A 70,615-nucleotide genomic window follows, 5' to 3' on the forward strand; every position below is an offset into this window, starting at 1 on the left:
TGCCCGGTTCACCTCCCCCCCCCAACTCGGATCGGGAAGAATGGAGGAGGACAGCTTCAGTGTCACTCATGTGGCAGAAGAGGGCATTATAATGCACGCTGTCGTCAGGGTTCTTCCGGGTCTGGAGGCGGCAGGCAGGGCACTCTCGCATCACCCCAGGTAGCGCAAACCCACACTCGGTCAGAGCCCTCTGCTGCACACTGCACCATACACGTCACCTTCCCTGACTACCCCGTAGTTTCCCAGTGTAAGGCTCTGGTCGATTCAGGCCCAGCTGTGAACTTTATGGACAGGTCGTTAGCTCTAAGTCTAGCTATTCCATTGGTTCCCCTATCCACTCCACTGCCCATCATAGCACTTGACAGTCGACCATTAGGGTCAGGGTTCCTTAGGGAAGTTACAGCACCAGTCACGATGGTTACCCAAAGGATCCATAGAGAGCACGTCACATTCTTTATTATTTTGTCCCCCGATTTCCCTGTTGTGTTGGGTCTACCCTGGTTAGCACTACACAACCCCACCTTTTCATGGTCGCAGAAGGTTCTCACGGGGTGGTCGCGAGAGTGTCAGTGTAGGTGCATAGCTGGAAAGTACAGACACTTCCTCCACCGTGAGCATCCCCCCCGAATACCTCGATTTGGAGCACGCGTTTTCCAAAACGCAGGCGACCAAATTACCACCTCATCGGGGCGGGGGGGGATTGCGCGATAAACCTTCGAGTAGACGCTGTGCCTCCAAGGAGTCATGTATATCCCCTGTCGCAGGCTGAAACGGAGGCGATGGAGATATACGTCTCCGAGTCCCTGCGCCAGGGATTCATACGACCCTCCACTTCGCCCGCCTCCTCAAGTTTCTTTTTTGTGAAGAAGAAAGACGGAGGTCTGTGCCCGTGCATTGATTACCGAGCATTGAACAAGGGGTCAATACGTTATAGTTATCCTCTGCCCCTCATCCCATCTGTGATCGAGTCAATGCATGGTGCATCGATGACATTCTGGTGTATTCGGCTACGCGCGCCGAGCATGTGTCCCTGGATCGCAAAGTGCTGGGCCGACTGTTGGAAAATGACCTTTATGCCAAGGCAGAGAAGTGTCTGTTTTTCCAGCAGTCCGTCTCCTACCTCGGACACTGCATTACCACCTCAGGTGTGGAGATGGAGGGAGATCGCATTTCAACCGTGCATAATTGGCCGACTCCAACCACGGTAAAGGAGGTGCAGCACTTTATTGGCTTTGCCAACTACTATCGGAGGTTTATCCGGGGCTTTGGCAAGGTCGCAGCTCCCATCACATCTCTGTTGAAGGGTGGGTCGTCCCGGCTCCGCTGGTCTGCTGAGGCTGACCGGGCCTTCAGTAACCTGAGGGTTCTGTTCACCTCAGCCCCGGTACTGGCCCATCCCGATCCATCACTACCGTTCGTAGTGGAGGTGGATGCGTCCGAGGAAGGGATAGGCGCTATCCTGTCTCAACGCTCGGGCATGCCACCCAAGCTCCGCCCCGTGCCTTCTTCTCCAAGAAGCTCAGCCCGGTAGAGCAGAACTACGATGTTGGTGATCGGGAGCTGTTGGCTGTGGTCAGAGCCCTGACCATGTGGAGGCACTGGCTCGAGGGGGCAAAACGCCCTTTCCTCGTCTGCACGGACCCCCGTAACCTGGAGTACATCCGGGCAGCGAGGAGGCTGAACCCTCGCCAGGCCAGGTGGGCCCTATTCTTCACCCGGTTTGAGTTTACTCTGTCATACATTCCGGGTACGAAGAACGTGAAGGCAGACGCGCTGTCATGACTGTGCGACACAGAGGAGAGGCCCATAGACAACACCCCCATACTCCCGGCCTCCTGCATTGTGGCGCCGGTAGTATGGGCGATGGATGTGGACATATAGCGGGCGGTACACACAGAGCCATCTCCACCTCAGTGTCCAGCTGGGCTGCAGTACGTGCCGTCTCTTGTCCGTGACCATCTGATCTATTGGGCCCACACGTCTCCCTCCTCTGGTCACCCAGGTATCGGTCGTACAGTGTGCTGCCTGACCGGAAAGTACTGGTGGCCTACCTTGGCTAAGGACGTGAGGGTGTATGTCTCCTCCTGCTCGGTGTGCACCCAGACTAAGGCACATAAGCACCTCCCAGCGGGTAAGTTACAGCCCTTACCAGTTCCACAAATGCCATGGTCCCACCTGTGTATTGACTTTCTAACTGATCTTCCCCTCTCTCAGGGTAACACCACAATCCTGGTTGTTGTGGACCACTTTTCAAAAGCCTGCCTCCTCTGCCCGGTCTCCCAACGGCCCTGCAGACGGCGGAGGCCCTGTTTACTCACGTCTTCCGGCACTAAGGGGTGCCAGAGGACATAGTGTCTGACCAGGGTCCCCAGTTCACATCCAGGGTCTGGAAGGCGTTCATGGAACGTCTGGGGCTCTCGGTTAGCCTGACCTCTGGGTTTCACACAGAGTCTAATGAGCAGGTGGGACGGGTGAATCAAGATGTGGGTAGGTTCCTGCGGTCCTACTGCCAGGACCGGCCGGGGGAGTGGTCAGTGTTCTTGCCATGGGCAGAATATGTCCAGAACTCTCTCCGTCACTCCTCCACTAACCTAACTCCCTTTGAATGTGTCTTAGGTTTCAGCCGGTTCTGGCACCGTGGCATCCGAGCCAGACCGAATCTCATGCAGTGGATGACTGGTTTCGGCGTGCGGAGGAGACGTGGAACGCTGCTCACGTTCACCTCCAGCGCGCTGTGCGTTGCCAGAAGGCCAACGCTGACCGCCACCACAGTGAGGCCCCGGCTTTTGTACCGGGTGATCGGGTCTGGCTCTCGACCCAGAATCTGCCCCTCCACCTGCCCTGCCGGAAGCTGAGCCCGCGGTTTGTGGGGACGTTCAAAGTCCTGAGGAGAATCAACAAGGTTACATATAGGTTGCTACTCCCTCCCTATTACTGTATTAACCCCTCGTTTCATGTGTCTCTCCTCAGGCCGGGGGTGGCTGGTCCGCTCCAGGAGTCTGATGTGCTAGGGGTCCCTCCGCCCCCTTTCGACATCGAGGGGGACCCGGCGTACTCCGTCCGTTCCATCCTGGATACGAGTTGTCGGGTGGGGGGCCTTCAGAGTGGGAGGGGTACGGTACGGAGGAGCGGTGTTGGGTCCCGGTGAGGGATATCCTCGATCCCTCCCTGTTGCGGGATTTCCACCGTCGCCATCTGGCTCGCCCTGCTCCACATCTTCCTGGCCGTCCCCGAGGCCGGTGTCCAGCAGCGCGTCAAAGGGGGGGAGGTACTGTCAAGACTTCCTCCGAAGCTGCCTCCTCTCCTTGTTCGGGCAGGCTTCGGCGTTCGTCGTCACCGGTCTTCTAGCCACTGCCACTCCTCATCTCATCATTCCATTTGTTTTGTCTTGTTTATTACACACATGGTTTCAATTCCCCTCCTCAGTATCTGTATAAGTGTTCCCTCTGCCCCCTTGTCTTTGTGTGTGATTGTTTATTGTGGAGGTTAGTTTAGCTCGGTGGAGCTCTTGTATTTTGTATCGCCGGGATATTCACCCGTGTGCCTTGTTGTTTCCAGTGCGCTGTATATTTCCACAGTGGAGTGTTTGACACATTGCTGCGTACCGCTGTGTCAACGGAATAAACCTGTTATTCTGTGATTTACCCTCCTGCGCCTGACTCCTTCAAATCACATCACTAGAGTGACACTATATAAACATTACTGAAAACAAGTATAGATTTCTTGTGAAATATTTACCTGGATATCAAGATGCATTCAATAATTGCAGGAAAGACAACCAACATTTCTGAGAGGTTCATCTTGTCAAAGGAAAGTATGACATGGGAGGAAGGGCAGAGCTACTGCAGACAGCACTACACAGACATGGCCAGTGTGAGGAACCTGGCTGAGAGCCAGAAGATAGGGAACGTGTTAGCGAAGGGAAGCTGGGCGTGGATCGGCCTGTTCAGAGACTGGAGCTGGTCGGACCAGAGTAACTCTTTATTCAGACACTGCCGTTCAGGAACACCCAATAATCACTACGGGAACTATGTGTCAGTGTTCGATAAATCACGCGAATTGGCAGACTACACATGTGAGACGGAACTTCCCTTCTGTTGCTACAGTGGTGAGTTATATGAAATAGTGTGTGTGTGTGTTGGTGTGTTTCTGTGTGTGTCACTGGCATAGCGCTGTTTCTCTGAACATCCCCCCCAAAAAAACTCTAATGCGTCAGCCACTCACAAAGTATAGGCTACCGATCGCTGTCCATGGTTCTGAAATTGCAACGTCCACACGGCTGCCTATCGATAGGCTATTAGATTATGTGGTGCTAGTGCTTGTAGTTGGTGTGGATGGGTGGGCGTATAATGCAAATGTCTAGGAACTAAGATTGCGTGTTCGAATCTCATCACGGACAACTTTAGCATTTTAGCTAATTAGCAACATACTACTTTTTAGCTACTTTGCAAATACTTAGCTAAACCTTCCCCTAACCTAACTCATAACCATAACCTTAACCCTTAGCCTAGCTAACGTTAGAGTTAGCCACCTAGCTAACGTTAGGCACAACAAATTGTAATTCGTAACATATCAAAAGAAATGGATGGTGGACATCCACAAATTAATACATACCATACGAAACGTAACATGTCATACTAATTGGAGTGTCCCAGATTTACATTTACTGTGTTACGTTTACCCATGAATCCAGGTTGGTAGTAGCCTAATTAAAGTGGGAAATTCAAGCATTGCAGATTGTAAAATTAATTTTCAATGAAACAGAATACTAATCAGTAACCAATAGATATTATTTAGAATATACCACTATTCTGTAGGCCTATAGCCTACCTTAGCTGTCCTCTCACTCTCTCGCAGCTTGGATATAAAGTTTGTGCTGCATAAAACCAGTCTATGAATGCCAAATAATACAATCGGTCCTCAACTGGCAGCTTCATTAAATAGTACCCGCAAAACACCAGTCTCAACGTCAACAGTGAAGAGGCGACTCCGGGATGCTGACCTTCTAGGCAGACTTGCAAAGAAAAAGCCATATCTCAGACTGGCCAATAAAAATAAAAGATGAAGATGGGTAGTCTGAGATATGGCTTTTTCTTTGCAGCTCTACCTAGAAGCATCCCGGAGTCGCCTCTTCACTGTTGACATTGAGACTGGTGTTTTGCGGGTACTATTTAATGAAGCTGCCAGATGAGGACCTGTGAGGCGTCTGTTTCTCAATCTAGACACTCTAACGTATTTGTCCTCTTGCTCAGTTGTGCACCGGGGCCTCCCACTCCTCTTTCTATTCTGGTTAGAGCCAGTTCGCACTGCTCTGTGAAGGGAGTAGTACACAGCGTTGTACGAGACCTTCAGTTTCTTGGCAATTTCTCGCATAGAATAGCCTTCATTTCTCAGAACAAGAATAGACTGACGAGTTTCAGAAGAAAGTTCTTTGTTTCTGGCCATTTTGAGCCTGTAATCGAACCCACAACTGCTGATGCTCCAGATACTCAACTAGTCTCAAGAAGGCCAATTGTATTGCTTCTTTAATCAGCACAACAGTTTTCAGCTGTGCTAACATAATTGCAAAAGGGTTTTCTAATGATCAATTAGCCTTTTAAAATGATAAACTTGGATTAGCAAACACAACGTGCCATTGGAACACAGGAATGATGGTTGCTGATAATGGGCCTCTGTACGCCTATGTAGATATTCCATTAAAAACCAGCCGTTTCCAGCTACAATAGCCATTTACAACATTAACAATATCTACACTGTATTTCTGATCAATTTGATGTTATTTTAATGGACAAAAAAATTGCTTTTCTTTAGAAAACAAGGAAATTTCTAAGTGACCCCAAACTTTTGAACGGTAGTGTATATACAGTGGGGAAAAAAAGTATTTAGTCAGCCACCAATTGTGCAAGTTCTCCCATTTAAAAAGATGAAAGAGTCCTGTAATTTTCATCATAGGTACACGTCAACTATGACAGACATATTGAGAAAATTTTTTCCAGAAAATCACATTGTAGGATTTTTAATGAATTTATTTGCAAATTATGGTGGAAAATAAGTATTTGGTCACCTACAAACAAGCAAGATTCCTGGCTCTCACAGACCTGTAACTTCTTCTTTAAGAGGCTCCTCTGTCCTCCACTCGTTACCTGTATTAATGGCACCTGTTTGAACTTGTTATCAGTATAAAATACACCTGTCCACAACCTCAAACAGTCACACTCCAAACTCCACTATGGCCAAGACCAAAGAGCTGTCAAAGGACACCAGAAACAAAATTGTAGACCTGCACCAGGCTGGGAAGATTGAATCTGCAATAGGTAAGCAGCAGAGGTGGGTAGTAACGAGTTACATTTACTCCGTTACATTTACTTGAGTAAGTTTTTGAAAAAATTATACTTCTAGGAGTAGTTTTAAATCACTATACTTTTTACTTTTACTTGAGTAGATTTGTGAAGAAGAAACTGTACTCTTACTCCGCTACATTAGGCTACATTGAGGTCGTTACTTTTCTTTTTACCTCTTTGGTATTCATTGTCTTTATCCCCCCGCATATGCCTTATTTTAATGTTTTATTTTGACAGAGAGAGAGACTTCCGCTAAGGCTCTACCACGTGACTGTGTTTCACCAATCAAACGTAGTTGTGCAGTCTCGTCACTTTACCATACTCAATCTCAGTGGCGGGACGGGTTGGCTTTACAGTCATAGCAACACAGAAATGTCAGAATTAGCCGTCGGCAATGCAGACACAGACGAGGAGGAACACCCGCCCCCCTGGCCTCATATTGAAAGCATGTTTACCTTAGTAAAAGTGCGAAAGAACAGCTACATTATGCGGTGTCTTCTGTGTCTACCAAAACAAACGGACATTTCAGCATTCAAGAACTCAACATCTAACTTGAGGAAACATGTAGCGGTAAGTTTCCTAAATTCGTTTTTTTTTGCTGTGGATAGGCGAATGTTTGTCTTTTAGGTTACATATGTTTTAAACATTTTCTATATATATATATATATCCACATTTGATGTGATAATAAGTCTCTTTTAATGTCTTGATCTCCCTGTAGGCTCACATATTTTTTTTTTGTCCACAGAGGATTCACCCCAACAAACTGGCAAAGTACACAGACTTACTAGAGAACCACAGAAAGCGTAAGTCCTCCTCTTCCAGTGATACTCTTGTGAAAAATGCAAAAATCACAGCCTTTGCTGCCCCAGGGCAGGTAACACAAGCAACGCTTGACAAGCTGATGCTAAATTTTGTATGTGAGGCCAACCAACCATTTTCTGTGGTTGAGACGCCATCCTTCAATACTTTGATAGAAACCTTGCAACCTCATACAGTAATGACAAGGAAAACGTTATGCACAAGAATACAAGAAGCTGCAAAACACAAGAAAAGCATAATCATCAAAAAGCTGAGTGCTGTGAACTATGTTGCTAACGTAGCTACTTAGGTGTCACCTGTCACTGGATAGGCACTCCACATTGGCTTGTAGACCTGTCAAAGGCTCACACACGTTTGATGTCCTTGCTGCTGCATTAGAGGAAATACATTCTGAGTACCACATCAGGGAAAAAGTGACCAGGACGACAACAGACAGTGGCTCAAACTTCCTTTCGATTATATGGTGAGGAGAAAGAGGAGGAAGCCATCAATGTACAAGAGGAGAGTGACTCCACCCTTGATGATGCAACAGAAGATCAGAGTGAGTCAGAGGTGGAGTATCAAGATGTCTGCAATCGTGGATGACAACACAGGCCTTGAGTACCAACTTCCAAGGCACCAAAAGTGTGCATGCCATCTCCTCAATCTTATATCCACAGTTGATGCCACTGCTGCAAACGAAACCTACAAGAGGCTGTCTCGGTCTGCTTTTGCAAAATGTCATGCTCTTTGGAATAAAACCAGCAGGTCAACCATGGCTCATGAAACAGTGGAACGTGAATGCAAGCTACAGTTTCTCCGACCCAATCAGACACGCTGGAGCTCCCTGTTCCTCGCTGTAGAAAGGATTGTGCGCATTCACCGAGAGCAAGGAGAACAAGCAATTCGCAATGTCTGCACAGCATTAAAGATAAAGATGTAAGTTGACAAAATGTATATTTTGTTTTTAAAGAATAATAAAAGTAAATAAGCCTTGCTGATTAATGGGTGAATCCACTTGTCTCAAGTAACTAAGTTTTCTTTGCATGGTGGTGTGACAATTGTGGATGACTTGAATGAAATATATGTATATATTTTTTTTTTGTATTTAACATGTACAATGCATAATAAAGACATTGTACCAGAAATAGCTATAAGTAATTGTTTTATCGTTACATCTTTTATAGGTTCAATCCAGCTGAAAATTGGTTTTTGGTCGAGTATGCTGCTGTGATGAAGCCTGTTGCCATGGCCCTTAATATCCTCCAAGGGGAATCATCTGTGCATATGGGCCTCCTGCTGCCAACACTTTACCAGTTGCGGGACAAGCTGAAGAAGTTGGAGTCAACTTGCAAAATGTGTACACCTCTTGTTCACGCCCTGCAGCAAGGGATCCAGAAACGTTTTGGAGATGTCATGAAAGAGCCTGAGCTGATTGCAGCAGCAATACTCCTACCAAGATTCAGAACATCCTGGACCACAGAGGAGAACATCTTAAATGCTAGTAAATATACTTGTTTATCAATTCAAATGTGAACCAGTAGACATTGACCTATATAACTCTGTATAATGTTACTGTCATTTAGGATTATAGTGTGTCAGTGACAAACCACAGGGTGGCAATATAGTTAGTGTGACTTTTTTTTGCTGACTTTTCTTGTTAGATATTGGAACTGGAAGTAAACATAATGCCCAATCTACAACTACATCACTCTCCTCTAATGCCTTTTAGAGAACATGCATTCAGCTTAATTTGTGTTCTGGGATACTAGGCCTGCAATATTGTTTTATTTGGCCATCTATCATGGACTGGTGCTTTTTCAGTTGATGTGTACTGCTGCTCTTTTCCTCTGCTCAGTGAGATGTGCAGTGTGGCCTAATCACAGATCAGAGTATTCATTTCTAGGCACACGGAAAAAGGGCTGTTGCTTGCCATGCAATACAAAGGTACTGAGTAGGCCTAATCAACACCTATTGATTATTTTACGTTGACCGCTTCCTTCTGGTGTGCAGTTTTCTGTTCAGCATGCCTGGTATGAAATGTTTGTGTGTTTCCTTCTGTTGTTCTGTCACTGTGGAGACACACACACAGTTTATGAGAGTTTATGGGCTGCCTCATTCTAGTTCTGCCTGGTAAAAAAAAAGTATAAAGGTTTGGAAATTTGTGTTACTTGTGCTTATTTATTTTTTATTTTTTATTATTTTATTTTTTAATACTTGAATTTACCTGAATTATTTTAATTTAAGCTATTTTGTAATTCATTAAAGATGATTATTTTGTATTTTTGTCTGTCTGATTGTTGTCTTGTGTTAAAAAATAAATCAGACGTTACTCAACAGTTACTCAGTACTTGAGTAGTTTTTTCACCAAGTACTTTTTTACTCTTACTCAAGTAATTATTTGGATGACTACTTTTTACTTTTACTTGAGTCATATTATTCTGAAGTAACAGTACTTTTACTTGAGTACAATTTTTGGCTACTCTACCCACCTCTGGTAAGCAGCTTGGTTTGAAGAAATCAACTGTGGGAGCAATTATTAGGAAATGGAAGACATACAAGACCACTGATAATCTCCCTCGATCTGGGGCTCCACGCAAGATCTCACCCCGTGGTGTCAAAATGATCACAAGAACGGTGAGCAAAAATCCCAGAACCCCCACGGGGGGACCTAGTGAATGACCTGCAGAGAGCTGGGACCAAAGTAACAAAGCCTACCATCAGTAACACACTACGCCGCCAGGGACTCAAATCCTGCAGTGCTAGACGTGTCCCCCCTGCTTAAGCCAGTACATGTCCAGGCCCGTCTGAAGTTTGCTAGAGTGCATCCAGAAGAGGATTGGGATAATGTCATATGGTCAGATGAAACCAAAATATAACTTTTTGGTAAAAACTCAACTTGTCGTGTTTGGAGGACAAAGAATGCTGAGTTGCATCCAAAGAACACCATACCTACTGTGAAGCATGGGAGTGAAAACATCATACTTTGGGGCTGTTTTTTCTGCAAAAGGACCAGGACGACTGATCCGTGTAAAGGAAAGAATGAATGGGGCCATGTATCGTGAGATTTTGAGTGAAAACCTTCCATCAGCAAGGGCATTGAAGATGAAACGTGGCTGGGTCTTTCAGCATGACAATGATCCCAAACACACCGCCCGGGCAACGAAGGAGTGGCTTCGTAAGAAGCATTTCAAGGTCCTGGAGTCTCCAGATCTCAACCCCATAGAAAATCTTTGGAGGGAGTTGAAAGTCTGTGTTGCCCAGCGACAGCCCCAAAACATCACTGCTCTAGAGGAGATCTGCATGGAGGAATGGGCCAAAATACCAGCAACAGTGTGTGAAAACCTTGTGAAGACTTACAGAAAACATTTGACCTGTGTCATTGCCAACAAAGGGTATATAACAAAGTATTGAGAAACTTTTGTTATTGACCAAATACTTATTTTCCACCATAATTTGCAAATAAATTCATAAAAAATCCTACAATGTGATTTTCTGGATTTTTTTTCCTCATTTTGTCTGTCATAGTTGACGTGTACCTATGATGAAAATTACAGGCCTCTCTCATCTTTTTAAGTGGGAGAACTTGCACAATTGGTGGCTGACTAAATACTTTTTTTCCCCACTGTATATTTGCAAAATAATATATGGGGGATTGGAAGTGATGCAGACAATTACATTGATGGAAGCTACAATCTATCTGCAATTTTAAAGCTGATCTACCCCCCCCAAAAAAAAGATATATATATATAATAATAATAATATAATACTAATAAAAATAACATTATCAAAAAGAAAAAAGTGTTACGGTGTAGCAAAAAAACCAATAATGGACTTTATGTTCACAATGTATAGCCATCGATATTATCTTTATGACTGAAATGGGGAAAATGGATATGTCATCGGATATTCCCTTGAATTCTTCATCGAGTGGTGTGATCATCTTTCAGTTCCAGCCAGGTGAGTCTGTTTTTCTATGTCCCAAATGACACCATATTCCTATATAGTGCACTACTGTTGACCAGGGCCCATGGTGTGCTGAGTGCATGTGTAGTATTGTGTATAGGCAACACTGTCCAGTTTGTTTGCACTATCATTGGAAATTCAACTATTCAAAGCTTGGCTTCCATCTCTCCCTTCCTTCCTTCCTTCCCTCCCTCCTTCCCTCTCTCCTTCCCTCCCTCCTTCCCTCTCTCCTTCCCTCTCTCCTTCCCTCCCTCCTTCCCTCTCTCCTTCCCTCCCTCCTTCCCTCCCTCCTTCCCTCTCTCCTTCCCTCCCTCCTTCCCTCACTCCTTCCATCCCTCCTTCCCTCACTCCTTCCATCCCTCCTTCCCTCTCTCCTTCCCTACCACCTTCCCTCTCTCCTTCCCTCCCTCCTTCCCTCTCTCCTTCCCTCTCTCCCTTTCCTTTTCCCCTCCCTCACCATTTTCCATTTGCCTCTCTCTCTCTATCTCGCTCTCTCTCTCGCTCCCCTCTTTTGCCCTCCCTCTCCTCTTGCCCTCTCTCCCCTCTCCCTCCTCTTTTCCATCCCCCTCTCTCCCTCTCTCTCTCATTCATCTATGTTTACCTCAGTGGATTTGCATAGCTGGGACTTTTCATTAAAACACACATGCTCGCTTGTCTGTGCACACATAGACTGCATCCTAAATGGTAACCTATAACTGATAGCCGTGATCTTTGCATCAAAGTAAGTCATCTGTTTATGCTCTCTTCCTAGTGTAGCCTGGTGTCACTACGAGAACATAGATACGGGAAGATAGACAGAGAGAGAGAGAGAGAGAGAGACAGAGAGAGAGAGCGAGAGAGAGAGAGAGAGAGAGAGACAGAGAGACATGAATGAATGACATGATAATTGCTAGGGGTGCGTCACTAACATGTCACAAACAGACAGAGGGCATCAGAACAAACATGGGTTCAAATCACAGGAGGCTGGTGAGGGGAGAACGGCTCATAACAATGGCTGGAGTGAATGGAATGGTATCAAACTCTCTCTCGTTGATCTATGTTCACCTCAGTGGATTTGCATAGCAGGGGCAGGGACTTTTCATTGAAACACACATGCGCACTTGTCTGTGCACACATAGATGCATCCTAAATGGCACCCTATTCCCATTTTAGTGCACTACTTTTGACCAGGGCCCATAGGGTTCTGTTCGAAAGTAGTGCACTCTGTAGGGATTAAGATGCCATTTGGGACGCTGACATACGCACTTATTTGCTTAAAGGCGCACTCTGTAATTTTCACAGCAATTTTTAAGCCATTTAAATGAATGATAAATACTCATTGAATATCAATTATAAATTATAGTTAAATTAAATTTGAGAGTGGTTACATTTCCCTAGTGTCATCTCTCAGCTTTTTAGCAAACCAAGTGGCAGGGCTGCCATTTTGTTGCTGTTTGAATTACGGAGTGGGGCTTTAAATCATGAATGTGATACCAAACATACAGCTATGGAATAAATTGATGATTAGATTATGATTGAACAATATGTTCAAAGACCACACATACCCTATTCACACTATTGTGCTGACCCAAATCTGATGTATTATTTTCATGTTTTCCTTTACAGTTACAGTTCCAGCAACTATAGTAGTTGAGTAGCCAGAACAGAGCAGTAGAGCTCTATAGTGGTTGTGTAGCCAGGACAGAGCAGTAGAGTTCTATAGTGGTTGTGTAGCCAGGACAGAGCAGTAGAGTTCTATAGTGGTTGTGTAGCCAGGACAGAGCAGTAGAGTTCTATAGTGGTTGTGCAATCAGGACAGAGCAGTAGAGTTCTATAGTGGTTGTGTAGCCAGGACAGAGCAGTAGAGTTCTATAGTGGTTGTGTAGCCAGGACAGAGCAGTAGAGTTTTATAGTGGTTGTGTAGCCAGGACAGAGCAGTAGAGTTCTATAGTGGTTGTGTAGCCAGGACAGAGCAGTAGAGTTCTATAGTGGTTGTGTAGCCAGGACAGAGCAGTAGAGTTCTACAGTGGCTGTGTAGCCAGGACAGAGCAGTAGAGTTCTATAGTGGTTGTGCAATCAGGACAGAGCAGTAGAGTTCTATAGTGGTTGTGTAGCCAGGACAGAGCAGTAGAGTTCTATAGTGGTTGTGCAATCAGGACAGAGCAGTAGAGTTCTATAGTGGTTGTGTAGCCAGGACAGAGCAGTAGAGTTCTATAGTGGTTGTGTAGCCAGGACAGAGCAGTAGAGTTCTATAGTGGTTGTGTAGCCAGGACAGAGCAGTAGAGTTCTATAGTGGTTGTGTAGCCAGGACAGAGCAGTAGAGTTCTATAGTGGTTGTGCAATCAGGACAGAGCAGTAGAGTTCTATAGTGGTTGTGTAGCCAGGACAGAGCAGTAGAGTTCTATAGTGGTTGTGTAGCCAGGACAGAGCAGTAGAGTTCTATAGTGGTTGTGTAGCCAGGACAGAGCAGTAGAGTTCTATAGTGGTTGTGCAATCAGGACAGAGCAGTAGAGTTCTATAGTGGTTGTGTAGCCAGGACAGAGCAGTATAGTTCTATAGTGGCTGTGTAGCCAGGACAGAGCAGTAGAGTTCTATAGTGGTTGTGTAGCCAGTACAGAGCAGTATAGTTCTACAGTGGTGGTGTAGCCAGGACAGAGCAGTAGAGTTCTATAGTGGCTGTGTAGCCAGGACAGAGCAATAGAGCTTGGTTTGACTCAGCTTGGTGCAGTAGTATGAAAAAAATACACCCACACTAAATGTACTGCAAATGGAAAGGTCACAGGCGAACTCTTGCAATTGAGCTGCAGAGAATAAAAGAAAGAGTTACAGTAAGCACACACGCACACATTTGTATCGTCTAAAACATAGCGTCTCTATTCAAATCCGCCAGGACATTGTGTACAATAGCACAGCCCACAACAAACTGTTTTCTATTTGTGTATCTAATTTCTCCTCTGTTATTTTACTGAATGCTTTACTAACTTTCTTTCTCCCAACCCTCTGTCTCTCTGTCTCTCTTTCTCTCTCTCTGTCTCTCTTTCTCTCTCTCTCTCTCTCTGTCTCTCTCTCTCTCTCTGTCTCTCTCTCTCTCTCTCTTTCTCTCCTTCTGTCTCTCTTTCTCTCTCTCTCTGTCTGTCTCTCTCTCTGTCTGTCTCTCTCTCCCTCTCTCTCTTTCTCTCCCTCTGTCTCTCTTTCTCTCTCTCTTTCTCTTTCTCTCTCTGTCTCTCTTTCTCTCTGTCTCTCTTTCTCTCGCTCTCTCTCTCTCCCTCTCTCTCTCTCTCCTCTCCCTCCCTCTCTCTCTCTCTCTCTCTCTCTCTCGCCTCTCTCTCTCTCTCTCTCTCTCTCTCTCCCTCCTTCCCTCTCCAGAAGAATTAGTGTTTGTGTATCAAGATCCTGGGTGACTGTTACTACTGTGTGTCGAGTCTGCCTGACCCCATCCCCACCCATGCTAGGAACTGTGTTCAGATGGGGCTTGACATGTGCACTGCCATCAATTCAGTCTGCCAACCAACCAATCACTGCTCTTCATCACCTCTCACATATAATTCTCTCTCCTTCATCTGTATCTGCCTGTCATTCAATATGTCAATCAACTCCAGGTGTCAACTCCATGTGTCAACACGTGTCAACTCTATGTATCAACTCCATGTGTCAACTCCATGAATCAACTCTATGTATCAACTCCATGTATCACCTCTGAGAATCACTTTTGTGAACTGCTTTAATCATACACGTTATCGTATACAGTATAAATCTGTATCATTTTACGATATCATGTAGATTGATAAATCATTTATCTCAATCACTAATCTAATTTCTCTATTCATTACTTTATTGGCTCTATTTCTGATAAATCACCTAGTCTCGCTGCCAATGCAGAAATAGTTTAACATAGTCTGTATAACATGGTTTGTGATCTGATTGTTATAACCTTGTCATATCTCTGTAGTAAACTACGGAAGGCAACAGGTGTGGAGATCAGTATGAGAGTGGGCGTGCACTCCGGCAACGTTCTCTGTGGCTATGTGTGTTATGATAGCTTTATGCAAGTGTGTGTTCAGGTGGGCACAACGTTACAGATAATTCAGACAGAAACGTCTTCGGTAGAACAGATATGATTGCTTACCATGCAGAATAAGGCATTGTGTCAGTCATATTAGTGGTCATACGCATATCCTTAAAAACATAGGTGCTGGGCTAACAAAGAATACTAGTAAAGAACAAGAAGGCCCGCACACTTTTAAAGCTCCCAATTCTCCGCTTTATTGACAACGTGTCAGTTCTATTCATTACATTTCTACCTGCAATGTTTCCCACCCAAGGCGTGTCCACATCACAGAGGAGACACTGGGACACTTAGCTGGGGCATACCAAGTGGAGGACGCTGACGGAGGGAACCGGGACTCTCTGCTAAACGGGAGGAAAACCTACCTGGTGGTCGACCCCTATAAGGAAGATACCACCTCTAGGAAGAAGGAAGAGGTGTGTGCAGTGTGCATGTTTTAGAACATGTTGTTGTGTGTATTGGTGTGGTTATGTATGTGTTGAAATGCTGTTAGATGCCTGTATGTGTACAAAAATGGTCAGTGGTCGTAAGCAGCGAGCCGCAGTGAGGATGTCTCAGTACCATCAGCCCCTTCTCTGACCTCGGCAACCCTGAGGCCACACCCACCCGGCCGCCAATCAACCCGACCGGCGCCGGTGCCAACCAATCACAGCCGTCCACAGTGAGTGATGTACCTGTTGAACCCACCGGCCTACTCTGTTCATTTAGACACGTAGACACACACATTCAACGGCATTCACACTCATGCATGACATACTTTCACACCCCTTATCCCCCCCCCCACCTCATAATCCTAAATAGGCTTTATTTATTTGTATTTCACCTTTATTTAACCAGGTAAGCCAGTTGAGAACAAGTTCTCATTTACAACTGCGACCTGGCCAAGATAAAGCAAAGCAGTGCGATAAAAACAACAACAACACAGAGTTACATCTGGGATAAACAAAAATGTACAGTCAATAACACAATAGAAAATCTATATACAGTGTGTGCAAATGTAGTAAGTTATGGAGGTAAGGCAATAAATAGGCCATAGTGCAAAATAATTACAATTTAGTATTAACACTGGAGTGATAGATGTGCAGAAGATGATGTGCAAATAGAGATACGGTAACATACCAGGATCATTAGACACCGAACGGAGAAAAGCAGACTGAAACAGGGAGGGAATACCTGGTCCCGATTAGAGCCTCTTCTACCTTCTACCTTCTCCCTTCACAAAAACACACACACACCGCCATGAATGACATGGTATCCACACACCCTAACCCTTTCTCCCACCCACTCCTTTTCCTTTCATTGACATGTCTCCTTAGCCGTCCTCACGAAGGACACTGTCATGATCGTTAGAGTGAGTGGACCAAGGCGCAGCGTGATGAGCGAACATACTTTATTATCTTTAGTGATAATACGAACAAAACAATAAACGAACAACGTGACGTCCTAGGTTAAACAACCAACACGGAACAAACCAAAAGGAACAAGATCCCACAACAACTGTGGGAAAACAGCCTGTTTAAATGTGGTTCCCAATCAGAGACAACCAGCAACAGCTGACACTCGTTGCCTCTGATTGAGAACCACACTGGCCAACATAGAAATGAAACAACTAGAACTACAACACAGAACACAAACACATAGAATCTACACACCCTGGCTCAACATATAGAGTCCCCAGAGCCAGGGTGTGACAGACACAAACGTCTATTTTATCTTACAAAACAAATAATTGAACAGCTTTCTTTCTCTTCTGTCAATCTTTCACCACTGACAGAGTTAATTGTATGTGTATTCAGAGTGAACTCTGACATTGTGTGTGTGTTTCGTTGACTGTGGTTTTGCGTGTGTGTTTTTCTAGGAGAGACCACCTACTCAGACCGATTCACACAGGTAAACCACATTTTTATTTTTATTTTACTTTCAATAATTTTTTTCCCATTATTGTATTTGTGTAGTTTTAATGAATTAATCTTTCTTAGTACCAGTCAGGTCCTGGACGATGCTGCAGGGTAAGTGTCTTCCCCTAGCTCTAACACTTTTCTGTTGTGTTCTGTTCTTTTCTCTACTAACTGACATAACATATTATGAGCCTTGTTACTAGACATTATAAAGGCTCATACATGCTTATAACATTATCCCTATATACGCTATTTTTCTCCTCTAACTGCCTCCTCTCGTCTCTTATTCTATCTATCACAGGCGGAGAGCCAAGAAGCTGAACTGCCTAACCCTGTTATTCAACGACCTAAAGCTGGAGAGACAGTTGGGAGTTTTTTTACTGCTGTGTTTCGTTTGTTGTCTTAGTTATGGGCATGTTTTGTGACATGTCTGTGTGTTAAGGGTTGTCTTTTGAAGTGTGGTGTTAATGTCAGTGTTGTATGTTATGATAGATCTGGTATTAAACTACACCAATAAAAGGAAGGGTGCTTTGCACCTTTTTGAGGGCCATGAAGTGAGCCGTTGAACCCTTTTAGGTGCTATATAGAACTATTTATTCTAGCAGTGTAGTGTATTTTATGGCTGACTGATGCATTATGGTTGGTGTGTCTGGTGTAATGGTGGTGTGTGTTGTATCTGGTGTTTTGTCATATTTAATAGTGGGGGTTACAGATGTATGATCTTAATTTGATCACTCTTTTGTTTGCACAGCAGGAAATGCAAACTTGTAGTGTATTCAAGTTTTAAAAGGTTTCTAAAGTTTGTAATTTCCACTTAAAAATGTATCAACCCCCACAAAAAAATGTCCATTAATTATAATCCACATAATAATTTACATTTCCTGTTGCTGCATGATTATTTTCCTGCTGTAGAAAACTGGCTCAAATTAAAATCCTACATCTGTATGTCTGAGTTGTGTGATGTGCTATAGGGTTGTGTGTTGTGTGTGTGTTGTAGTTCCATCTCTCAGAGGTGAAAGGTCTCCACCGGTCAGTAGGCTGCATTGCTCTCATCTTCGTGTCTCTGTTTACCGTCCAAATGCTTGTCTCCTAGAAGTGAGTACCATCACACACACACACACACACACACTACTGTTGTGCTGCAAATGAAAGGTCACATGTAAATCTAGCAGAGAACAAAGGAAAGAAAGAGTTCTTGTTTTGTATTTACTGTAACATCCAGAGAAAGGGAGGGAGGGGGAAAGAGGGAGGAGGAAGGAGGGAGGGAGGGGGAAAGAGGGAGGGGGAAAGGAGGGAGGAGGAAGGAGGGAGGGAGGGGGAAGGAGTGAGGGGGAAAGGAGGGAGGAGGAAGGAGGGATGTGGGAGGGAGGGAGGGGGGAGGGGGAAAGGAGGGAGGAGGAAGGAGGGATGTGGGAGGGAGGGAGGGGGGAGGGGGAAGGAGGGAGGGGAAAGGAGGGAGGAGGAAGGAGGGAGGGAGGGAGGGGGAAGGAGGGAGGGGGAAAGGAGGGAGGAGGAAGAAGGGAGGAGGGAGGAGGTCTGTCTGTCTGTCTGTCTGTGTTCATATGTGCATGCGTGCTTGTGGCATCCATGCCTTTTTTGCTTTCATGTGTGTGTGTGTGTGTGTGTGTTCATGCGCACGTGTAGATATACGTGTGTGTTTAAACCGTGTGTGTGTGTGTTTAAAATGTGTGTGTGTATGTGTGTGTGTGTGTGTGTGTGTGTGTGTGTGTGTGTGTGTAACGGTGTGTGTATTCTTCAGGACGAACTAGGCTGTCGTGTGGAGTGCCTGCAGAAGAAGTGTTTCAGGACAGAGAGAGATGAGATGGAACGATGGAGAACGTTAACAAATTACTACTGCAGAATGTCCTGCCCCTTCATGTAGCATCTAAATTCATGGGCAAGGCCATACGCAACCAGGTAACTGTGTGTGTGTGTGTCACAAGTAGTGCACTATAGGGATAGGGTGCCACTTCAGAGTTTGGTCTGGAACTCAGAAGGGAAGAAGGGCCTGGAGGTTTTCCTCAACTGGTAACCTGACCATGAACTGACCATTAGTTTGTCACCAAACTACCCTTTCTCCCCCCCCTCTCAACCCTCTCTCAACTCTCTCTCAACCCCTCTGTCTCTAGCAGCTTCTCTCTAAGCCAAAGTTCTGTTCTGTGGAGAAGATTAAGACTATTGGCAGCACCTACATGGCAGCTGCTGGTCTGTCCAATCCTGCTATAGGGGAAGAGCGAAAGGTTGTATACAGCTCTGTTCTGCCTCACTGGGTTGAGATCAAATACTTTAAAAAAATACACCCTTACTTATTCCCTTCTCTGAGGTAGTCAGTGATCTGTCCGTGATTGCATAAGCGAAAGAAATGTAACTTATCATGCTAGTGTTTTCACCAATCAAATCTTGGCAATGAAGTGGAAGTGTTCTCTTGTTCTCTGTCTCCCCCTGTAGGGCTGTGATGTGTCCTACAGCCATGTACGCAGCATGGTCGAGTTTGCCATCGCTCTGAAGAACAACCTGGAGTCCATCAACCAACAATCCTTCAATAGCTTCAAGCTACGCATCGGTGAGTCGGTCTGGCTGGTTGGCCAGAGGGAAAATACAAATATGGACTTACTAATTCAATCTTTACTCGATTCCTTGCATCCTCTCCTTGCCTGATTCTCAAAATGTATTGGAGAAGAAAGTCAGAGGGAAGAGACCTTGGACCCTCTACTTCAATACAGTTGAGGATGCACAGAATCAAGGAAAGACAAAAAGAGATTGAGGCTTTTACACCTAAACTCCCTTAACTTGATAACCATCTCCCCCTCCCAACTAACTTTTTAATCTTCTCCTCTCCTTTACCTTATCTAGGGATAAACCATGGTCCAGTGATTGCAGGTGTGATCGGAGCCCACAAACCACAGTATGATATATGGGGGAACTTTGTGAACGTGGCCAGTAGGATGGACAGCACCGGAGTACTGGACAAGATACAGGTGATAGAGAGATGGGGAGAGAGTTGGAGAGGGGAGGGAGGGAGGGAGGGAGGGAGGGAGGGAGGGAGGGAGAATAATCTGATCTATTGATTAACATTTTTGAGAGAGAGAGGAGGGAGGGGGAGAGGGAGGGAGAGAGAGAGAGGGAGGGAGTGATAGATTGTTAAATGGGTCTCTGTCTCCCTTTACAGGTGCCAGAGGAGACAGCTCAGGTGGTGGATACCTTTGGCTTCAGTGTGACCAAGGGAGGAGTCATCACCGTCAAGGGAGAACTCAACACCGACTGACCAAACAGCTCCTCTTTTCTGACCTCTCCAACCAATCATAAACACTCATCTGACCTCACATCACAGACACTGACCAATCACAATCATCCTTATTTATTCTCATGCTCATGGATTAATAACGTTAGACTAGACAGTAATGCTGTGAACGGTGACACTGTGCCCTAGGAGGAAGGAGGCAGGGGCGGACTGGCCATCATAGGGCATTTGAGCAAATGCCAGATGGTCTGGTCCTTTTTTAACCCAGTGGGCCTGTCTCACTTGGTGTTTTTGCGCAACATTATCATTATTTTGATAATAATGGGGACTTCGAGGATAGAAAATGCACTGGTCGATTTCTGGTCCCAGTCCGTTCCTTTTTGCTGTCTTTTGGATGAAGACGTTAAACCAAAATCCAGACTGTCAAAGGCGATTTGTGATAATTTATTAATTGTGTTTTTAATGACTCTCTATTCATTTACTACTGTATCTATCTATGTGTGAATTGTGAATGACAGACACCTAACCAAGGCCTTTAGGAATATCCTCTTACTAATGACAGACACACAGAGTGGGTTCAAGGCAAGAAATGACATTGAAAGGGCCTTATTAGGAAATGACAAGAGTATAGAGAAACACAAGATGGTGTGCTCTTCAATGGTTCCCTTAAAGGGATGTTTGAAATCATTTGTGCTGCCTATAATAAGAATAAGAAGGGTGTTATGTTATGTTATTGCAAAGGATGAGGAGGTTCTGGCCAGTAGGATTTCTCTGCCAAAGGTATTGATGCATTCACACATAGCTACACCTTTTTGAATCCATCTGCCGCCACTTTAGTGCCCTGAAAAAGCAATATAACTTATATACCTTTTAATAATGTAATTATTTGTTTTGTATTTAGTTTGTATTAAAAAGATTCATATATTTTGTCTATTCTGAACTACTTTATAATATAAGCATGCCTGAGTATAAATGAATGCACATAAAAATGAACTAAGATGTGGGAGGTTGTGTAATTGATTCTAAGCTACCAAATTCTCTAAATACTATTAATGCATTATTACTTTAGTAAGATCATAATATGTGTAGCCTATTAGTTTGTACTCATAATGTGCCATGAAGGACTAAACCTGTGTCATGAAGGAGGACATGTGAATGTAGAAATATGCTATATTTGTACATTATTTAGCTCTATGGCAGCAACAGAATGTGAATTCACTATTAAACTCTATTTCAAATGACTCATTTACTTCGTATACATTTGAATTGATTTCACAAAATCACACGAACGCAAAAATAGAATTTTCTGAGCATCTCTCGACCTCAAAGAACCAGGCCTACCTTTTTATTCTTGATACGTCAGTTTCCGACATGAACCGAGAGCTGTGGAATTTCCCCTCTATCGAAGCCACACCCACAGACCACTCTGAATGGCCATAACGATTTATCTGTGAAACGTTTCTCGCTCGTTATTGGCCGTCTCTCCTCATCCTGTTTTGGGGCGTTTCGTGGGTAAAGTTTGATGAAAGTTTTGGTTGATCTAAAAGTTGAGGAAATCGGTAAGTGTTCGTATTATTAACTGTCAAATAATGTGCAAATATATCCGTTGCAGTCGAGTTTTGAACTGAGATGGCACCCGTTTTCTTTTCGTCATTTGTGTGGTAGAATGACTCATTTTGGTAGCTAGCAAAGCGTTGGAATCGTCAGGTAGCGAGACCATAGCTAGGTGATCAGAAATGTTCAACATTGCGATGTGGGCTGTTATAGGGTCATGGCTAGAAGGAAATCAGCCTTTGTTAAATCTACGTCGAAAGTAGATTATTTTATTTTTTTTGCATTTTAGCTAACCCTAACCCCTTTCCTAACCTTAATTAACCTGATTCTCATAACAGCTACGTTAATTCTCCTAACCTGCTGCGAAATGTCTAATCTGACGGTAATTTAGTCCCGTGTAGCTCAGTTGGTAGAACATGGCGCTTGCAACGCCAGGGTTGTGGGTTCGTTTCCCACGGGGGGCCAGTATGAAAAAAAAAAATGTATGCACTCACTAACTGTAAGTCGCTCTGGATAAGCGTCTGCTAAATGACTAAAATGTAAATGTAATTTGACAAAAGCTGGATCCCTTCTAGCCATGACTCTGTAGCTAGCTATACGTCCAATATCCTGTAGCTACATTCACGCGAGATTAGGCTCTGGTCCGAGATTAGGTTATCATAATAATAATAATAATAATAATGCCATTTAGCAGACGCGTTTATCCAACGCGACTTACAGTCATGCATGCATACATTTTTGTGTATGGGTAGTCCCGGGGATCGAACCCACTACCCTGGCGTTACAAGCACCGTGTTCTACCAGCTGAGCTACAGAGGACCACCCATAAAATGTACAGGTTATGTTTTATATGTAGGTTATAACCTACCTGTTTGAGGCTATGTTGTGCCATTTAGTGACAGCACCATCAATGCCACGAGATACACTCACCTGCTCTATTCACTCAGGTTGGGGCTGATGGATAAGTGAGCTCACTCAAGACACACACTCCCACACCACAATGTCTGGGGCCCAGGAGCACAAGAGACGGCGACCCCAGAATATGTACTTGGTAGCGTCCGACCTAAAGATTCAGGACCAGTTGGAAGGTACCATCCGACTGCTACGGGGGAATCTCTGTCAGGAGCAGGAGGGGGGAAGGAGCAGGGGCGACCAACTGTGGGTAAAGGTAAGAAAAGGAATTAATACTTTATCACGCCTGTCTTCACTCCTTCCTCTCTTCCTTGTGTTTGAACATTCTCACTCACTCAAACACACACACACTCTTCTTCTATCTCTCGATCGCTCTCTCCATCCATGCCTCTCTCCCTTCCTTCCTCCCTCCCCCTCTCTCCCTTCCTCTCTCCCTTCCTCTCTCCCTCCCTCCCTCCCTCCCTCCCTCCCTCCCTCCCTCCCTCCCTCCCTCCCTCCCTCCCTCCCTCCCTCCCTCCCTCCCTTCCTCCCTCCCTCTCCTTGTTCCCTCCTCTCTTGCTCCCTCTCTCCCCACTCTCTCTCTCCTTGTCCCTCTCCCTCTCCCTCTTTCTCGCTCGCTCTCTCTCTCTCTCCATCAGGTATTTGACAATGCCTGTATGGTGAAGACTGTCAAGCAGCTGAAGATTGACAAGTTATACACTCCTCTCGTTTCTCCCCCCCCTCAGGTATTAGACTATGGTTGTATGGTAAAGATTGACAAACAGCTCCTTATAGAAGTCCCCACCGACCTGACCGGCCTATTGGAGCCTATATCTGATCCGGAGTCCCGCCTCAAACTGCTCAGTAACCCCAAGCAACTTCACCGATTGGCTGCCTTGCCCCTAGGCACCCCCCTCTATGTCCAGATGGGCCAACCAGGAGAGCTGGCGGAGGCGGAGCTGAGGTATCGAGGACCGCTGACCAGAGGAAGTACTGCTGTGTTGTTTGGGGTGCAGCTGAAGGTATTGTTGTTGACATGGTGTTTTTAACTAATGTGGTGTTTTTAACTAACGTGGTGTTTTTAACTATAGACAATAGATCATAACAACAAACGTACACTCTTTGATGGTTCTCTTGAATGTCATTTTACTTGTGTGTTAGTGAGCCACTGTCATACAGTCGTACCCAAATTGTGGAATGACTCGGACCTACCTCTTCACTCTCTTTGTCTCGTCTGTTTGCCTGCCTCTCTCCCTCTCGCTTTCTCTCTCTTAGGACTCAGCAGTGGGTAGAGGCAACACTAACGGTTCGTACAAAGGCCACCAGCTCTTCACCTGTCCCGAAGCCTCCGCCCTCTTCCTACCGGCCGATCAGCTCAGGCTGCGACGCCGTGCCAACGACGACCATCACAACAACGTCCTTCCTCCTCAACCTCAATCCCCCATTGGTAACATCATTGCTAGAACGGCTGAATCGGCTCCCGGCCTGGCCCCAGTCCCAGTCCTGGCTCAAAACCCCAGCTCCCGACCTCCCCTCCAGGTGGGCCAGAGGGTGTGCTTCCCCCTGGAGGATACAGTCCATGGGGGAGAGGTGAGGTTCTGTGGGGCCCTGCCTGGACGGACCGCCACTGGGGTGTTCGTAGGAATCCTGCTGGTAAGTATCACTGCTGGAGTGTGCAGCTGTATTTAGAATTGCAATCAGTGTATTTGTATTTATTATGGATCCCCATTAGCTGCTGCCAAGCCAGCAGCTACTCTTCCTGGGGTCCAGCAAAATGAAGGCAGTTCATACATTTTAAAAACATTACAATACATTCAGAACAGATTTCACAACATATTAAGTGTGTGCCCTCAGGCCTCTACTCTACTACCACATATCTATAACACAAAATCCATGTGTACGTGTGTATAGTGCGTATGTTATAGTGTGTTTGTATGCATGTGTCTATGTTTGTGTTGCTTCACAGTCCCCGCTGTTCCATAAGGTGTATTTTTTATCTGTTTTTTAAATCTGATTTTACTGCTGGCATGAGTTACCTGATGTGGAATAGAGTTCCATGTAGTCCTGTACGCCTCCCATAGTCTGTTCTGGACTTGGGGACTGTGATTATACAGACTTAGATTTATAGTAATTATTGTGTTATAAGACACCTAAAATATAGTGTTCAGTGGATAACATTCACAGACATGTTTAGGCTATATTCTTCATCTAACAGTCAATGCTTCCTGTATATTTGCGCTAATGAGTTTGTTTATATGCAGGACAATGCGGTTGGTAACTGGGATGGTTCATATAAAGGAGAGAAGTTGTGCTCCATCCCCTCTTCTCTCTATGGTTGCCTGCTACCCATCTCCAAGGTGTCCCCTGGTACGTCACTCCCTGGTTCAAATGTTACGGCAGAGCAATGACACTGTTTGGTTTACTGTTATTAATATGACACTAATGAGAGCGGTGCAATTGGAAAACAAAACATTGTGTTGTGTTTGACCGCTGACCTCTACTGACCCCCCTCCCCCACAGAACCGAGGTCACGCCGCCATACTCCTCCCCTCCAGAACCCCAAACCAGTCCTCAAACCCACCCAACCACCCGCCCCTAAACTTGCCATTGTATCCTCACCTGCCTCCACCCCAAAGATCGCTCTGATGCCTCCTCAACTCCTCTCAGCCAAACTGGCCTTAAAACCTCCACCCCTCCCCAGCCCCAAGCCTTTCACGAAACCTCACCCCCTTCCCCCAACCCCTCCCGCCTTCAAACCCCAAACCCTGCCCTCCCCGACCTCCACCGACCAACCACAGCTCTTGAATGGTTCGCCCAGTCCCCTCTCTCCGGGTCGAGGTGAAGGATTGGACGCTGAGGAGAATGGAGACGCGGGATTGGAGGTTGAGTTGGAGGTGGGGTCCATGGTGGAGGTGAATGACCCGCCCCTTTTTGGAGTGATTCGTTGGATTGGACGAATCAGTGGAGTTCCACAACTGGTGTCAGGAATCGAGCTGGTACGGTAACACTGTCACCTCCGTTACTGTGTGTCATCAACTCACTGTAATTCCATCAACTCTGTAATTGTGTTGGTGTCAATGTATCATGTCAAGTCAATCAGTGTATGACAATGTTGTAGAGCAGTGGTATTCAAGCATTTTCAACTAAGGCTGCCTTGAAAACTCCAAAATGTCTAGCGTGTGTTTGTAACATATTTAGATGCATACTTTCCTCTCTCAGGACCAGGAGCTGACCGCTGGAACAGACGGCAGTTACCTTGGCGAACGCCACTTCCGTTGCCCCGCCAACAAGGGGCTGTTCGTCAAACTCCGGAACTGTAGGCGGGACTCCAGATTCCCTGCCCCCGAGACACCGGTCAACCAGGTGGAGCGCTGCAACTCCATAGGTGTGTTATCTGTGTGTGTTGTCTTGCCCGACTCACGCCTCTCCCTTGAGATTAATGAGCTAGCCTAGGTTACCACTATTACCTACAGGCGTTGCCCTTCCAGCCCAGTCCCGATCCCAGCAACCCATTGATACCAGCCATGGCACCGGCGTAGCGCTCTGCGGCCGACAGCTGGAGTGGGAGAAACCTTTTTTGTTAAAAACCACTCAGCGGGGCGTTCAACTCGGGGCTCTCCCAGAACTATAAGACCAGGGGAACTATTAAGACCAGGGGAACTATTAAGACCAGGGGAGCTATAAGACCAGGGGAGCTATAAGACCAGGGGAGCTATAAGACCAGGGGAGCTATAAGACCAGGGGAGCTATAAGACCAGGGGAGCTATAAGACCAGGGGAGCTATAAGACCAGGGGAGCTATAAGACCAGGGGAGCTATAAGACCAGGGGAGCTATAAGACCAGGGGAGCTATAAGACCAGGGGAGCTATAAGACCAGGGGAACTAGAGGGTGAGTATAGTTTCTCCTTTCTGCAACTGTTATTAACATTCTTACCTTAGTTTTACACCCACGGGCGTCACAAACCCTTCACCTGTGGACCTGGAGTTACTCACCGTAACGGGACCTAGTGTCCCACGAGACGGAAGAGGTATAGTCACTGTGTCATGCCTTAGCCTAACACTCTAAGACATACACACCCCAAGCATGGACCCACACATTTACCAAGAGAGGAAACCCTCTGGTCTATTTCGGTCATTGGCCCCTCGAGAGGAAATACACCGCCTGTATTTATTCAAGCAAAGCCCTTTACAAAGAGTCTACTTACAGTGAGGGGAAAAAAGTATTTGATCCCCTGCTGTTTTTGTACGTTTGCCCACTGACAAAGAAATGATCAGTCTATAATTTTAATGGTAGGTTTATTTGAACAGTGAGAGACAGAATAACAACAAAAAAATCAAGAAAAACGCATGTCAAAAAGGTTATGAATTGATTTGCATTTTAATGAGGGAAATAAGTATTTGACCCCTCTGCAAAACATGACTTAGTACTTGGTGGCAAAACCCTTGTTGGCAATCACAGAGGTCAGACGTTTCTTGTAGTTGGCCACCAGGTTTGCACACATCTCAGGAGGGATTTTGTTCCACTCCTCTTTGCAGATCTTCTCCAAGTCATTAAGGTTTCGAGGCTGACGTTTGGAAACTCGAACCTTCAGCTCCCTCCACAGATTTTCTATGGGATTAAGGTCTGGAGACTGGCTAGGCCACTCCAGGACCTTAATGTGCTTCTTCTTGAGCCACTCCTTTGTTGCCTTGGCTGTGTGTTTTGGGTCATTGTCATGCTGGAATACCCATCCACGACCCATTTTCAATGCCCTGGCTGAGGGAAGGAGGTTCTCACCCAAGATTTGACGGTACATGGCCCCGTCCATCGTCCCTTTGATGCGGTGAAGTTGTCCTGTCCCCTTAGCATGTTTCCACCTCCACGTTTGACGGTGGGGATGGTGTTCTTGGGGTCATAGGCAGCATTCCTCCTCCTCCAAACATGGCGAGTTGAGTTGATGCCAAAGAGCTCGATTTTGGTCTCATCTGACCACAACACTTTCACCCAGTTCTCCTCTGAATCAACTTCAGACGGGCATGTATATGTGCTTTCTTGAGCAGGGGGACCTTGCGGGCGCTGCAGGATTTCAGTCCTTCACGGCGTAGTGTGTTACCAATTGTTTTCTTGGTGACTATGGTCCCAGCTGCCTTGAGATCATTGACAAGATGCTCCGTGTAGTTCTGGGCTGATTGTAGCTCAACTGGTAGAGCACAGCGCTTGTAACGCCAGGGTAGTGGGTTCGATCCCCGGGACCACCCATACACAAAAAATTTATGCACGCATGACTGTAAGTCGCTTTGGATAAAAGCGTCTGCTAAATGGCATATTATTATTTTTATTATTATTCCTCACCGTTCTCATGATCATTGCAACTCCACGAGGTGAGATCTTGCATGGAGCCCCAGGCCGAGGGAGATTTGACAGTTATTTTGTGTTTCTTCCATTTGCGAATAATCACACCAACTGTTGTCACCTTCTCACCAAGCTGCTTGGCGATGGTCTTGTAGCCCATTCCAGCCTTGTGTAGGTCTACAATCTTGTCCCTGACATCCTTGGAGAGCTATTTGGTCTTGGCCATGGTGGAGAGTTTGGAATCTGATTGATTGCTTCTGTGGACAGGTGTCTTTTATACAGGTAACAAGCTGAGATTAGGAGCACTCCCTTTAAGAGAGATGTTCTAAAAACCGGCTCTACAGAAAAAGCAGAAAAGAAGCGATCAAAAAGAACCAACAAACAAACTTTCTAACTTGCAAAACATTTACTTATATACTGTCATGCCTCCCTTATTCACTCCTCCCCACAACCCAGTTACATCATATTCATACCATACTAGCGTTTCCCCTTGTATGGAATTTTCCCTCATAGGGCTGCATCCCCTTTGTGTGGCCGTAATTAACCCAAAAAAAATCAATGTATTTTGCGGCCAGTGGCTGTTGTGCCCTTGGGCTGAATATAATAATTATAATTCCCTTTCCCGGCTGCGTGCCGAAGCACCTCTCACTCACATGGCTCTCAGTCGCATGATCAGGTCTTTCTCACAGGCTACAAGTGAAGACAGGCACATCAGGGACACAACTGCGCGCGTCCTTATCCAATTCCGAGGCGCATATTGAAGATATTGGAAGAAATGTCCACATTTACTTTTGGTCAGCCAACAAGATGAGTAGGCTTAACGAACAGCAAAAGCACTAGCCTATGTCAATCTACTATCCCCCGTAGTACAAAAGTTGACCTATTCTGTGAGATAAATAAATATTCCAAAGATAGTCTGGGACAGTTGTGGGATGCGATAGATCCCAAATTAATACAACCACTAGCATCAAAAAAACTATTTTTAAGCAATGAGCCTGACGCAACAGATCAGAACGTTTAGCTTAAAATGTTGATAAAATATTAGGCTATTTCTTCACATTATAAGCGCAGCAAGGCGCACACGGCAGTAGGCTATATGCACGAATGTTCCATTAGCAGGAAAACACCATTCTCAAAAGTGACCACAAATGTGATTATGCATGTAATGCTTTTATTATAAAGGTGCATTTTTATGGTGAAAATTATCTTCCCCAAACTTGAAACTCATGTATGCCAGTTAGGCTCTACACCCCTTGTAAAGTGGATTAATGTGCTTCATTTTAAGAAGTTATTTGGCCACTTTAGTTGTGATACAAACCTTATGAAAACATATAGGCCTATGGGCTAGGCCACATGAGGTCTGCCACTATGATTTGAAAAAGTCGCCAAAAAAAGTATGCGCTGTTTCTAGCCTTAAGCTGGGCATCATCATTCACAAGTGATAATATATCATTCATAAGTGAAAGGCTAATATTGTCACCCATCACACTATTCTTGATTTAATCATGTCTTAACGTATACTAAATTATATATGTGTGAAATTTTTATTTATTTAGTATGGGCTATTATCATGCACCTGTATCGAAACAGGGCAGTGGAATAAATACATCTATGAACTTCAATAGCGAATGGAGGACGCTTTTCCCGGGGTTCATTTTCATGCCAGCCAGGTAGGCTATACTCCTGTGGTAATATAAGCAATGTGCATAATATTAGGAAAGTTGAGAAATAAATATAGTAGGCTATAGAAAGCTGATGGGAACCTCCTCTTTTTAATAGAGGCCATCACTATAGAAATGTTGCGCAACATGAGCTCGTGCACTTATGAAGTGTTTGATTACATTTTTGATTACATTTGCATTGATGTCAGAGGGATTAGAGGGACAATAGAGTGCTGAGTACCAGGCAGTTAGCAAGTTTGGTAGGCTACTAATGACCATCAGCAGCATCAGAGCTTGGAGAAGCCTAATCAGACGTCATCTGAGCGCGACGTATGTTGTTTGTTGTTGAACGCTGAAAGCTGAACAAGAGACCTCGGTTTTTTGTTTTTGTAAAGCTGACAGTGTTTCCTTGTACATTTTGTTTACTGTTGGGCTTAGCTGCTGTGAGCGCTGCTGTCTGTCCTGGATCCTGCCAGATTCCTCATAGGGGGAGAGACACGGAAGCTGTGAGCGCTGCTGTCTGTCCTGGATCCTGCCAGATTCCTCATAGGGGGAAAGAAAGCGTCCTCTGGTAAAAGGAGATGTTAAGTCCAGACCTGACACAGACCAGAAACGGCTTTGCCGCCCTGGATCCAGAGGTTCCGGCGCCTTCTTCCTTAGGGGCTTCCCACTTGAGATCGGATCCGGAGGTACCTGCGTCTGTGTCTTCGTCCTCTGTTCTGTCTCCCTCTCCGGTGGCTTCTACCTTGGGTGCATATCCTCTGAGCTCCCACCCTCATCAGACCGTGAGGCTGCCTGAGAGTCCGGCCCATTCAACTTCACCAGCTGTCATCATCGGCAGCTCTATTGTGAGAAACATCTCGGTTCCCAATGCAAAAACCCTGTGCTACCCTGGAGCACGAGTACAGGACATCACAAGGCTGCTTCCGACTGTTCTACGACAGATGCCGGGAGTTGATGCTGTCGTAGTCCATGTGGGGTCAAACGACATCAGGAGGGCTAGCTCGGTACATCTGAAAATGGGTTTTAAAGAACTGATTTGAGCATTAAAAGACTCAAAAAAACGGCCAATCATTTCAGGTCCAGTACCAACATTGGGCTCCGGGTGTGTAAGATTCAGCAGGCTACTGGCATTACACATCTTGCTAAAAGATTACTGTAGCTCTGGTGGAATCACTTTTATAGATAACTTTGACACCTTCTGGAAACAGAAGATACTCTACAGGAATGACGGAGTCCATCCAAATCATCGTGGTTCCTGAACTCTTTCCACACATTTCAAGGCTGCGATGAAACAATGACTTATCAATGACCCAAGACCAGCTCAGTTAATCCCTACCATTGTGACAATGAGTCGTCATAATGCTGCATCAAATGTACATCATCGTAGGGGCGTTGGCAGACACAATGTAAGTAATTTAATTTATGTCCCCCTAATTGTAGTCCCCTGTAGCTCAGTTGGTAGAGCATGGCACTTGCAACGCCAGGGTTGTGGGTTCATTTCCCACAGGGGGCCAGTATGAAAATGTATGCACTCACTAACTGTAAGTCGCTCTGGATAAGAGCGTCTGCTAAATGACTAAAATGTCAAATGTAATTGCCCTGAATACCTCTGTTGATCCTACAGCTATTGTATGCAGTAATCATGAGCCCAGAGTTACACTGTTAGCACTGAGGCAGTGTGTGCCCAAGTAGGAAGACCACTGTGTGCAGCTCACCCTGCACTATCAGCGCCAATATAAATAACATGAACAAGTCTACTTCTGATAAGCTTCCCAGTAAAGCATTAAAAACAATCAAGCAACACAGAAAAGTGCTAAATATAGCCCATATTAACATATGCAGCCTGAGAAACAAGGTCCATGAAGTCAATAACTTGCTTGTAACAGATGACATTCATATTCTGACTATCTCTGAAACGCACTTAGATAATACATTTGATGATACAGTGGTAGCAATACATTGTTATAACATCTCCCGAAAAGACAGAAATGCCAACGATAAGTTTTGTAGTCATTCATATGTTGATGATGTAAAGAATATTTGCTGGTGTGTAATGAGGAGCAACCAGACGCTGCACTTGCTTATTCCAGTTACTAATAAGCACGCACTCATTAAGAAAAATACTGTAAAAACGGTTAAATCCCCTTGGATTGATGAGGAATTGAAAAATGGTATGGTTGAGAGGGATGAGGCAATAGGTATGGCAAATAAGTCTGGCAGCCCAACTGATTGGCAAACACACTGCAAATTAAGAAATCATGTGACTAAACTAAATAAAAATAAACAATACTATGAAACAAAAATAAATCATATAAAGAATGATAGTAAAAAGCTTTGGAGCACCTTAAATTACATTTTGGGAAAAAAGGCAAACTCGGCTCCATCATTAATTGAATCAGATTGCTCATTCGTCACAATACCCACTGATATTGCCAACTACTTTAATGACTTTTTCATTGGCAAGATTAGCAAACTTAGGCATGACATGCAAGCAACAAACACTGACACTACACATTCAAGTATATCTGACCAAATTATGAAAGACAAGAATTGTACTTTTGAATTCCGTAAAGTCAATGTGGAAGAGGTACATTTTTTGTTGTTGTCTATCAACAATGACAAGCCACCGGGGTCTGACAAACTGGATGGAAAATTACTGAGGATAATAGCGGACGATATTGCCACTCCTATTTGCCACATCTTCAATTTAAGCCTACTAGAAAGTGTGTGCCCTCAGGCCTGGAGGGAAGCTAAAGTCATTCCGCTACCCAAGAATAGTAAAGCCCCCTTTACTGGCTCAAATAGCCAACCAATCAGCCTGTTACCAACCCTTAGTAAACTTCTGGAAAAAATTGTGTTTGAGCAGATACAATGCTATTTCACAGTGAACAAACTGACAACAGACTTTCAGCACGCTTGTAGGGAAGGACACTCAACAAGCACAGCACTTACACAAATGACTGATGATTGGAGAGAAATTGATGATAAAATGATTGTGGGGGCTGTTTTGTTAGACTTCAGTGCGGCTTTTGACATTATCGATCATAGTCTGCTGCTGGAAAAACGTATGTGTTATGGCGTTACACCCCCTGATATAACGTGGATAAAGAGTTACTTGTCTAACAGAACACAGAGGGTGTTCTTTAATGGAAGCCTCTCAAACATTTTCCAGGTAGAATCAGGAATTCCCCAGGGCAGCTGTTTAGGCCCCTTACTTTTTTCAATCTTTACTAACGACATGCCAGTGTGTCTATGTATGCGGATGACTCAACACTATACACGTCAGCTGCTACAGCAACTGAAATGACTGCAACACTTAACAAAGAGCTGCAGTTAGTTTCAGGATGGGTAGCAAGGAATAAGTTAGTCCTAAATATTTCCAAAACTAAAAGCATTGTATTTGGGTCAAATCATTCACTAAACCCTAAACCTCAACTACATCTCCTAATGAATAATGTGGAAATTGAGCAAGTTGAGGTGACTAAACTGCTTGGAGTAACCCTGGATTGTAAACTGTCATGGTCAAAACATATTGATACAACAGTAGATAAGATGGGGAGAAGTCTGTCCATAATAAAGCGTTGCTCTGCCTTCTTAACAGCACTATCAACAAGGCAGGTCCTACAGGTCCTAGTTTTGTCGCACCTAGACTACTGTTCAGTAGTGTGGTCAGGTGCCACAAAGAGAGACTTGGGAAAATTGCAGTTGGCTCAGAAGAGGTCAGCACGGCTGGTCCTTAAAAGTACACGGAGAGCTAACATTAATGACATGCATGTCAATCTCTCATGGCTCAAAGTGGAAGAGAGATTGACATCATCACTACTTTGTTTTTGTAAGAGGTGTTGACAAGCTGAATGTACCGAGCTGTCTGTTTTAAAATATTAGCACACAGCTCGGACACCCATGCATACCCCACAAGACATGCCACCAGAGGTCTCTTCACAGTCCCCAAGTCCAGAACAGACTATGGGAGGCGCACAGTACTACATAGAGCCATGACTACATTGAACTCCATTCCACATCAAGTAACTGATGCAAGATTTTAAAAAAACATGTAAAAATACACCTTATGGAACAGCAGAGACTGTGAAGAGACACACACAGGTACAGACACATGCAAACGCATACATTGTAATATTGTTGTATGGTGGTATTGTACATTTTGTATTGTAGATATGTAGTGGTGTAATAATGTTATTTTATGTACTGTTTTTATATTTTGTTTTATATGTAATGTAAGTGCTTTAATGTGTTTGGACCCCAGGAAGAGCAGCTGCTGCCTTGGCAGAAGCTAATGGGGATCCCTATCAAATACAAATACAAATTACAGTGACTAAACGGTCACGTGGAATTTGACTGCTGTCATGACTCATGACCGCCGGTGTGTCGGTAATACGGTCACCGTAACAACCCTAGCTATCTCCTCCTTTCTCTGCTGGCTGCGGTACCTCTCAGCTCTCCCCCTTCTGTTCCTTTTTCCGTCCCGTTGAGTCTCTGTTTTCTTGGCCTCCTGCTCTCTCCATCCCAGAAGCCGTTGTATCTCGGTGGGGGTGAGAGTTACATCCATCCCATGGTTCGTGTGTGTGTGTGGTGCGTATTTCTGTCTCTATGAGTGTGTGTGTGTGTCCATAGCATGTAACATGATGACGACTCCCACCCCCAGCGTTTGCAGAGTGGGGCAGTGAGCGTGTGGTGGAGCACACCCCTCCAGTCCAGGGGGACGAGGCCAGAGATATGTACCAGGGCTGGAAGAGAGGCATCCAGGGACACCTCAACTCCTGCTACCTGGACGCCTCACTCTTCAGGTGACTAACGCTGGCATTCTCACTCCCTCCTGTTTGTAATATTATTAGGCCAATAATTGTTATCAAATTATGTAATTTGACCTGTAAGTAATAGGATGTTGAGAATCAGAACACTCCATTAGAACCAGAACACTCGTTAGAACCAGAACACTCCATTAGAATCAGAACACTCCATTAGAATCAGAACACTCCATTAGAACCAGAACACTCCATTAGAACCAGAACACTCTGTTAGAATCAGAACACTCTGTTAGAATCAGAACACTCCGTTAGAACCAGAACACTCTGTTAGAATCAGAACACTCCGTTAGAACTAGAACACTCCGTTAGAACTAGAACACTCCGTTAGAACTAGAACACTCCGTTAGAACTAGAACACTCCATTAGAACTAGAACACTCCATTAGAACTAGAACACTCCATTAGAACTAGAACACTCTGTTAGAACCAGAACACTCTGTTAGAATCAGAACACTCTGTTAGAATCAGAACACTCTGTTAGAATCAGAACACTCTGTTAGAATCAGAACACTCCGATAGAATCAGAACACTCCGATAGAATCAGAACACTCCGATAGAATCAGAACGCTCTATTAGAACCAGAACACTCCGATAGAATCAGAACATTGCGTTTATTAATAGGATGTTGAGAATTAAGGGTTGGATAATGCAGTCAGGCTCTTTTTTAATTGGGGAATGTTGTCGTATCGAATCTAAGGATGTTTTTTATTGTACTAGAAGGAATGCTGGATGCATTAATGTTAATTAAACTCTCTCTTTTCTCCCCCTCTCTCTCCCCCACTCTCTCACTCAGTCTGTTTTCGTGCTGCAGTTCAGTAGACTGGGTGTTGCTGTGGCCCACGGACCCCTCAGACGGCTCCCACTGCAGCCAAGCCCAGGACCTGCTACGCTGTGAGATAGTCAACCCCCTACGCAGGTGTGTGTGTTCCTTCGCACTGGATGTTTATGTGTAGGCATATATTGTGATTTACATTTTTCTGTATTTATATAGTTATAGTGAATTTGAATAGCTTTTATGAATGTACATCTTCGTGTGTGTGTCTCTCAGGTTTGGCTATGTGTGTGCCAGTAAGACTATGGCCCTGAGAAGACTCCTGGAGGCCGAGAGTAGTGATAAAGGCTTCACCAACCAGGAGAAAGGTGTGTGTGTCCGTCAGTCTGTCTGTCCGTGTGAGAGAGACTGGCTGTCTGTCCATCCATCTCTCCGTCCATCTTGTCTGTGTGAGTGGGACGGGGGCGCGAGGGAGAGAAAGGGACTGGGTGAGAAATGTTCCCTCTAATTTGTTTTGTCACTGAGCAAATTTCAGGTCTGCTGAGTGCAAACTTCAAAGTTGTGAAAATTCTGTGCAACTTCCGGCGCACGTTTACTGTGAACACTGAGGCTGTACCCTCTTTAAGTTACAGTTTTAACAGTGGCCAGGTAGGCTATTGTGGCTGTTTTGATCATAATGTAGGCCTACCAGAGTGGCCTACCATCAATAACAATGGAGAAAAAGCATCTGATAACATTTTAACATGGAAATAGCTGTTCTATCATTCAGCCTACAGTAGCAGCCAATGTGTGGTGTTCAGTGTAGGCCTACATTCCATTAGACTTTTGGGAAGAAAACATGCAGGGCTTGACATTAACCTGTTTATCCACTTGTCCTTCAGACAAGGAGGTGACTGAAAATGTTGTTGTGTTGTTTGATGCAAGAAACCACTGTACAAAATAAAATGCATTATTATTCCCATACCATTATTACAGAGAATCAGACAAATTATGCTACCCTCTGCCTATTGGCTACTTAGCTTATTCAAGCTTGTCTCAAAATACAACACTGCCCCTTTAAAACTAAAAAAGCTCTTTACCTGACTCGCTTTTCAAAGATGTCTAGAAATGTACACATTTTGTGCTCTTGTAGGAAGTAATCACTCCCCTATTGCTGACTACAAATGATCTATAACTGGGCTAATAACTCACTAACTAGCAAAGGATATGATCAAATGTGCACACGTGATCTCAAAACAGGCACATCTACTCACGACCGCGCAAGCTGTCCATTTCAAAGGGAATAGCACAGATCCATATATGGCAATGGTCTATTTGCATATAGGCCTACTGCAGCTCTGATTAGTTATGGCACATCAGTCTATTTAGAGTAAGGGCCTGAGTCGTGCCTGTCAACGCAATAGAATCCTACTCCAATGTGTTCTGCCTACAACAAAATCTCTTGCATAGTTCATTTTGCATACTAAGTATTGCATAGTTCGTTTTGTTTCGGTATGTTGCTTTGAAAGTGGCTAATAATGCTTTGATTCGATCACAATTCCCACAGTAAAGAGAAACGTTGATAATGTTAACTAATGGGGAAAACTAGAAAGTTGAGTGAAGTTCAATCTTGTGCTTCTCTGCACAGGCTGATATTTCTTCTGCGCGGCAGTCCCGGGAAGCATAGAGGGAACATTGGAGTGTTTTTAAAGACGTCTGTCTTGTCTTGTCTTTCTGTCAGACCCAGAAGAGTTCCTCAACAAGCTTTTCCAGCTCCTCCGGGTCGAACCTCTTCTGAAGATCAGGTATACTTTCTCTCCTTCCCCCTCCCTTCTCTCTCCTCTCTAATTTCTCTCTCTCCTTCCACCCCTTATCTCTCGCGCTCTCTCTCTAATTTCTCTCTATCCATCCACCCTTCTCTCTCTCGCGCTCTCTCTCTCTCTCCTCTCTAATTTCTCTCTCTCCTCCCCCCCCCTCGTTCTGTCGTTCTCTTATTCTTTCTTACTCACCCACCTTCTCTACCTGTAACAGTTGTTTTCCTCTCATGCTCTCCCTCGTTCCTTTCAGGTCAGTGACACAGAAGCAGCAGCCTCAGGAGTGTCACCTCTACCAGCTCTTCCCCCCATCCGTTCCCCTCTCTCCCTCCTCCCCTGTCCCTCTGTCTCCGTCCCTCTCTCCCATCCCTCTCTCCTCCCCTGTAGTACTCATTAAGGTGGCCAGTGTTCAGACTCTGCTATGGACTTCTTTTCTCCACGCGGGACTAAAGTTTGCTGAGGTAACAACACGATATAGTAGATACACAAAGGAGGACTGTTTTTATCCCCCATCTCTCCTCTCCTCTCCTTATCCTCCTCTCCATCTCTCCTCCTCCTCTCCATCTCTCCTCCTCCTCCTCTCCATCTCTCCTCCTCCTCTCCATCTCTCCTCCTCCTCTCCATCTCTCCTCCTCTCCATCTCTCCTCCTCCTCTCCATCTCTCCTCCTCCTCTTCTCCATCTCTCCTCCACCTCCTCTCCATCTCTCCTCCTCCTCTCCATCTCTCCTCCACCTCCTCTCCATCTCTCCTCCTCCTCTCCATCTCTCCTCCACCTCCTCTCCATCTCTCCTCCTCCTCCTCTCCATCTCTCCTCCTCCTCTCCATCTCTCCTCCTCTCCATCTCTCCTCCTCCTCTCCATCTCTCCTCCTCCTCCTCTCCATCTCTCCTCCTCCTCCTCTCCATCTCTCCTCCTCCTCTCCATCTCTCCTCCTCCTCCTCTCCATCTCTCCTCCTCCTCCTCTCCATCTCTCCTCCTCCTCCTCTCCATCTCTCCTCCTCCTCCTCTCCATCTCTCCTCCTCCTCTCCATCTCTCCATCTCTCCTCCTCCTCTCCATCTCTCCATCTCTCCTCCTCCTCTCCATCTCTCCTCCTCCTCTCCATCTCTCCTCCTCCTCCTCCACAAACTCAACTCAACGTTGATGGGTTGACTCTCCCCTCCCCCAGGCCCCCTCCTGCCTCCCCCTCCTTATGCCTAGGTTTGGGAAGGACTTCAAGATGTTTGACGCCATCTTGCCGTCACTCACAATCGACATCACAGACCTGCTGGATGACAGTAAGGACCAATGATATAAACTCATGGAAATATACACTGAGTGTACAAAACATTAGGAACACCTGCTCTTTCCATTACATAAACTGACCAGGTGAACGCTATGATCCCTTATTGATGTCACTTGTTAAATCCATTTCAATCAGTATAGATGAAGGGGAGGAGACAGGTTAAAGAAGGATTTTTAAGCCTTCAGACAATTGAGACATGGATTGTGTATGTGTGCCATTCAGAGGGTGAATGGGCAAGACAAAAGATTTAAGTACCTTTGAACAGGGTATGGTAGTAGGTGCCAGGCGCACCGGTTTGTGTCAAGAACTGCAACGCTGCTGGGTTTTTCATGATTAACAGTTTCCTGTGTGTATCAAGAATGGTCCACCACCCAAAGGACATCCAGCCAACTTGATACAACTGTGGGAAGCATTGGAGTTAACATGGGCCAGCATCCCTGTGGAACGCTTTCCACACCTTGTGGAGTCCATGCACTGATGAATTGAGTCTGTTTTGAGGGCAAAAGGGGAATACAGCTCAATATTAGGAAGGTGTTTCTAATGTTTGGTATTTTTATTTTATTTTATTTTATTTCACCTTTATTTAACCAGGTAAGCCAGTTGAGAACAGGTTCTCATTTACAACTGCGACCTGGCCAAGATAAAGCAAAGTAGTGCAATAAAAACAACACAGAGTTACATATGGGGTAAAGAAAAAAAACATAAAGTCAGAAAATACAACAGAAAATATATATACAGTGTGTGCAAATGTAGCAAGTTATGGAGGTAAGGCAATAAATGGGCTATAGTGCAGAATAATTACAATAGTATTAACACTGGAATGCTAGATGTGCAAGAGATTATGTGCAAATAGAGATACTGGGGTGCAAAAGAGCAAATTAAATAACAATATAGGGATGAGGTAGTTGGGTGGGCTAATTTCAGATGGGCTGTGTACAGGTGCAGTGATCGGTAAGGTGCTCTGACAACTGATGCTTAAAGTTATTGGGGGAGATAAGAGTCTCCAGCTTCAGAGATTTTTGCAATTCGTTCCAGTCATTGGCAGCAGAGAACTGGAAGGAATGGCGGCCAAAGGAGGTGTTGGCTTTGGGAATGACCAGTGAGATATACCTGCTGGAGCGCAGACTACGGGTGGGTGCTGCTATGGTGACCAATGAGCTAAGATAGGGCGGGGATTTGCCTAGCAGTGATTTATAGATGGCCTGGAGCCAGTGGGTTTGACTGACGAACATGTAGTGAGGACCAGCCAACAAGAGCGTACAGGTCACAGTGGTGGGTAGTGTATGGGGCTTTGGAGACAAAACGGATGGCACTGTGATAGACTACATCCAATTTGCTGAGTAGAGTGTTGGAGGCTATTTTGTAAATGACATCGCCGAAGTCAAGGATCGGTAGGATAGTCAGTTTTACGAGGGCATGTTTGGCAGCATGAGTGAAGGAGGCTTTGTTGCGAAATAGGAAGCCGATTCTAGATTTAACTTTGGATTGGAGATTCTTTATGTGAGTCTGGAAGTTGAGTTTACAGTCTAACCAGACACCTAGATATTTGTAGTTGTCCACATACTCTAGGTCAGACCCGTCATACTCAGTGTATGTCTATGGTAAGAACCCTGATATGTTAAAACATGAGGACATTTTATGAGGCGGGTTTCCTGTTGATGACCTTTCTCTCTCTCTCTCGTCTTCACTCTCGTTCCTCTCTCTCACTCCCTCTATTGCCATCTCTTCTTCTCCCTCCCGCTGTCTCTCTCTCCTCCCCTCTCTCTCTCCAGCTCTCAGACAGTGCAGTATTTGCCAGGCAGTAGCAGAATGGGAGTGTCTAGAGTGTTATGAAGACTTGGACATCACACCTGGTCGTCTCAAACAGTACTGCCACACCTGCAACACTCAGGTAACCACGGCACACCATGGGATGACATCACTGCTATTATTACCTATAGTACAGCTCTCTAAGTTCCTTCAAAAGTCCCTTGCATCCACTCATATTGCAGGGCCAACATTGTCCTCTCCCTCCCTCTCTCCCTCCATCCTTCCATTAGGTGCACATCCACAAGAAGCGCCAGTCCCACAATCCGTGTCAGGTGGGTGTGGCTGGGGGTCCGTGGACCGGCCCACTACATGGAACTCGTCAGCGATTGGCTCTCTTTGCTGTGACGTGCATCGAGACCAGCCACTACGTGAGCTTCGTCAAGCACGGGCCCCGCCCCGATGACTGGCTGTTCTTTGACAGTATGGCCGACAGGGAAGGTGAGAGATGTCAACTTAAGGCCTGCAATACTTCTACTTTTCTTCCTGTTAGTCAATTGATTGAATAATGTAATTGATTGGCCAGAGAGTCTACTTACCTGGTGTTCCAGATCTGAGTCACTCCCTGATTACAGGGCAAATGAAAATATGTAGTACTGCAAATCTCGAATAGCCCTTGGCCCCTTGAAAATCACAGAAACATTCTATGAAACTCTTCATTGTATGATCGTAACATCCCATAACAGTTGCCATGTTCTGTCTCCATGGTTACGGCCAGGCGGGGAGAACGGTTTCAACGTTCCCCAGGTAAAGGCGTGTCCAGAGGTGGGCCGCTACCTCAGCCTATCAGAGGAGGAGCTGGGCAGGCTAGACCCCGCCTCCTTAAGAGAGTCCGCCCGCCGGCTGCTGTGTGACTCCTACATGTGTCTCTACCACAGCCCCGAGCTCAGCCTGTACAAATAACACACACACACACACACACACACACCAATGTGCCTTCAGGATTAGTGACATGCAGTATTGTACATAACCACTGTTGTGTCTGTTCAAGTAACACACGCACAAGTTCCAGTATTGCACCAATGTGCCTCAAACAAGCAACACAGAAACAGACTCCTACAACGACCACTGCCCAAATGTGCCTTTCAACACGAAAAACCTGTTTTGCACTCTTCTGTTTACTTTATCCTTATGTCATATGGAAATCTGAGAAGAAAATTATGAATAATTGTATATAATACATTTATATAATTTAATTATATATAAAATTATATATAATATACAATTATATATACAAATATAATTTGCACTTTTTGGGGGGGGGACACAACTTTTTAATTCCGTATTGGGTTATGTTGTAATGCATAGAAAGAGGAAATGAATATATTAAAGAGAATTATAATGAAATATGTTGTTTGAAATATGTTATTGTCAAAGTGTCATTCTTGTGAATGAAAAATAGCCCTAAATGCTTATCATAGTCATTGCCAGTTAGTCTCGCGATTAGTGTTGGGCCAATAATTGATAGGTCGCTGGTTCGAATACGAGAGCCGACAAGGTGAAAAATCTGCCTCTATGCCCTTGAGCTAGGCACTTAACCCCAATTGCTCCAGGGGTGCTGGACCATGTTGACCCTGGCCTTGACGACACTCCCTGCAGGTGTCTCAGAAGGAGTTGAGATATGCAAGAAAAACATTTCCATTACATACTTGTGTGTAACAGGACAAATATATGCACCCCCCCCCAAATGATTATTATTATCATCGATCATCATCACGTTTTATTTTAGTAGAGCCACCACAACCAGTGAAGGTTTCTCATCAAACGAGGGATAGTGAAGTGCTACATGTTAAAAAGGTGGACTTTGTATTTTTTATTGCAATGGTCATAAACTGTACAGCACAAGCAGAGAAGAAGTAAAAGAAAATTGGAATCATTGTGAATGAGGCTGAACGTTTTTTGGTTCTTCGTGATTTCACAGCTGAGGCCGTGCAAGAAATCCTGCCTGTGAATGCACCGCCATCATAGGCCCCTGAGGCTGCGTAGGGATGTATTTTGGAGTGGACTGATTGAAGAAGTGGGATGGGTTTTGTTAGTTGACGTGTCTAATTTGATATTTTATATGAAACAGTATGAGAAAAAAAAAATATGCACTCACACTCTGGATAAGAGCGTCTGCTAAATGACTAAAATGTAAAATGTAATTATCCCCCTTTTCCGCAATGTTTTTATTTTCTCATTCAACACCCCGTCCAGCTGGTGGCTGTAATACACCATTAACATTGGATGCCAACCGCCTTTAAACCTCTATTGAAGAAGAAGAATACGTTTTATTTTTCTACTACTATGTTTGCCCACAAGAGGGCAGTGAAAGAGCGACATCAATACTGAAACGTCATCATTTTTAGACCATCGTACGCCGTCGATTCAAGTTGTGTTCACTGCTTGTGATTAGTTTGACGATTGTCCATTATTTGTCGGCTAATTCTGCACAATAGTAACATAAAAGCATATTAAACAGTAGTTGGAACGTGTCTGTAAGGTAAGGAGTGTTGTCATTTCATATATTTAACCTCTAATGTTTACTAGATGTCTGAAACTAGCTAGTAGTTAACTAACATTGCATGCTATCAAGCTAGCCAGCTGCTTCAGCACATTTATACGCTGTTAGCAAAAGTCCCAGTTTACATTAGGGACATGTCTTGACAGCGCCTTTAAATGTAAGTCTATACACGTATTGTTCACATTCAAACACAACATCGTAAGCAGATACTTTTTTAAAGATCCTATTCTGGATGTTCTATGTCTTGCCTCTGATATTGAACTCTGTAAGGAAACATTTCACTGTATGGTTTACACATGCTGTAATCTGTCATGTGACAAATACACTTTGATTTGATTTGGATTGTAGCCAGATATAGCGTTTCTTTGAAATTTAAAAACCAATACATTTCACCCCTGTAATATTCTTGTTTGCTGTATGTCAAGTCAAACCAAGGCCTTTTTGCCTAACTCAAAATGTGTTGTTTTATAATAGTCTCTAACCAGCAAGATCTTCTATGAAGTTCGGCAAAAACAAAGATCTGTGTTTGTTTTGGTCATTGTCAATATGTACTTCAGTTCCTTTTCATGTAATAATGTGTTTTCTCTTTGCAGGGTTTGCCGTGCTTCTTTGTATGGTTGTTCAGCAAAGTTCTCCGTTGCCATGGCGACTCCAGGGGGACAGGGTGGAGGGGCGTTGTCAACTAGAGGAGGAGCTAGGAGGATGAAATGGGCTCTGGAGCTGACCTTGGGCAATGCCAGGTAAGAAGAGAGACCCATTACACCATTGCCAAATTCCAAATCCCTTAAACCCTACAGGTGCGTAGGGTTTAGTGGTCGATTTTGGATTGGAACTTTATCAGCCATGTTGATTTTACCTGACAAATGGCGGATACTTGTTATTGTGCCCAGAGCCCACATTTGATGATGAACTCAGATACACAGACATGACTTGCTTAAAGAGCTAGCTACCTTGTTAGAACTATGAATAACCTGAATATCCTATACTACAGCCTCTCACCATCTATAGCCCTCTGAATAAAGTGAACTGAACTGACCTCTGTCTCTTCCAGGGGTCGTGGTGACCGACAGAGTAACCAGGGAGATGTGATGTATCCAATTGGCTATTCAGACAAACCAGTCCCAGACACCAGCATCCAGGAATCAGACAAAAACCTGGTGGAAAAGGTAGGTAGTGTAGTGGAGGAATTGAAATGATCTGTTTGTGCTTTTGCCAAATGCGTTGCTGTCAATGAGTGACGAGAAGTTTGCATGGTAGCACAAACAGACTGGGCCTCAGGCTACATATGATTAGGATGCATTAACAAATCTCCCTTTGTACATTGTACTAAAAATTGCCTTAAATCTACAGGTAACTGCCAAACTAAAGGAAACATTTCAGTAAATGAGGGATACAAAGTATATTGAAAGCAGGTGCTTCCACACAGGTGTGGTTCCTGAGTTAATTAAGCAATTAACATCACATCCTGGTTAGGGTCTGTATAAAAAATACCCAGTTGCCCATTATTTTGGCTACTGTGGCTAGAAGAAGAGATCTCAGTGACTTTGAAAGAGGGTCTCAAAGGAGCATAGGGGGTTTAAAGTGTGTGTGTGACTCAGTCACCAGATCTCAACCCAACTGAACACTTATGGGAGATTCTGGAGCGGCGCCTACGAACAGCGTTTTCCACCACCATCAACAAAACACTTAATGATGGAATTTCTCGTGGAAGAATGGTGTCACATCCCTCCAATAGAGTTCCAGACACTTGTAGAATCTATGCCAAGGCGCATTGAAGCTGTTCTGGCGGCTCGTGGTGGCCCAATGCCCTATTAAGACACTTTATGTTGGTGTTTCCTTTATTTTGGCAGTTACCTGTAGATTGTTATTAACTTGCTTTCTCTCCCCCCTCTATGACAGCGTTGCTGGGACGTAGCTCTGGGACCCCTGAAGCAGATTCCTATGAATCTGTTCATTATGTACATGTCTGGGAACACCATATCCATCTTCCCCATCATGATGGTCTGTATGATGGCCTGGAGGCCCATCCAGGCTCTCATGTCCATGTCTGCCAGTGAGTATTTATTTAAGCAATGAGGCCAGAGGAGGTGTGGTATATGGCCAATATTAGCCGTTGTATGTTAGCCATATACCACAAACCCCTGAGGTGCCTTATTGCTATTATAAACTGGTTACCAACGTAATTAGAGCAGTAAAAATAAATGTTTTGTCATACCCGTGGTATACCACGGCTGTCAGCCAATCAGCATTCAGGGCGCGAACCACCCAGTTTATAATTTATCTTTTACCTTTATTTTAGCAGGGAGTCTCATTGAGACCAAGGGATCACTGCATCTCACAATCAATACGAATGAAATTAGTTTAACAGGGACCAATCAACATTTCAGTTTCCACATCCAATGTATGTGAAAGAGTCAGTTAGCAAAAGCGCTACTTTTAATCCATATTCCCTGTGCAAGTTAAAACAGATATAGGTCATCAACAATACAATATCAATACATTTGTACAAATACACAAAATAGCAAAAGAGTAGCTCTGCCTTGCCCTCTGAGACTACAGCAGTGGTCACCTCAACTTTATTAAGGAGAAATTGACTTACTATGACTGATATGTGGTTGTCTCACCTAGCTACTTAAGATGTAAGTCGCGCTGGATAAGAGTGTCCGCTAAATCACTAAAATGTCGTCAACCTTTCTCCTGGAGCTCTCCTGAACCTACATATCATAATTGAATTATTATGTAGTTTTATAAGCATGTCACCACTGCTCACTCTTACCGTTTTTCTCAGCATTCAAGCTGTTGGAGAACTCTAACCAGCAGTGGCTTCAGGGGCTGGTCTATTCTGTAGGGAACCTGCTTGGCTCGGCATTGGCTATCTACAAGTGTCAATCAATGGGGCTTCTGCCAACGCACTCTTCTGATTGGCTCGCTTTCATAGAACCGCCTCAGGTGAGATTTTTTTTTTTTGCTGCGCTGTTATCCGTTCAGTTTCCTGTTTTATCACTTGTTTTGTGTTATAGAATGTTTTTCAGGTTTATTTGTCATGTGTAATGAATGCATTGGAAATCTTACTCACACCTGAGTTGTTGTGCTATATAAAATACCAAAAAATTGCAAGGAAAACCGCAAGAAATATAGTCATAGATATACCATAACGTAATATGCATAAACTGGTACGATATCTGTTGTAATGTGTACAAATATATGAACTTTCTCCTTTTCTGTTCTCTGCAGAGAATGGAGATTATGGGTGGAGGGATGGTGTTGTGAAGACGACAGATTCGCACACACTCTGAAATATGCTGAACTGTTCTATTAATTAAGAATACATTAAATCTCTTCCAAGTCTTTACAATTCTCTGGCTTTCAGGTTTTTGTCAAACCCCTCAAGGTTTGTATTTATCCCTACACTTTGTTGCTGTCAATTGTGGGTTTTTATTGCAATTTTCACAGGTGATCAAACATTACAGAAATGTTACAACAACTGATAATATCAGGAGGCAAAACATGGTCACCATCCTACTAAATCCACATTGGGTTAAATTAAGATGTCACTATAACATGGTTTTCATTTCCACTTTTTGTCAAATAAAAGTGTCAAAAAACAGAAGTGTCAAATGTATTTGTTGGATATGTATAGAAAACTGAAGAAAAACTTGCACAGGACAGAATAGTTGTTACAGTGAGAATTGACTTCACTGGCAAATGTGTGGGAATGTCACTATTCTAGAAAAGTGAATAAAAGCATAATTCAGAAATAGATTTTCCCTTTTAGCCTTGGACACACCCCTGTTTCCAAACTAAAAAAAAAAAAATCCTGTGCTGGACACAGGCGCGCGGACCACGCAGTGAAGGAAACGGAAAGTGGGGCACGTTGGTGAAGAACGTGGAGAGTCAGGTTTTTGCATTGTATCATCAGGCCATTTCTTCCCAATCATCCACTTTGTCCAGTCAAAAGTAATGTCGACATTTCATCAGGTGATATTTGCAACAATGGTTACATATTACTATTTCATCTCATGCATGTTGCACACTGCAAAGTCTTAAATTGATGGAAATTGGCAATGGCATTCTAATACTTGTTACACTTGCAATTTTCAAGCTACAAGCTTGTAAACAAAACGGATTAGAAGAAAATGAATGAGATTACTAACGGAAATTCCAGACAATCATTGAGCAGCACTTGCACTGTTAAACCAATTAATCCCGTGTTTTCGTATTTGTGCCCCCCGCCTCCACACATGCAGTTCTTTCCAAGAGAATACCCCGCTTCAAAACGTTGTCAAAAATAGGCGATGGTAGCCCATCCACGGAGTGTAGGTAGCAGATAAATTAAAACGAATTTAGACTGCAGGTAAGATTTTCCTCACCATTTGCTGTCATCAATATGTAACTGTCATCATTATTTAACGAGAGATAAAAAGATGATCAATTCTTGACCGCAAGCTCTCACGTGACATTGGTCAGTGTTGTTGATCAATTGCATTGGCTAGCTATATTTGGCTAGCTATATTTAGCTAGCTATTTAGGGTAGCTAGCTAGTGAAGACCTACATTTTAAATATAATGCACTGCAGAGTGCATGGAAATTGTATTATATATGGTCGTACAAGGCGAGTTGCACCTGGTGCAAATTTAACTTGACATTTCCAATGGTCAATCAGTAAACATTGCTTTACTTCAAAACTGAACAAATATAAACGCAACATGCAACAATTAACGATTTTACTGAGTTACAGTTCATATAAGGAAATCAGTCAATTGAATAAATAAATAAGCCCAAATCTATGGATTTCTCATGACTGGGCAGGGGTGCAGCCATGGGAGGGCATAGGCCCACCCACTGGGGAGCCAGGCCCACCCACTGGGGAGCCAGGCCCAGCCAATCAGAATTAGTTTTTCCACTCAAAAGGGCTTTATTACAGACATACATTTTCATCAGCTGGCCTGATGCCTGGTCTCAGATGATCCCGCAGGTCAAGAAGCCGGATGTGGAGGTCCTGGGCTGGTGTGGTTAGACATGGTCTGTGGTTGTGAGGCCGGTTGGATGTACTGCCAAATTCTCTAAAACAACGTTGGAGGCAGCTTATGGTAGAGAACTGAACATACAATTCTCTGACAACAGCTCTGGTGGACAGTCCTGCTGTCAGCATGCCAATTGGACGCTCCCTCAATTTGAGGCATCTGTGGCATTGTATTGTGATGGTAATCTGTGGGACCTTATATAGACAGGTGTGTGCCTTTCCAAATCATGTCCAATCAATTGAATTTACCACAGGTGGACTCCAATCAAGTTTTAGAAACATCTCAAGGATGATCAATGGAAAAAGGATGCACCTGAGCTCAATTTCGAGTCTCATAGCAAAGGGTCTGAATACTTATGTAAATATGGTATTTCTGTTTTTTTATTTTTCATAAATGTGCAAAAATGTCTAAAAACCTGTTTTCGCTTTGTCATTATGGGGTATTGTGTGTAGATTGATGAGGAATTTGTTTTATTTAATCCATTTTAGAATAAGGCTGTAGCGTAACAAAATGTGGAAAAAGTGAAGGGGTCTGAATACTTTCCGAATGCACAGTACATATACACTACCAGTCAAAAGTTTGGACACACCTACTCATTCAAGGGTTTTTCTTTATTTTTTACTATATTCTACATTGTACAATAGTAGTGAAAACATCAAACCTATGAATTAACACATATGGAATCATGTAGTATCCAAAAAAGTGTTAAACAAAGTAGCCACCTTTGCCTTGATGACAGCTTTGCACACTCTTGGCTTACCCAACCATGTTACTGTAATTGGTGACATTTGTCCATAAAAATAAAAAAATCCTATAGAAACAAAGGTTGTATCCTATACTGTAGATTACATTTTTTCCAATAACCGCTGAAACTCCAGACACTTTTTACTATTCTGAATGTATATGGTCATTTAAGAAAACGGTTATGTGGACACCCCTTCAAATTAGTGGATTTGGCTATTTCAGCCACACCCGTTGCTGACAGGTGTATAACATCCAACTGTAACGTTTGGAGGAGGAATAATGGTCTGGGGCTGTTTTTAATGGTTCGGGCTAGGCCGCTTAGTTCCAGTGAAGGGAAATCTTAATGCTACAGCATACAATGACATTCTAGACGATTCTGTGCTTCCAACTTTGGCAACAGTTTGGATAAGGCCCTTTCCTGTTTCAGAATGACAATGCCCCCGTGCACAATGCAAGGTCCATACAGAAATGGTTTGTCGAGATCGGTGTGGAAGAACTTAACTGGCCTGCGCAGAGCCCTGACCTCAACCCCATCACACCTTTTGGATGAATTGGAATGCCGACTGCGAGCCAGGCCTAATCGCCCAACATCAGTGCCCGACCTCACTAATGCTCTTGTGGCTGAATGGAAGCAAGTCCCTGCAGCAATGTTCCAATATCTAGTGGAAAGCCTTCCCAGAAAAGTGGAGGCTGTTATAGCAGCAAAGGGGGGACCAACTCCATATTAATGCCCATGATTTTGGAATGAGATGTTCGACGAGCAGGTGTCCACATACTTTTGGTCATGTACCAAAATGACTACATGTGGTCCTCTGTAGCTCAGCTGGTAGAGCACGGCGCTTGTAACGCCAAGGTAGTGGGTTCGATCCCCGGGACCACCCATACACAAAAAATATATATATATGCACGCATGACTGTAAGTCGCTTTGGATAAAAGCGTCTGCTAAATGGCATATTATATTATTATATTATGTATGGACACATTGTAATGGCTGGAATGGAATAGCTGGGAACGGTATCAAACATATGGAAACCACATGTTGACTCTGTTCCATTTATTCTATTCCAGCCAATACAATGAGCCCACCTATAGCTCCTCCCACAAGCCTCCCCCTGACATATCTTATCTCTCTTTAAGCTGCTTTGTAGACTGTATGAACATACCCATTCAGAATGGTTCTACCTCATAACAAGGCCTGTTTAATAGGGTGGTGTTCAGTAGAGCACAACGTAGCAAAACATTATGAAACAGAAAGCAAAAAGGAATGGTTCATATTGGACAAGTCCAAGTAGTGCCTCCCTGTTTCAGTCCGTTTTCTCCTGTTTGGTGCATATTTGAACACAACCCAAGTACTGTATTGGATACAGAGAGAAGAAGAGTTGCATTCAAACATGCAGGTAATTTCTACCCCCTATTCATTTATACTGTTCAGACGTTACACTTTTTATAGGGTTCAACCAATCCCTCAATCTATCTCGAATTTGTCAAAAGACCAATTCGTAAACAAAAATATCAGAATTAGGCTGCCTGTGTAAACGCAGCCTAATTAATCTGCAATTATAGATAACTGTTGTAACACTCTCTGTTTAGTCATACCATATCTGTTGGTTTGTTTCCAGTTTTATGTGAGTGAAAGCACTCTACTATAGCCTACTGAAACTTTTTTTTAACTTTTAAAAGGAGAAAAAGCATATTTAATTCAATGTGTGTTGATGTGTCTTGACTCTTCACTGATAACAAGAGCCTCTCTCTATAGAGAGACCCGGCTGGTGGATGACATCAGGTGAATGTACACCAGTGGGTGCGAAACTGGTTTCACTGGGTGGATGCACGGCTACATTGGTCAGTTTAAAGTAAGTTTGGATTTGTGAATCGATTTAAAAAGGCTTTATTGGCATGGAAAGTGTTAAACATACATTGCCAAAGCAAACATATAGCAACATACCAAATTAATGATGACGCAGATAGATAATAATATGAAAAATAATAATACTCAATGAGTAATAATTAACAGGACAATACGGAATGAATGAGGACAATAATTAAATAATGATAGCAAGCAATGTTATTACTCTGGTTGTCGTTCCACTGGCTGTGCCTACGGGTGTGGCAGGAAGCTACATATTGTGCTGCCAATATGGCACAAAGGGGTATTTCTCCCAATCGATATTGGATCTTTGTATTTGCTTTCAATTTTGAGGAAGAAAAATGTCTTCATAGTTCTCACAGTGTAGGAGAACATGCAGCTCTGTCTCTACCTCTAAGGGCAGAGTGAGCACACAGCCTGTCCTCTCTGGGTAGCCAGATCTGCCTGTGACGGCTGGTCTCTACGGCCAGGCTGCGTTCACCGACTTCTCTTTCCTACACATGCGTCAAATCCTATAACCTAAACCTTAACCCCACTGGCACTGACAAATAACATGATGCATTCATGTTCCAAACATGTTACTACATGATTCCATATGTGTTATTTCATAGTTTTGATGTCTTCACAATTATTCTACAATGTAGAAAATAGTAAAAATAAAGAAAAACCCTTGAAGGAGTAGGCATGTCCAAACTTTTGACTGGTACTGTATATATAACATTAGAAACACCTTCCTAATATTGAGTTGCAGATAACATGATGTATTCATGTTCCAAACATGTTACTACATGATTCCATATGTGTTATTTCATAGTTTTGATGTTGAGTTGCAGATAACATTATCTGTCTCTCCGTCTCTTTCCCACAATCAAAAACATCAGTCATCATGAGAAAAACAATCATCACCCTTGACTACAAAAGTGGTGCCATTGTCCCACACTGATTTATGTGATGTAATTGCCTGAGGGTTGGGAGACTGTTTGTGTGTGTGTGTGTTTCAGCACCTCCACTATGTCTTCAGTTCAATAATAGAGAGGGTAGGCTGGGCACTACTGTTTTTGGCACAAGTGATATTTCCTCATTCCTCACTGTCAGACTAGTAGGTCTAGCATATATTTAAGGTTGGAAAGGTGATGCATTGACTAGGTTTACATTGCTTGATGCCAATTTTTTTTTTTTTTTTTCAGTGCGTAAAACAGCCTCCTTAAAAACCTTGGGGTAAGTGGGTGATGGTGCTGGTAGGTTAAAGTTTAATTCATGGAATGGGGTTGTGGTATATTGTGTATATATTAAATGTATACCTACATTCAGAAATAGATCTCTCTGTTCAATATCACTTACCCTTCCATTTCTTGACCAGTTAGTTTCCCTATTTCAGGCATGTTGTTTCGATGTGCCAATTCGTAGGCAAGTTCTCTGCATATGAGGCTACTAAGCCCATTATACTGGTCCGCGAGATTCTTGATATGTTTATCAAGCTCAGACTCCACGTCATCAGATAAGACCTTGTGTGCCTCTGCTACTCTATCATATCCTCTCTTGCGCACCAGTACATGTTGATTTTCTTTTTTGTAAATTTATTTTTCTTTTTTATTGTACCTTTATTTAACTAGGCAAGTCAGTTAAGAACAAATTCTTATTTACAATGACGGCCTACACCGGCCAAACCCGGACGACGCTGGGCCAATTGTGCGCCGCCCAATGTACCTCTTCATTCAGTAAAACATTTTTAGACACCTGCTGCTGCACAAATTGACTTTTTTCATTCTCTCACTTAATTGGGTGCTCTCTCTCAAGAACCTCAAGGGGGGGCTAGACCCCTGCTTGTTTTTGTTGTTGTTGGGGGGAGTATTTTTACAATAGAGTCAAGCTGCGGCGTCATCAGAGCTGTCATCCCTCAGGGTCTCCATGCTGCCACATACTGTTTGTCATCTCTCAGTGCACCTCTCAGGAAAAGTGTGGGTGTCGAAAGGAGTGGGCGTTTCGAAAGTAACCATATAATGAGAAGTGGGCGTTTCAGAAGGAACCATATAAGGAGAGGTGAGTGTTTCAAAAGGAACCATATAAGGAGAAGTGGGCATTTTGAAAGGATCAATATAAGGAGAAGTGGGGGTTTCAAAAGGTGTCACTCAAGACGTCGTTTGGGTTATCGGACATTAATCATGGCCAGTCATCACAAGGGATGATAGTACTAAATTACCTAGACGATTGGCTAATCTGCGCTCAGTCACGAGAACAGGCAGCAGCTGACACGACATCTCTCCTGAAGCACATCTCAGAGCCATGCCTCAGGTTGAACACGCAAAAAGCCACCTGGTCCCCACACAGGAATGGGAGTGGTGACTACATCCCGAATAATGAGTCGCATGTGGGACCCCCCCCACCACCACCACCAGGTCCTTCTGATTGCCCCGAGATGGCCGAGACGCAACTAGTTCAGCACAATACTGTCACTCCTAGCGGGGCCATCGTGGGAACTACCTCAGAAGCGAATCCCTCCCGCCTGCAGCTGTGGGCCTGGCCACTGAACAGCGAAAATGGTCTGGTTTTGAGCCCTCTGTTGTTAACATCTTACAGAGTGCTAAGGCCCCGTCCACCACATCAACCTGTGACACAAGGTGGCGCGAGTTCTGCCAGTGGTGTGGGGAGCAGGGGCTTGCTCCAGAATCTTGTAGCATACATGTATTCATCAATTTATTTATTGATCTATTTGTATGCATTTATGCATCTATTTATCTATTTAAATGTGCATTTATTTATTTATTCATGTATTTATCTATTTATAGGTGCATTTATTTATGTGTGCATTTATTTATTCATTTATTTCTAATTATGGCAGATTTGGTCCTCCATACAATTTACCTTGTTGTTGTTTGTTTTATGTTCTATAGCATATCTCATTTTGCTATGTAGGCCTAAATATTGTTGACTGAGATTGGATGATGGAACATGATGTTACACTGACATTCTAATCGAACACAACATTTCTCCAATATTAGGTGTATGAGAATAGACAATGCGTCATTTAGCAATGCAACCTAGGGTGACTATTTTCTCAAAACATGTTTACTGGCAAGCTTATTAAATAGGCTAAGTTATCAATCGTTTTTTGGCATGATACATTAACTTTAACATCCTAATTAGATGACTGTCGTTCGATTGGGCGTAGGCCTATAGGCTAAACATGTTGTACAAGTGACCGAGCTTTATCCCTTGAGACTTTTTAACCGGTTCGACTTGTTGGTACTACGGCATGGCTGTGGTGGTTGCAGGGTTGTCAGTGTGGGGATTCGATTAATCTGCCTCGGGTGCCCGGTGAGGCGTGTTTTGCACCGGGTGAAAGTTGATTGATTGCATTCGTTTTGGAACCGGAGTGCCTCCTAAGCGTGAGCCATGTGCCCGGTTCAAAGCCCACGACGACGTCTGCTCAAAACAAAAGTGACGTAATTAAGCAAGTGGGGTAATGAGTAGGATTATGTGTTTCCACATGCAAAAGTGATTGCCATATCTGCCTTCCCAATGAAAAGTCTTTTGAAAATTCAAAAATATACTTTATGAAAACGATATGTATGTTTCTGGACGAGGCACCATGCTGCCTTGTTGACAATGACCAAGCCGCGCAGATTACTGTTCGATTTGAGAAGGGCGCTCCTCCCTTGCCGCTTTTACCCGTTCACGTCACGGGCCATAGGCCGGTGTCCCGCGGCTCAGCATAATCGAATCCGCCCATTGACGGCGTGACAGGTGTGGTATGTTAAAAGGATGGGCTAACTACCCAAGTTGTTGTTATTCTTTTACGCCATGTGCAAGGACGCTAGCGCACCTTTCTTATAAAGTTCATTGTTTTGGAGTACAATAAGTCAACGTTTGGTAATTTGTTTTTACAGTTTTGAACGGGTTCACATCTTCGTTTTCACTTGGCTAGTTTTAATTTTGAACTTGTCTTTATTAATTTTTTATCCAACCAGCTTTCGCACTCGATCTCCTGTCCTTCGCACTGGCATTCTCTCTCTGTATCTTGATCCATTTTGAGAGAGACACTTTTGAGATAACAGGTTTTACGCAAAGCAAAACAGTTGCAGTGAAATTAAACTTTCGACGCACCGGCATATTTCTTACCATTCAGTGAATACTTCGCACAACAAACTTGAAAGGGTTATTTTTAAATCTATTTTGGTCTGTCAAGGCTTGCCTAGTCGCCATGGAGAGGCGGAACAGTCACCAAGCAACGTCTGATTACCCACACCCATTTGTGCACAAGTTGAAACTGACCAGGGCGCAGAGAATAAGGGTGAGTTGTCTTATTATGCTTGAGGAAATGTGGTAAGAGATGCACGAAGATCATACCCCCAGCCTGGGCAGCCGCTAGTGGGCGTTATGGATCTCCACTGTCCAAACATAGCGGCTGCCCGGCAGGCTACATTATGATATTTATGCCACTTACTTTCACACTGATCATTATTCACGATTGATTCATGATTATCCGTAATCATGGTAGCAATCACATTAATGTACAAGTGTTCAGAAATATATTATGTATTCTTATTTACAATAAAAGTGACTCAAACGACACAATACATTATTCACCATTCAGTTTCTATTGGGCACAACATAATCCGAAAACACAACCAAAACAAATTGCAAATGCGTCAACAAGCTTGATGTAGTCATTGCGTGCTAGGAATATGGGACCAAATTCGAAACTTTTGACTACTTTAATACATTATAAGCGAATTTGGCCAAATACTTATATGACACCTTCAAATAAAACAGATATGTATGAAAATACCCTCAAATAAAAGGTGACATTATGTACTGTCGCCTCATATGAAACAGTTTATTTCAAATCCAAAATGCTGGAGTATAGAGCCAAATTAAAAGTTTTAGCTTCACTGTCCAAATGAATAGAAAAGGGATGTATGTCTCTGTGTGTGCAATGCATATATGATACATTGTAGCCTGCCCCATGCAACATAATATCCTCCATATGTGATCATGTCCCTGTCCCTCCCATCCACAGGGCATGGTGTTGGGCTCCATCCTGTTCCCCATACGATTCTTTCTGGCTGCCCTCTGCTTCCTGATCATGTGGCCAATTGCCCGGCTCCGATTGGCTGGCCTCTCAGAGGAAGAACGGTCCCGGCCAGTAACGACTGGGTGGAGGAGATGGTTACTACACCCCATCATCCGTTTCCTTAGCCGGGCAGTGTTTTTCTTCCTGGGGTTCATCTGGGTCCGGGTCAAAGGTCGTAGGGCGGGGCATAAGGAGGCTCCTGTGCTGGCGGTGGCGCCGCACAGTAGCTTCCTGGATATGTTGGTGCTGCCGGAAACTCAGCTGGCTACGGTGGTGTCTAGATCGGAAAACCAAAGCATTCCTGTTATAGGGGGTGAGTGTTATGTGGGAGACTGGGAGAGGCTTTGGGTCAAAGTTGCCTTTTTAAAGACAGACATCCAGTATCCGATTACCCTCTTCAAATCGTATCCTTAATCACTATGGATACAATGCCACACTGTGGGCAACATCATTCTGCTCTGTTGGGGTGAGATGGAGAATGAGAGAGGGGGAGGGATGGAGGTTGGGAAAGGAAGGAGAGATGGGATGGAATTGGAAAGTTGTTAGTAAGACTAAATATGGCAAAGGTGGTATTGGAAAGTGTATTGAGAAAGTATGAAAGCAACTCCTAAAACAAACTATTGCCTCATGACTCTTCTGTATGTGTGCTTAAGTTCTATTTCTCCCTCTTTTTCTTTAACCTTTTTCCCTCTTATTCTCTTGTCCTCTCTTTCTCCACCTTCCCTCTTTCTTTCACCTTTTCCATCCCCTTCTCCTCTCCCCCCTCTTCCTCACCCTCTCTCACATTTCCCTGTCTGTTCTCTCTCACTCACTCTCTCTCTCTCCCTCTCTTTCTCCCACATTTCCCTCTGTTCTCTCTCTCTCTATAGAGTAAGAATCTCTCCCTCTCCTTTCTTCAGTAGCACAGGCCTTCAGTGGCATTTGTGTCCTAATGAATATAATGATCATGTCATTATGGCTATGTCACATTATAACAGTGTTGTGTATGGTTTCTCTTCTCTCTCTCAGCCCTCCTGGAGTTTAACCAGTCAGTGTTGGTAAACAGGAAGAATCCAGAGTCCAGGAAACAGGCTGTCGTTCAGATCAAAGAGAGGCTCACCTCCAATGGCTACTGGCCGCAGGTAAGCAGGAATCAGAGGGCAGGGGTCAAAGGTCATTAGGGCCAATGGGGGAGCTGGTGTAACGGAGTAGCTCTGCCTGAGACATGTAAACGTGATTGTTGCTAGCAGACTACAAGGATTTCCTCTTGGTCTAATGGTTAAGACATTGGATTACCACATGGGAGACGTGGGCTCACATCCCGCCAGTTACACATATGTAACCTCACTGCATCAGTCTTGCGTCATATAGCACGATGACTTTGTTTAGACTCTTGAGTTAACTTGCAATACCGGTATGTCACGTTACTGTTCGCGAAGAATGGACCTTACTGATGACGGGACAGCTTTCATAGAACTGGTTTAACACACCTCTCTATTCATCAGTCACTATCTCACTTTCCCTCCGTCCTCCTAATGAACCTTACTGATGGGACAACATAGAACTGGTTCTACCAACTCCCTTGCTTTCTCACTTCCCATCTCTGTCATTGGCTCTATTCATAAATCAGTCTCCCTCTCTCTCATGGTCAGATGCTGATGTTCCCAGAAGGCACCACTACAAACGGCACCGTTCTCATAAAGTTCAAACCTGGTGAGATCTAGTCCTGGGTTCAAATACTATTTGAAATCTTTCAAATGCTTTAATCCTTTGCTTTAGCTTGCCTAGGGTGCCAGATGGGTGGGGTTTGCACTTTTGTGACGGGTTGGTGAGAACATAATTAAGAATGTCACTTCTTCTGCTAAACCTAAAGGAATGGATGGCATGTGTTACATGGGGGGGGGAGCTGACTGGTTTACTGTCCTCTGCCTCTCTCCTAGGTGCCTTCCTGGCTGGAGTCCCAGTCCAACCAGTTCTGCTGCACTACCCCAACAAACTGGTGAGTAGACTGGACTGTGTCAGTATTGGTATACAGCAGAGAAATTGAACGGAGGGATCGAACCGCTGCCTCCAGGGAAGTATGTTGTCCGGGTGCGGCAGCACTGTCACTAGTAGTTTATATGCTGACGCAGCGGAAGGTGTAGGGTGAAGTTGCAAATACAGTCAGGTCCATAAGTATTTGGACAGTGATACAATTTGCATCATTTTGGCTCTGTACACCACCACAATGGATTTGAAAGGAAACAATCAAGATGTGCTTTAATTGTAGACTTTCATCTTTAATTTAAGGATTTTGTCAAAATTATTGTATGAACCGTGTAGGAATTACAACCATTTTTATACACAGACCCCCAATTTTAGGGGCTCAAAAGTAATTGGACAAACTAACATAATCATCAATTAAATGGTGAGTTTTAATACTTGGTTGCAAATCCTGGAACCCATAGACATCACCAGATGCTGGGTTTCTTCCCTGGTGATGCTCTGCCAGGCCTTTACTGCAGCTGTCTTCAGTTCCTGCTTGTTCTTGGGGCGTTTTGCCTTCCGTTTTGCCTTCAGCAAAGTGAAATACATGCTCAATTGGATTCAGGTCAGGTGATTGACTTGGCCATTGCAGAACATTCCACTTCTTTGCCTTAAAAAAGTATTGGGTTGCTTTCGCAGTATGCTTCAGGTCATTGTCCATCTGCACTGTGAAGCACCGTCCAATGAGTTTTGAAGCATTTGGCTGAATCTGAGCAGATAATATAGCCCTAAACACTTCAGAATTCATCATCAATAAATACAAGGGAAACAGTTCCATTGGCAGCCATACATGCCCACGCCATAACACTACCTCCACCATGCTTCACAGATGAGGTGGTATGCTTCGGATCATGAGCAGTTCCTTCCCTTCTCCATACTCTTCTCTTCCCATCATTCTGGTACAAGTTGATATTTGTCTCATCTGTCCATAGGATGTTGTTCCAGAACTGTACAGGCTTTTTTAAAATGTTTTTTGGCTAACTCTAATCTGGTCTTCCTGTTTTTGAGGCTTACCAATGGTTTACATTTTGTGATAAAAGGGTGAAGTCTTCTCTTGATTGTTGACTTTGACACAGATACGCCTACCTCCTGGAGGGTGTTCTTGATCTGGCCAACTGTTGTGAAGGGGTTTTTCTTCACCAGGGAAATAATTATTCTGTCATCCACCACAGTTGTTTTCCGTGGTCTTCCGGGCCTTTTGGTTCCTGAGCTCACCAGTGCGTTCTTTCTTTTTAAGAATATACCAAATAGTTGATTTGGCCACACCTAATGTTTTTGCTATCTCTCTGATGGGTTTGTTTTGATTTTTCAGCCTAATGATGGCTTGCTTCACTGGCAGTGACAGCTCTTTGGACTTCATATTGAGGGTTAACAGCAACAGATTCCAAATGCAAATGCCACACTTGAAATCAACTCTAGACCTTTTATCTGCTTAGTTGTAAATGAACTAATGAGGGAATAACACACACCAGGCCATGGAACAGCTGAGCAGCCAATTGTCCAATTACTTTTGATCCCTTTAAAAGGGGGGGACCACATATAGAAATTGCTGTAATTCCTACACCGTTTACCCAATTTGGATGTAAATACCCTCAAATTAAAGCTGAAAGTCTGCACTGTCAGCTCATATTCATTATTTAATTTCAACTCCAATATGATGTGGTAGACAGCTAAAATAATAATAACTTGGTCAATGTCCAAATATTTATGGACCTGACTGTATATTTATACGGACTCTACACACAGCCACTCACATACAATCATCATATACGCTGCTGCTACTCTGTTTATCTTATATCCTGATGCCTAGTCCCCTTACCCCTATACATACAGTGGGGGAAAAAAGTATTTAGTCAGCCACCAATTGTGCAAGTACTCCCACTTAAAAAGATGAGAGAGGCCTGTAATTTTCATCATAGGTACACGTCAACTATGACAGACAAAATGAGATTTTTTTTCTCCAGAATATCACATTGTAGGATTTTTAATGAATTTATTTGCAAATTATGGTGGAAAATAAGTATTTGGTCACCTACAAACAAGCAAGATTTCTGGCTCTCACAGACCTGTAACTTCTTCTTTAAGAGGCTCCTCTGTCCTCCACTCGTTACCTGTATTAATGGCACCTGTTTGAACTTGTTATCAGTATAAAAGACACCTGTCCACAACCTCAAACAGTCACACTCCAAACTCCACTATGGCCAAGACCAAAGAGCTGTCAAAGGACACCAGAAACAAAATTGTAGACCTGCACCAGGCTGGGAAGACTGAATCTGCAATAGGTAAGCAGCTTGGTTTGAAGAAATCAACTGTGGGAGCAATTATTAGGAAATGGAAGACATACAAGACCACTGATAATCTCCCTCGATCTGGGGCTCCACGCAAGATCTCACCCCGTGGGGTCAAAATGATCACAAGAACGGTGAGCAAAAATCCCAGAACCACACGGGGGACCTAGTGAATGACCTGCAGAGAGCTGGGACCAAAGTAACAAAGCCTACCATCAGTAACACACTACGCCGCCAGGGACTCAAATCCTGCAGTGCGAGACGTGTCCCCCTGCTTAAGCCAGTACATGTCCAGGCCCGTCTGAAGTTTGCTAGAGTGCATTTGAATGATCCAGAAGAGGATTGGGAGAATGTCATATGGTCAGATGAAATCAAAATAGAACTTTTTGGTAAAAACTCAACTCGTCTTGTTTGGAGGACAAAGAATGCTGAGTTGCATCCAAAGAACACCATACCTACTGTGAAGCATGGGGGTGGAAACATCATGCTTTGGGGCTGTTTTTCTGCAAAGGGACCAGGACGACTGATCCGTGTAAAGGAAAGAATGAATGGGACCATGTATCGTGAGATTTTGAGTGAAAACCTCCTTCCATCAGCAAGGGCATTGAAGATGAAACGTGGCTGGGTCTTTCAGCATGACAATGATCCCAAACACACCGCCCGGGCAACGAAGGAGTGGCTTCGCAAGAAGCATTTCAAGGTCCTGGAGTGGCCTAGCCAGTCTCCAGATCTCAACCCCATAGAAAATCTTTGGAGGGAGTTGAAAGTCCGTGTTGCCCAGCAACAGCCCCAAAACATCACTGCTCTAGAGGAGATCTGCATGGAGGAATGGGCCAAAATACCAGCAACAGTGTGTGAAAACCTTGTGAAGACTTACAGAAAACGTTTGACCTGTGTCATTGCCAACAAAGGGTATATAACAAAGTATTGAGAAACTTTTGTTATTGACCAAATACTTATTTTCCACCATAATTTGCAAATAAATTCATTAAAAATCCTACAATGTGATTTTCTGGATTTTTTTTCTCATTTTGTCTGTCATAGTTGACGTGTACCTATGATGAAAATTACAGGCCTCTCTCATCTTTTTAAGTGGGAGAACTTGCACAATTGGTGGCTGACTAAATACTTTTTCCCCCCCACTGTATCTACCTATATCACTCCAGTATCCCTGCACATTGTAAATATGGTAGTGGAACTGACCCTGTATATAGTATGCTTTCTTACTTTATTGTGTTCCTAGTTCTTATTTGTATATGTTGTGTTTTTGTTCTACCTTGTTATTTTTAGTATTACATTGTTATTGATTACTGCATTATTGGGGTTAGCTTGCAAGAAAGGCATTTCACTGTACTTGTGCACGTGACATTAAAACTTGAAGTTGGCCGTAGATGCTGATCTTGGGTCAGTTTTGCATTTCCCCCCACTAATGGCTGAGGTTGGGATTGTGGAGCGCATTGGGCCTGAGAGCACCCTAACTGGTCGTAGGAAAATACCATGTGGTTTGGTTTCTAATCATAGTTAATGTTTGTGGATGTTGGAACTCCCATGTCACCACAGAATGCCTGTACAGCAGGTATCATCAACTAGATTCAGCCGCGGGCCGATTTTTTTTCTTCTTTCTGGAGCAGATGGTCGGGGGGCCGGAACATAATTGCAAATAATTTATTAAATTAAAATCACTTGGAGCTGATTTCCTGGTGTTTTTACAGTCTAATGTCCAACAATGAAAATTGTATTTGTTGCTCAGAAAACTTGAGGGGCCAAATAAAACCACGGGCCGCCAGTTGGGGAACCCTGCTGTACAGGGTGTATTTTGAACTGAGTCTGAGTCACATGTAGGCCCATGCAATGTTCTGAACAGAATCAGGTGATGTACTGTCTGCACATGTGAGTTTACCTTCTAGAGTTATTATTTCTATGCGTTTTTTTTTAAGCATGCTTGTTTTCTAGGATACTGTACGCTGGACCCACACGGGAACTACCTGGTAAGACACCATCTATATGAAATAAAAACATATGATAATCATTCAACTTCATTATCAAATCTCCATTTAACATCCATATTATTGGAAACAAGTTGTCGATATATGATATTTCACTGATTGGTGGTGGTGTTTTTCCCTCCAGGGTTGAGGCATTGTGGCACACCTGCTCTCAGTTCTACACTAACGTTACTATTGAGGTAAGGCCATATTGTCCATAATCAGAATGACCACTCACAGAAGAAAAATGTCCTGTTTTCTCATTGGCTGTAATACCTGTCAGAAAAATGTAATGTGCTCTTATTGGCTACAGTACTTGTCAGTATTAATATCCTGTACTCTGATTGGCTACAGTACCTGCCAGTATACACCCCCTCCCAGAAGGAGAAGGATGACCCTAATCTGTATGCAGACAATGTCCAGAAACTCATGGCCAAGTGAGTCTACACAGCATTTCTACCTCAGTGTGTGTGTGTGTGTGAATTTCATCTTACGGCTCACAGTATTCCTGAAGACGGTGGGTGTGTGTGTGTGTGTGTGTGTGTAGTTTCTTTGTGGACGTTTCCCACTGTTTGGCATGTTGTGGTCAATTTTGCCTCAGTATTTGCATAATGTATACTTGGCTATCTGTTTGCTTTGGATGCATGTATTTTATGAGGGTGTGTAGATGATTCTAACATCTCTAACCTCTTGTGTCTATCAGGGCCCTGGGCATCCCAGCTACAGACCATGTGATGGAGGGGCGTGTTCTTACCAGAAAACTGGGGGGGCTCTCCCTCCCCCTAGAACCGCCTGCCAGAGAAACTCTCTCACTGCTGCACAAAGACGGGTAAGAGACTTGTGTGTGTGTGTATATATGTGTATGTACACTACATGACCAAAAGTATGTGGACACCTGCTTGTCGAACATCTCATTTCAATATTATGGGCATTAATATGGAGTTGGTCCCCCCTTTGCTGCTATAACAGCCTCCACTCTTCTGGGAAGGCTTTCCACTAGATGTTGGAATATTGCTGCGGTGACTTGCTTCCATTCAGCCACAAGAGCATTCGTGAGGTCGGGCACTGATGTTTGATGATTAGGCCTGGCTCGCAGTCGGCGTTCGATGAGGTTGAGGTCAGGGCTCTGTGCAGGCCAGTCAAGTTCTTCCACACCGATCTCGACAAACCATTTCTGTATGGACCTCGCTTTGTGCACGAGGGCATTGTCATGCTGAAACAGGAAAGGGCCTTCCCCAAACTGTTGCCACAAAGTTGGAAGCACAGAATCGTCAAGAATGTAATTTTATGCTGTAGCATTAAGATTTCCCTTCACTGGAACTAAGAGGCCCAGCCCGAACCATGAAAAACAGACCCAGACCATTATTCCTCCTCCACCAAACTTTACAGTTGGCACTATGCATTGGGGCAGGTAGCGTTCTCCTGGCATCTGCCAAACCCAGATTCGTCCGATGGTGAAGCGTGATTCATCACTCCAGAGAACGTGTTTCCACTGCTCCAGAGTCCAATGGGCAGAAATTTAACGAACTGACTTGTTGGAAAGGTGGCATCCTATGACGGTACCACGTTGAAAGTCACTGAGCTCTTCAGTACGGGCCATTCTACTGCCAATGTTTGTCTATGGAGATTGCATTGCTGTGTGCTCGATTTTATACACCTGTCTTAATGATCGGCTATGAAAAGCCAACTGAGATTTATTCCTGATTATTATTTGACCATGCTTGTCACTTATGAACATTTTTGAACATCTTGGCATGGTTCTGTTATAATCTTCACCCGGCACAGCCAGAAGAGGACTGGCCACCCCTCATAGCCTGGTTCCTCTCTAGGTTTCTTCCTAGGTTTTCGCCTTTCTAGGGAGTTTTTCCTAGCCACCGTGCTTCTACACCTGCATTACTAGCTGTTTGGGGTTTTAGGCTGGGTTTCTGTACAGCACTTCGAGATATTAGCTGATGTAAGAAGGGCTATATAAAATAAAATTGAAATAGCCGAATCCACTAATTTGAAGGTGTGTCCACATACTTTTGGCCATGTTTGTGTGTAGGTAGACTCTTGATCTATGGCTGTGTGTGTGTTTGATGGTGACTAAGCAGGTGCTTTCCTTCTTGTGTGCATGACTTAAATGATTGTCTGCTAACCTCAGCTCCTTCCCCCAATCTCTCTCCCCCTCTCATCTCTCTCTCTCCCCCTTCCCCTTTCACATCCTCAGTCTCCGTGAGTCTGAGGTGGAGGCAGCACTGAGTAACATGATTGACAGGTGTCAGTCAGAACAGGGTTGGAGGGCTGGTGTGGATGAGCTGGCCCCTCTCCTGGGACTGACAGACAGACAGACTGCTGCTAAGATCTGTGGACTCTACTCCAAGGTAAACTACTCCAAGGTTAAACTGGCCACCACCAACCAGCGTCAAGTGTGGCGTATGAACTTGTCCGTTTGAGAGAGCAACAGACGTGTAGAGTACTGAAGTAGTAGATTTCTATAAGTATTCCTTGGTGTTGTGTACTTCGCATAACTTGTGTGTGTTTGTGTTAACCATGTGTGTGTGTGTGTGTGTGTTCCAGGATGACATGGTGGACCTCAGACAGATCTATCTAAGTGTGACATCAGTCTCTGGCCTTCTGGGCTTTAAGTCCCTCCTTCAAACTGCATTCACTGTAAGTTCTGCTCCAAGTGTGTGTAGAGTAGATTTATAACCCCAGTGTTTGTGTAGAGTAGATTTATAACCCCAGTGTTTGTGTAGAGTAGATTTTATAACCCTAGTGTTTGTGTAGAGTAGATTTATAACCCCAGTGTTTGTGTAGAGTAGATTTATAACCCCAGTGTTTGTGTAGAGTAGATTTAAAACCCTAGTGTTTGTGTAGAGTAGATTTATAACCCTAGTGTTTGTGTAGAGTAGATTTTATAACCCTAGTGTTTGTGTAGAGTAGATTTATAACCCCAGTGTTTGTGTAGGGTAGATTTATAACCCCAGTGTTTGTGTAGAGTAGATTTATAACCCCAGTGTTTGTGTAGAGAAGATTTATAACCCCAGTGTTTGTGTAGAGTAGATTTATAACCCCAGTGTTTGTGTAGAGTAGATTTTATAACCCCAGTGTTTGTGTAGAGTAGATTTTATAACCCTAGTGTTTGTGTAGGGTAGATTTATAACCCCAGTGTTTGTGTAGGGTAGATTTATAACCCCAGTGTTTGTGCACGGTAGATTTATAACCCCAGTGTTTGTGTAGAGTAGATTTATAACCCCAGTGTTTGTGTAGAGTAGATTTATAACCCCAGTGTTTGTGTAGAGTAGATTTATAACCCCAGTGTTTGTGTAGAGTAGATTTATAACCCCAGTGTTTGTGTAGAGTAGATTTTATAACCCTAGTGTTTGTGTAGAGTAGATTTATAACCCCAGTGTTTGTGTAGAGTAGATTTATAACCCCAGTGTTTGTGTAGAGTAGATTTAAAACCCTAGTGTTTGTGTAGAGTAGATTTATAACCCTAGTGTTTGTGTAGAGTAGATTTTATAACCCTAGTGTTTGTGTAGAGTAGATTTATAACCCCAGTGTTTGTGTAGGGTAGATTTATAACCCCAGTGTTTGTGTAGAGTAGATTTATAACCCCAGTGTTTGTGTAGAGAAGATTTATAACCCCAGTGTTTGTGTAGAGTAGATTTATAACCCCAGTGTTTGTGTAGAGTAGATTTTATAACCCCAGTGTTTGTGTAGAGTAGATTTTATAACCCTAGTGTTTGTGTAGGGTAGATTTATAACCCCAGTGTTTGTGTAGAGTAGATTTATAACCCCAGTGTTTGTGTACGGTAGATTTATAACCCCAGTGTTTGTGTAGAGTAGATTTATAACCCCAGTGTTTGTGTAGAGTAGATTTATAACCCCAGTGTTTGTGTAGAGCAGATTTATAACCCTAGTGTTTGTGTAGAGTAGATTTATAACCCCAGTGTTTGTGTAGGGTAGATTTATAACCCCAGTGTTTGTGTAGAGTAGATTTATAACCCCAGTGTTTGTGTAGAGTAGATTTTATAACCCTAGTGTTTGTGTAGAGTAGATTTTATAATCCTAGTGTTTGTGTAGAGTAGATTTATAACCCCAGTGTTTGTGTAGAGTAGATTTATAACCCCAGTGTTTGTGTAGAGTAGATTTATAACCCCAGTGTTTGTGTAGAGTAGATTTATAACCCCAGTGTTTGTGTAGAGTAGATTTATAACCCCAGTGTTTGTGTAGAGTAGATTTATAACCCCAGTGTTTGTGTAGAGTAGATTTAAAACCCTAGTGTTTGTGTAGAGTAGATTTATAACCCTAGTGTTTGTGTAGAGTAGATTTTATAACCCTAGTGTTTGTGTAGAGTAGATTTATAACCCCAGTGTTTGTGTAGAGTAGATTTATAACCCCAGTGTTTGTGTAGGGTAGATTTATAACCCCAGTGTTTGTGTAGAGTAGATTTATAACCCCAGTGTTTGTGTAGAGAAGATTTATAACCCCAGTGTTTGTGTAGAGTAGATTTATAACCCCAGTGTTTGTGTAGAGTAGATTTTATAACCCCAGTGTTTGTGTAGAGTAGATTTTATAACCCTAGTGTTTGTGTAGGGTAGATTTATAACCCCAGTGTTTGTGTAGGGTAGATTTATAACCCCAGTGTTTGTGTACGGTAGATTTATAACCCCAGTGTTTGTGTAGAGTAGATTTATAACCCCAGTGTTTGTGTAGAGTAGATTTATAACCCCAGTGTTTGTGTAGAGCAGATTTATAACCCTAGTGTTTGTGTAGAGTAGATTTATAACCCCAGTGTTTGTGTAGGGTAGATTTATAACCCCAGTGTTTGTGTAGAGTAGATTTATAACCCCAGTGTTTGTGTAGGGTAGATTTATAACCCCAGTGTTTGTGTAGAGTAGATTTATAACCCCAGTGTTTGTGTAGAGTAGATTTTATAACCCTAGTGTTTGTGTAGAGTAGATTTTATAATCCTAGTGTTTGTGTAGAGTAGATTTATAACCCCAGTGTTTGTGTAGAGGAGATTTTATAACCCCAGTGTGTGTAGAGGAGATTTTATAACCCTAGTGTTTGTGTAGAGTAGATTTATAACCCCAGTGTTTGTGTAGGGTAGATTTATAACCCCAGTGTTTTTTGTAGAGTAGATTTATAACCCCAGTGTTTGTGTAGAGCAGATTTATAACCCCAGTGTTTGTGTAGAGTAGATTTATAACCCCAGTGTTTGTGTAGGGTAGATTTATAACCCCAGTGTTTGTGTAGGGTAGATTTATAACCCCAGTGTTTGTGTAGGGTAGATTTATAACCCCAGTGTTTGTGTAGGGTAGATTTATAACCCCAGTGTTTGTTTAGAGTAGATTTATAACCCCAGTGTTTGTTTAGAGTAGATTTATAACCCCAGTGTTTGTGTAGAGTAGATTTTATAACCCTAGTGTTTGGGTAGAGTAGATTTATAACCCCAATGTTTGTGTAGAGTAGATTTATAACCCCAGTGTTTGTGTAGAGTAGATTTTATAACCCTAGTGTTTGGGTAGAGTAGATTTATAACCCCAGTGTTTGTGTAGAGTAGATTTATAACCCCAGTGTTTGTGTAGGGTAGATTTATAACCCCAGTGTTTGTGTAGAGTAGATTTTATAACCCTAGTGTTTGGGTAGAGTAGATTTATAACCCCAGTGTTTGTGTAGGGTAGATTTATAACCCCAGTGTTTGTGTAGAGTAGATTTATAACCCCAGTGTTTGTGTAGGGTAGATTTATAACCCCAGTGTTTGTGTAGAGTAGATTTAGCAGGAATAGACTGGCACCCAGGCGGTATGTACAGTTACTACGGTATAAAGAGGACGCTTTAACCTATAAACTGAATTAATATATTTGATATAAACTACATGAAGATATTTGACATAAACACTATATAAATGGTATATATTTACATAAATGTATATATTTGAACCCAGTGTAAACTGTCTGCAGCTGTATGACCGAGAGTGTAGTGGCAGTCTGACTGCAGTGGACGTGTCTGACCTGATGGGGGCGCTAGTGGGGAGTCCTCAGTACCACACAGAGGAACTGTACACCGAACTGTCCAGGAGAGGAGCGCCCACCGAACGTAAGCCAAGGCACCCATCCATTAACAATGTTGACATTCAAATACATTCACTTTAAACTTATCTTGATTATTAGTGGTGTATTACAAACTTCTCTACCTGTTTGTTGGGCACAAACAAAGTCTGTGATTTGACCCTAGTTATGGCTGTTTGTCAATTCGTCTTTCTGCGATCCCTCGCCTCCTTCTCAATAGTATTCGAGAAGTTCCAAATACCTTTTTCTCCAATGAGAAGGAGGCAAGGTGAGCGAATGCAAGGAATCGAGGAAAGATGAATTGAGAAAGCAATGTCCAGTTGTTCGTCACACTGTCCTGAACTAGAGTCTTGTCGACAATAACCCTAATGCTATGTGGTTGTATCTCCACAGAAGACCTGTTCAGAGTGCTGACCACCCACCCCACCTATCAGAAACTGATCAGCGAGTACTTCACACCTGAGGGGGCGGAGTCCACACCACCACCCTCTCTGACCAAAGGGAAATTGGGGAACAACAATGAAGGATCACCTAGCGACAACGGAACGGCTTTGTCTTACAAAACGGCTGATAACGGCTCTCCTCTGCCCAGTAAGAAAGACGACTGACTGAAGGACCTCTGAAGCATAGTGATATAATTCCTAGAACGGACTGGGCAGTTATTACAGATTCATCTATATGGATGGGCTTACTCTTAAAATGGCTGCCTGTTCAACAGTGACTTGAATGGGGATACCCCTTCTAGAAATTCTATTTCTATGGGGCTTACAGCGTTTTGAGAAATTGAGGAAAAAACTAAGGCAGCTCAACAGTATCTCTTTAAGAAATCAAAGGGAATTACTCATAGTAAGCTAGTGTGTTTGTGTGTCAGATGGGTTATATAGTTGAAGTCGGAAGTTTACATACACCTAAGCCAAATACATTTAAACTCAATTTTTCACAATTCCTGACAATTAATCCTAGTCAAAATTCCCTGTTTTAGGTCAGTTAGGATCACCACTTTATTTTAAGAATGTGAAATGCCAGAATAATAGTAGAGAATGATTTATTTCATATTTTTTCTGAGGTCTTGGCTAATTTCTTTTGATTTTCCCATGATGTCAAGCAAAGAGGCACTGAGTTTGAAGGTAGGCCTTGAAATACATCCACAGGTACACCTCCAATTGACTCAAATGATGTCAATTGGCCTATCAGAAGCTTTTAAAGCCATGACATAATTTTCTGGAATTTTCCAAGATGTTTAAAGGCACAGTCAACTTACTGTATGTAAACTTCTGACCCACTGGAATTGTGATACAGTGAATTATAAGTGAAATAATCTGTCTGTAAACAATTGTTGGAAAGATTACTTGTGTCATGCACAAAGTAGATGTCCTAACCGACTTGCCAAACTATAGTTTGTTAACAAGAAATTTGTGGAGTGGTTGAAAAAAACGAGTTTCAATGACTCCAACCTAAGTGTATGTAAACTTCCGACTTCAACTGTATATGGTCTCTAAGACTTGTTTACAATGTACATGGCTAGCTGTGATTGTTAAACAATTCTCTGGATCTGTCTGTCAAGATGCTGGAAAAATAGTATCATGATAGTTATTTATAAATGTAATACATTTTAATAAAAGTACGAGTTTGTCTTATTTTGTATTGCTTGAAATGGGATGTGGTATGTGCATTTGTAATGTTTTAAAGAAAAAATATACAAACCAAATGATTTGATGTAAATGACTATTCTCCGGATTTTACATTGTATTTTACATTTAATCTATTAAACTAAATATTACATATGTACATCTGGCTCATTTTGTTTCACTGTAGCCTTCTTTTAAAGACGCCATCTTCCTTTTCCTTTGATGGTTGTTTCTCTCCTCCTTCCACCCTCTCTTCTCACTTAGTCTCTACCTTTTACCCACTCTCTGGCTCCATCTCTCTCTCGCTCTGTCCATCTCTTCCTTTCTCTTGGGCTCCACTTCCTCTCTCCTCTCGTCAGGAGTGTGACCCCCTGCCTGTGTTGGTTCATCCTCCTCCAGTTTACTGAGCTTGGCTGGGATGGGAGGATGAACGGTCTCTCCCTTTCTTTTCCCCCCCTCTATTTTTCCTGTCCTCCGTTCGGTTACAGGGGACATGACTGTTTCTATCTCCCTTTTCCCTTCACTGTGTTTGGTTCTGGATGCTGGAATGGTCTCTTCCTGTCTTTTGTTTTCTGTTGTCCCTTCGTTTCCCATTATCTTAGCATCTGTTTCTACCTTCTCTATTTTTGCTTTGTAGGAGGTGGTGGGTTCCTCTGTTAGTCCTCTCCTGTTTTTAGTTGTAAGCTTTTTTAACCCTAAATAGCTCCCTTCTTCAGATTGAACCACTACTTGTCGTCTTTCCCCCTTCTCTCCCATATCCCCACTCTCTCCCGCCTTCCTTTTCATCCCTTTACCGTTTGGACCCCTGTTGGTTACGAACGTATCATTCTCGATAGTCCCGCCCCCCTCAATAGTTTTTATTTTCAGCTTTTCTGTCAGGTGCTCTTCTACCTCGTCCCCGTGTTTCCCCGTCTCCTCCTCTGCAGTGTTTGCCGTTTCCTCCTCCTGCTCCTTCTTGGCCATTGCGGCTTTAGCATGCCTTGATCTTGTCATGTGACTTGTAATAGGAAAGGACTTTTCAGTCCTCTCCTCCTTTGTCTCGTTCCATTGTTTTCCTGTCTCTTTCTCTGCTGGTTTTGGTTTCTCCTCTTTCTTTCCCTCTACATCCTTCCTTCTTGCTCTAGTCACATGACTTGTTCTAAGACCAGGCTTTTCAATCTTCTCACTCTCTTTGTTCTCCAGCTCTCCATCTATCTCCATATTTGCTGTTCTCGGTTCCTTCTCCTT

The 70,615-nt window shown here is 43.6% G+C and overlaps 5 protein-coding genes across 5 annotated transcripts; all 5 read left to right on the plus strand.

Annotated features, from left to right (window-relative positions):
- The first annotated feature begins 3,793 nt into the window (after positions 1-3,793).
- LOC121554311 (C-type lectin 1-like) lies at positions 3,794-15,475 on the plus strand. The gene is made up of 2 exons (XM_041867817.1): positions 3,794-4,108; positions 15,408-15,475. Exons 1-2 carry the CDS (start codon positions 3,817-3,819, stop codon positions 15,443-15,445), a joined length of 330 nt encoding a protein of 109 aa, XP_041723751.1. The 5' UTR covers positions 3,794-3,816; the 3' UTR covers positions 15,446-15,475.
- Positions 15,476-18,879: 3,404 nt separating this feature from the next.
- LOC123482848 (adenylate cyclase type 2) lies at positions 18,880-21,476 on the plus strand. Its single transcript, XM_045211783.1, has 5 exons — positions 18,880-18,966; positions 19,179-19,289; positions 19,498-19,612; positions 19,903-20,027; positions 20,219-21,476. The coding sequence occupies exons 1-5, from the start codon at positions 18,880-18,882 to the stop codon at positions 20,312-20,314; spliced, it is 534 nt and encodes a 177-aa protein (XP_045067718.1). The 3' UTR covers positions 20,315-21,476.
- Positions 21,477-21,747: 271 nt separating this feature from the next.
- si:cabz01101003.1 (ubiquitin carboxyl-terminal hydrolase CYLD) lies at positions 21,748-41,558 on the plus strand. The gene is made up of 16 exons (XM_041867877.2): positions 21,748-21,849; positions 22,792-23,012; positions 23,482-23,757; positions 24,011-24,388; positions 24,997-25,102; positions 25,256-25,731; positions 25,955-26,120; positions 34,395-34,536; positions 35,350-35,472; positions 35,605-35,696; positions 37,049-37,112; positions 37,375-37,582; positions 38,289-38,397; positions 40,178-40,296; positions 40,445-40,652; positions 40,930-41,558. The coding sequence occupies exons 2-16, from the start codon at positions 22,845-22,847 to the stop codon at positions 41,112-41,114; spliced, it is 2,820 nt and encodes a 939-aa protein (XP_041723811.1). The 5' UTR covers positions 21,748-21,849; positions 22,792-22,844; the 3' UTR covers positions 41,115-41,558.
- A 980-nt stretch (positions 41,559-42,538) lies between these two features.
- Positions 42,539-46,321, plus strand: emc4 (ER membrane protein complex subunit 4). Its single transcript, XM_041867747.2, has 6 exons — positions 42,539-42,693; positions 43,308-43,454; positions 43,766-43,880; positions 44,614-44,767; positions 45,503-45,663; positions 45,949-46,321. The coding sequence occupies exons 2-6, from the start codon at positions 43,357-43,359 to the stop codon at positions 45,982-45,984; spliced, it is 564 nt and encodes a 187-aa protein (XP_041723681.1). The 5' UTR covers positions 42,539-42,693; positions 43,308-43,356; the 3' UTR covers positions 45,985-46,321.
- A 7,838-nt stretch (positions 46,322-54,159) lies between these two features.
- lpcat4 (lysophosphatidylcholine acyltransferase 4) lies at positions 54,160-68,686 on the plus strand. The gene is made up of 13 exons (XM_041868040.1): positions 54,160-54,641; positions 55,371-55,737; positions 56,433-56,545; positions 57,056-57,116; positions 57,344-57,402; positions 61,670-61,704; positions 61,847-61,901; positions 62,056-62,138; positions 62,405-62,530; positions 63,911-64,064; positions 64,261-64,353; positions 67,653-67,788; positions 68,154-68,686. Exons 1-13 carry the CDS (start codon positions 54,552-54,554, stop codon positions 68,366-68,368), a joined length of 1,587 nt encoding a protein of 528 aa, XP_041723974.1. The 5' UTR covers positions 54,160-54,551; the 3' UTR covers positions 68,369-68,686.
- Positions 68,687-70,615: the final 1,929 nt, after the last annotated feature.

Source organism: Coregonus clupeaformis, chromosome 39, assembly GCF_020615455.1.
Source record: "Coregonus clupeaformis isolate EN_2021a chromosome 39, ASM2061545v1, whole genome shotgun sequence".
NCBI classification, from domain to species: domain Eukaryota; kingdom Metazoa; phylum Chordata; class Actinopteri; order Salmoniformes; family Salmonidae; genus Coregonus; species Coregonus clupeaformis.

Coding starts and splice junctions, on each gene's coding strand:
- LOC121554311 (XM_041867817.1), top strand. CDS start 3,817: ATGACATGGGAGGAAGGGCAGAGCTACTGCAGACAGCACTACACAGAC. Junction 4,109..15,407: donor TCCCTTCTGTTGCTACAGTG/GTGAGTTATATG, acceptor TTCCCACCCAAG/GCGTGTCCACATCACAGAGG.
- LOC123482848 (XM_045211783.1), top strand. CDS start 18,880: ATGGAGAACGTTAACAAATTACTACTGCAGAATGTCCTGCCCCTTCAT. Junction 19,290..19,497: donor CTATAGGGGAAGAGCGAAAG/GTTGTATACAGC, acceptor CTCCCCCTGTAG/GGCTGTGATGTGTCCTACAG. Junction 19,613..19,902: donor TAGCTTCAAGCTACGCATCG/GTGAGTCGGTCT, acceptor TACCTTATCTAG/GGATAAACCATGGTCCAGTG.
- si:cabz01101003.1 (XM_041867877.2), top strand. CDS start 22,845: ATGTCTGGGGCCCAGGAGCACAAGAGACGGCGACCCCAGAATATGTAC. Junction 34,537..35,349: donor CTGGACGCCTCACTCTTCAG/GTGACTAACGCT, acceptor TCTCTCACTCAG/TCTGTTTTCGTGCTGCAGTT. Junction 40,297..40,444: donor GCCACACCTGCAACACTCAG/GTAACCACGGCA, acceptor TCCTTCCATTAG/GTGCACATCCACAAGAAGCG.
- emc4 (XM_041867747.2), top strand. CDS start 43,357: ATGGCGACTCCAGGGGGACAGGGTGGAGGGGCGTTGTCAACTAGAGGA. Junction 44,768..45,502: donor TCTCATGTCCATGTCTGCCA/GTGAGTATTTAT, acceptor CGTTTTTCTCAG/CATTCAAGCTGTTGGAGAAC. Junction 45,664..45,948: donor CTTTCATAGAACCGCCTCAG/GTGAGATTTTTT, acceptor TGTTCTCTGCAG/AGAATGGAGATTATGGGTGG.
- lpcat4 (XM_041868040.1), top strand. CDS start 54,552: ATGGAGAGGCGGAACAGTCACCAAGCAACGTCTGATTACCCACACCCA. Junction 62,531..63,910: donor TCACTGCTGCACAAAGACGG/GTAAGAGACTTG, acceptor TCACATCCTCAG/TCTCCGTGAGTCTGAGGTGG. Junction 64,354..67,652: donor TCCTTCAAACTGCATTCACT/GTAAGTTCTGCT, acceptor AACTGTCTGCAG/CTGTATGACCGAGAGTGTAG.